General features: G+C 42.5%; 1 protein-coding gene across 2 annotated transcripts; it reads left to right on the top strand.

The window, feature by feature from the left end:
• Positions 1–21,164: 21,164 nt before the first annotated feature.
• LOC125459418 (endothelial lipase-like) lies at positions 21,165–58,360 on the top strand. Of its 2 annotated transcripts, XM_048545848.2 has the most exons (10): positions 21,165–21,551; positions 35,546–35,742; positions 39,945–40,124; positions 40,376–40,487; positions 42,918–43,142; positions 44,498–44,740; positions 45,666–45,786; positions 50,565–50,792; positions 55,800–55,906; positions 57,896–58,360. In XM_048545848.2, exons 1-9 carry the CDS (start codon positions 21,458–21,460, stop codon positions 55,903–55,905), a joined length of 1,506 nt encoding a protein of 501 aa, XP_048401805.1. In that variant the 5' UTR covers positions 21,165–21,457; the 3' UTR covers position 55,906; positions 57,896–58,360. The 2 variants fall into 2 exon arrangements, with proteins under 2 accessions (XP_048401805.1, XP_048401815.1); XM_048545858.1 differs by lacking the exons at positions 21,165–21,551; positions 35,546–35,742 and adding an exon at positions 37,801–37,932.
• Positions 58,361–72,089: the final 13,729 nt, after the last annotated feature.

Here is a 72,089-nt window from a genome sequence, read left to right as displayed (position 1 = left end):
TGGTAGTACAGTGAAATACAGTAACGAGGGAGTTGCATTGGGTATCCGCAACATTGATACCTGAATATACAAAATCTCAAGACATCAAGTCAAACATGGGCAAAGAATCCTCCTGCTAAGTAGTATGTTCAACCGTTCGAGTCCTAAAGGACATAGTTGCCTGACTGACCTGCAGCAGCTGGAGTGGAAACCAACAAGTGGGAGAGCATCTTAACCTCATCCTTGTCAGTCTGCCTTCCTGATATCTGTCCATGATAGTACTGTTAAGAGTGACCACTGCACAATTCTTGTTGAGATAAAGTCCTGATCTGGCATATCCTCAACTCTACCTTTACCATCAAGGATCCAGGAGTGCATATCAGAAGCAGCACCAGGCATACCTAAAAACATCTCAAGTCCCTCAGCCTTTCCTCATAAGACCTTCCCTCCATACCAGGTAACATCCTAGTAAATCTCCCCTGCACCCTTTCCAAAGCTTCCACATCCTTCTTATAGTGTGGTGACCAGAACTGTACGCAATACTCCAAGTGCGGCCGCACCAGAGTTTTGTACAGCTGCAACATGGCCTCATGGCTCCGAAACTCAATCTCTCTACCGATAAAACCAAACACACCATACGCCTTCTTAACAACCCTATCAACCTGGGTGGCAGCTTTCAGGGATCTATGGACATGGGCACCGAGATCTCTCTGCTCGTCCACACTAGCAAGAATATTACCATTAGCCCAGTACTTTATTTATGTTTATTCCAATTATGTTATTCCAATTGAAATCACCAGCTACAATTTCTTTCTCCTGTGTAAATAAATTCATTGTATAATGACACTATGGGGCAGCAAACAGATGAGAAATAAAAGAGTCCAAGGATAAATCCTTGAAGAACTGCAAAAATGATTTTGTGGTAAGAAGAGTCTGCCTTAATATTTCAGCCCATGCATAGATAAGTTTGAATGCAATGATGAAAATTTGCAATTACTTCATTGTGAATGGGAAAGCAATGGATATTGGAAAGAATTGTGTGAGTTATTGGGGAATTGGATTAAGAACAATAGCTGTGGAAGTTTTGACTGAATCAAATCTTGATATTAGGTAGAGAATTTGGAATTGTGCAAGCAACATTTTCATCATTAGACCAGATAGGAAGCCAATAAATCAACTTTACTGATGAAGGGTCTAGGCCCGAAATGTCAGCTTTTGTGCTCCTAAGATGCTGCTTGGCCTACTGTGTTCATCCAGCTCCACACTTTGTTAGATCAACCTTACAGTTTAGAATTGCCTATCTCATTCGAGCATTCAGATTCTGGATTGAATGCATTGTGGAACATGCCCTGTATTTCTCAGTGTGCAGACTCAGATTTTTACTGTGTTACTTTGTTCTGTTAGCTTTCCCTGTTACTATAAGTATATCGTTAAATTAGCCACGAAGAACAAACCTCCTTATCATAGCAGGCTGTCCCATCTTTGCTTTCAAATCTTTCGCTTACTTCCCTTTGCTTCTGAAGCAGTGAACTTTTGCCAATGTTGCCAACAGACTTCTGATATTCTACCTAATTGATGTTCTTCACGTTTACTAATGAACAATAAGTTTTCAGTACAAGTATTTATGGAGCATCAGACTCCATAGCCAAACCCCACTTGATGCTGTTTTGGCACCTTCAGGAAAGGGGCAGGGCGAAGAAACCGTTTTTTTAAAAGAATGCACATTGTCAGAATAAGGGGCAGGTAATTTATCATAGAGATGAGGAGAAATTTCTTCACACAGAGGTGTAAATCTTTGGCAATCTCCACCCCAGAGGTCTGTAGAGAGTCAATCATCAAATATGTTCAAGACAGAGTTTTCTAGGTTTGTGGATAAGAAGTGTTCAGTGTTATGGTGATAATGTGGGCAAATGATGTTGAGCTGAAAGGTCAGCCATGATCTGGTTGAAAGACAGAACAGGCTCAAAAGGCTGAATGGTCTACTCGTCAACCTATTTTCTATGTCCCTATGAACATATCGTTCATGAACAAATGTTATTCAATCGTTTTTAGTAAATGGGGGTAACCAAAAGAGCTGTGCTTTAATTTTGCTCTGGATGACATTGGAAGCAACTGACGTGAACACTTGTTTCAATTTAAATCATCTTGTTATGTTCCTACAAATGAAGAACATTTTTTCCTGAAGATATTGTCCTTTAAAGAATTTTTCCAGATGTATTATGACCATTTTATGTAAAAAAAACTTTTGCAAACAAACCGCTAACCACAGAAGCAGTGATGTGTGAACAAGTTTTGTAAATGGAAGGAAGCCTATAAAATTCAATACAAAATACACATTAACTGTGTTTTCCCCAGATCTGCTGATACGTTGTCCTTGTCAGGATTTTATGTTTGCTATGCTTTAGCACCCTCCAGTGGAGAACAATTGTTGATATTAAATGGTAAGAATTTTTCTTTGTCGTTTTGTTTAACAGGTGGGAAGGTGTTACGTCAGGTTATGAAGTTTCACTGATAATAGATACAGAATTCCAACCTCCCCACTCACTCAGGATGTCGTTTTGTGTCAGTTTCACTGGCACTGGCAAGGTTCTGGTATCTTGACTGAGGTGAACATTCAATTTACATTGTTTGGTGAATATGCTCACTGAACTAATGGATGACCAAATCATTCATTTTGAGCTGTGGATTTTATGTAGAAGATGTACCTATGTGTCACTACAGATAGATTGGTGGTCTAATTTGAATGAGGTCTGGGTTTCAATTTTGACTGGGCCATGGCTTCACCTGCTTTTTTCTCCATTCATTTTTGGAGGCTGTGGGTGTCGCTGGCTGGCCAGCTTTTCTTGTCCGTCCCTAATTGCCCTTGAGAAGGTTGTGGTGAGCTGCTTTGTTGAACCGCTGCAGTCCTCCTGCTGTGGGTTGACCCACAATGGTATTCTTGATCATAGAATCCCTACAGCATGGAATCAGGCCCCTCGGCCCAACACGTCCAAACCGACCCTCAGAGCATCCCATCCAGACCCATCCCCCTGTATCCCATCTAATCTACACATCCCTCTACTGTACGGGCAATTTAGCATGGGCAGTCCATCTAGCCTGCACATCTTTGGACTGTGGGAGGAAACCGGAACACCCGGAGGAATTTCTGGATTTGACCCAGCAACAGTGAAGGAATGGTGATATGTTTCTGAGTCAGGATGGCGAGTGGCTTGCAGGGGAACTTAGAGGTGGTGCTGTTCCAATATGTCTGATGCCCTTGTTCTTTTAGATGGAAGTGGTCGTGGGTTTGGAAGGTGCTGTCTAAGGATCTTTGGTGAATTTTTACAATGTAACTTATAGATAGTACACACTGCTGCTACTGAGTGTCGGTGATGGAGAGAGAGGATGAGTGTGGGTGCAGTGCAAATTGAATGGGCTGCTTTGTCCTGGATGGCGTCAGGCTTCTTAAGTGTTGTGGGGCCGGACTCATCTAGGGAAGTAGGGAGTATTCCATCACACTCCTGACTTGTGCCTTGAAGATGAAAGACAGACTTTGAGGAGCCAGGAGGTAAATTACTCGCCACTGCATTCCTAGCTTCTGACCTGCTCTTGTAACCACTGTGTTTATATGGTGAGTCCGGTTAAGTTTCTGGTTAATGATACTTCCCAAGATGTTGATAGTGGGGATTCAGTGATGGTAACACCACTGAATGACAAGGGATGGTGGTTAGATTGTCTCTTATTGGTGATGGTCATAGTCTGGCATTTGTGTGGCGTGAATATCACTTGCCACTTGTCAGCCCAAGCCTGGATATTGTTCAGATCTTGTTGCATTTGAACACCAACTTCTTCAGTATCTGAAGAGTTGTGAATGGTGTTGAACATTGTGCTATCATCAGCAAACATCCCCACTTCTGACCTAATGATGGAGGGAAGGTCATTGATGAAGCAGCTGAAGATGGTTGGGCTGAAGACATTACACTGAGGAATTCCTGCAGAGATTTCCTGGAGCTGAGGTTATTGACATCCCACAACCATGACCATCTTCCTTTGTGTCAGGTATGACTCCAGTCACCAGAGAGTTTGCCCCTGATACCCATTGATTCCAGTTTCACTAGGGCTCCTTGATGTCACACTTGGTCGAATGCAGCCTTGATTTCAAAGGCTGTCACTCTCACCTCACCTCTGGAATTCAGTTCCTTTGTCCATGTTTGAACCAAGGCTGTAATGAGGTCAGGAGCTGAGTGGCCCTGGTGGAATCCAAACTGGGCGTCACTGACCAGGTTACTGCTGAGCATTTGTTGCTTGATAGCACAGTTAATGACACCTTCCATCACTTCACTGACAACTGAGAGTAGACTGCTGGGGCGATAATTGGCAAGGTTGGATTTGTCCTGCTTTTTGTGTACAGGACATACTTGGGCAATTGTCCACATTGTCAAGTTGATACCGGTGTTGTAACAGCTTGGTTAAGAGAGCGGCAAATTCAGAAATAAGGATCAAATCGTGATGTTGCATGGTTCCTTCCAGTAAGCCAGGACTATGGAAATTCACTGATGTGACAAAGGATTAAACCTGGGTTCTGGTGATGCTGGGAGTGAAGTAAGTTGGTGAAAATACATAGTCCAAATAAAGACAAAACCACTGGATGCTGTGGGGTGATAATGTGACTACCCTTTTCATCAAAGCAGCATTTGACCATGTATGGCATCAAGGGCCCCCAGCAAAACTAAGGTCAATAGGAATCAGAAGGAAATCTCTCCTTTAGTCCAACTTAGCACAAGAAGAAGATGGTCATTTTTTTGGTGGCCAATCACATCAGTTCTAGGACATCTCTGCAGGAGTTCCTCATGGGAGTGTCTTAGGTCCAACCATCTTCAGCTGATTTAATGAATGACCTTCCATCAAGCATAAGGTCAGAAGTGGAGATGTTCACTGATGGTTGCACAATGTTCAACATCATTCATGACACCTCAAATAGTGAAGAAGTCCAAGATCTGGACTATATCCAGGCTTGGGCTGATAAATGGCAATGAACATTTGTACCTAGCAAATACCAGGCAATGACCATCTCCAACAAAAGAGAGCCCAAGAGAACCTCTTGACATTCAGTTGTGTTACCATGGCTGAATTCCCCCATTATCAACATCTTAGAAGGTTGTTATTGTCCAGAAACTGAACTGGACTGGACATGCAAATAGTTTGGATACGACAACAGATCAGATGCTTGGAATTATGTGGTGATTAACTCATTCCCTGACTCCGCAAAGCCTGACCAACATCTACAAGACACAAGTCAGAAGCATGATGGAATATTTTCCTTTCGCTTGAATGGGTACAACTCCAAGAATGCTCAAGAATCTCACCACCATGCAGGACAAAGCAGGCCGCTTAGTTCGCATGCTATCCACCACCTTCAACATTCAATCACACCTTCACTGTTGCACAGTTGCAGCAGTGTGTGCCATCTACAAGATGCATTGCTGTAACTTTCCAAGGCTCCTACAACAGCACCTTCCAAACCAACAACTGCTAGCACCAAAAAGAACAAGAGCCGCAGATTTGTGGGAACACCATCACTACAAGTTCCCCTTCAAAGCAGACACCAACAGATTTGGAAATACATCATGATTTCTTTGCTAGGTCAAAATCTTGGAACTTTCTTCCGAACAGCACTGTGGTCCCCCTCTCCCCCAATGACTGCAATGGTTCATTAAGGCAGATCACCACCATCTTCTGAAAGGAAATTATGAATGGGCAATATAGTGACACTTGCACCATGCCCACAACAAATAAAAAGTACAGGGATGTTGTATACTAGATGGGCTGGGGTTTGAAGTGCGATGTGAACAAAAGCCTGATTTTGTCATTGGTTAGACTGAACTTGAAAAACGACAAACTCCAAGTGCCAGACTTGATTTTGTGTTTCAAAGTTGATCTGACCAAAATACTGATCCTTTTGATAGACTTGAGATAAGCGGGTTACATGCTATTCCTCAGAAGTGAATGGAAATATATCTGTAATGAATCAAAAATTTGTAATTGGCATGCGCTTCCAATTATGAACCTTAGTTTCTGTAATAAGGTTTTGTTTTAAATTTTAATAAATATTGCTTAGATAAAGCTAGAAAAATACAGTATGTTGTGATGAAAGGTGTATGATTTCTGTATACATTTTTAACAGTTTAGAGATTTGGATTTAATAATGGTGAGTAACAGTTGGGTTAGTTCGGTTAAGGGTTGTTAAAAGAATGAAGTTAGACAGTTTTTTCCAGAGCAGTGACCTGATCCAATGTGTGTCAGAAAGCAGGGATCCCTGGAGTGTTAATGGAAAACTAGTTTATGATGGGAAGTGCAAACATTGAAAGTCATTAACTTGTTTTTGGTTCAGGATACTAAAGGACTGATATTAGCTTAGAAAACCCATAGGCTGAAAGCTTTGAGAGGAGATTAGAGGAGGTCTACCTGAGATCAGAAGCAAACATAGTTTAAAGCACAGTTACTTCAGTAGAAAAGTTTAGTTTGTAAAACTTCCAAACCAGGAGTGATTGGTGTTTAAAGGTGAGAAAGCCTAAGCTCTCTGTTCTGTGATTATTCATGTAAGAAGACATCACAGTTCACTGGAGAGAATCAGTTATATTAAACTTAAAGATTTGAGATAGAGGGTTAATTTCTCTGGATTTGAATTGCTGTAACATCGTGGTGTTGGGATTAGGTTGCACCTTTATTCTACAGGATGCTTTAATATTCTTTTCTATTATTGCTATGTCAACAGAATTTGTTCTTTTTTGTTTTTGTCTTGCATAATAAACTTCTGTATTGGTCATAAAGAAACACTGTGACTTCATGAGACCTTCTTAACTAAAACAAAAAAGACAATCTATCAGGCCAGGCTTCATTCTGAGACATAATTTGTCCAACAGTACCATCAGGTGGGATCATAACAGCATTGTGGTAGTGGACACTAAAAATACCAGAGATAATAATGAACAAAGAGTCTAGTAATAATGAAAATCTTGAAGAAATAAGTGAAGAAATGGTACTACAGAAATTAATAGAACCAAATGACAATGAATTCCTTGACCCAGTCTACTTAAGTCTCAGGAAAAGAGGAAGCTGCAGAAATAGTGGTTGTACTGGTTTTAATTATCCAGAATTTTTGAGATTCTAGAATATTTCTAAAAGAGTGGAAATTAGCAAAGGTAACCACAATATTAAAGAAGGAGGTAGAGAGAAAATGGAGGACTTTAAGCCAATGCATTTAAACAAGATAATGAAAATAAATTGTGAATGAAAGGAAAATACTGCAGATGTTTGACTGATTTATTTATTGTCATGTCTATCTTGTCAGAAAATAAAGTGCAACATGTTTTATAGTGTCACAGCTCTCTGATGCCATCTTAAAACACAGAAAAATAAACCAAAACATAGAACATCAAGGCAGAAAGATGAAGAAATAAAGAAATTGTCCAACTTTATAGTTCTTTTTGTTAAGTGCTCCATCATGGGACACAGGCCTGGTGGCCAGGCACAAGTTTTTTCGCTATGCTGGCATTGCTGGAGCATTAGTTGCCATCTTTGGCACCATCTTGCCTCCACTGTTACCTTCACCGCTATGAGACCTTGCTGGACCTCACCAAGGCAGACACCATCGATGCCATCAGGTACCGCACCAGCGCAAACTTGACTCCACCATCACCATGAGTTTGCTTTGGGTCCAGCTTATCAATGTAGCCTTTGCCATTGCTGCCGGGTCTCATACTGGGCCTAAAATCACCTCCTCTGCTGCCTCCCTGAATCTGCCCTGGACACAGATGCTGCTGGGAGCCCAAGCTTGCCTCCGCTGCAGCAGCTATGAGTCAGCACTAGGACCGCCTCGATGATGTAAAAGCTGCCAGGAACCTAAACTCACCTCCGATGCCAGCGCTAGACACCTGTGTTGCTGGGCCTAATCAACGCTGCCAATTCATCACCACCACCGAGCTCCTTACCAAAAGGTAAGTAAACCAAATAGAAAAGATGAAGAAACGAGATGAGAGAAAAAACCAAAGAAATGAAAAGAGAATCAGACGGAGCAGATGACCCCAGGTTCAGAAGCCTTACTCCACCACCATAGGGGAGGGGATGGCCTAGTGGTATTGTTGCTGGACTGTTAATCTAGAGACCCAGATAATGTTCTTGGGACCCAGGTTCGAATCCCACTATGACAGATGGTAGAAATTGAATTCAATAAAATATCTGGCATTAAGAATCTAATGATAATCATGAATCCATTGTTGATTGTCAGGAAAAACTCATCAGGTTCACTAATGTTCTTTAGGGAAGGAAACTGCCATCCTTACCTGCATTGGCCTATATGTGATTCCAGAGCCACAGCAATGTGGTTGACTCTAAACTGCCCTCTGTGCAATTAGGGATGGGCAATAAATGTTGCCTGCTCAGTGATGCCTTCATCCGATGAATGCATAAAGAAAAGAAAATCTAACTGGAAGATGAGGCAGTATCAGCAAATATGTAGTTGGTTTGGTAAAGTTTGAGGATAGAGTAACTGAGTTAACATTACAGGTACAATATGACTTTTCTTGCTAACAGACCTACAGAGTTTTTGCCGTACATTCTGTGAAAATAAATTGTAATGTTTTCATAGTCTAACATCAAAAGGGTCGAATCTTTTACTTTGGGCACTTAGTAACAGAACACTTAGAAAATCATGACATTAAGCAGAGTTGAAATGGATTTTATAAATGGGAAATCTTGTATGAAAAATCTCTTAGATTTATTTGCATATGTGACTAGTGGAATGGATAAGAGGTGTGGAGTGAGGTGTTTATTGACTACTGAAATAGGTTAACAGATTATTTTCTGTCTTTCTGTTCTGAGGAAAGGTCACTGGACCCAAAACATTAATTTTGATTTCTCTCCAAAGATGCTGCCAGACCTGCTGAGCTTTTCCAGCAATTTTTGGTGTCATTTTTGATTTCCAGCATCTGGAATTCTTTCTGTTTTTGTTTGTTGTCTAAATTTGGTAACAATTTCAACGCTTAATTGCACTTTAATAATCTTCCTTTTATGATACTCCTTAAAAAGGAGTAAAAATCAAACATTTAATGTTTCTTTAACAAATGCTTTTTGTTGAAAAGACTATAGTCTGATTCATGGCACTTAGATTTTGGAACAGTGAACAATCTCAAGGTAATAAGTAATTAGGACAGTTGGTTTTAATAAGTTAGTTAGACATACAAACAAATGTAGAGAAACATGAAATAAAAGCAGAAGTAGGCTTTTCTTACCTGCTCTGTAATTCAGTCAGACCTATTTGTCTTTCAAATTCCATATTCCCACTTACCCGCCAAAAACCTTAGATTCTTGTAAGGCAAGAGAATCAATCTGCTTCTGAATTAAAAAATATTCAATAGCCCCACTTCCATCACCATCTGAGGCAGTGTGCTTTCTGAAACACAATAATTCTCCTCTGCATGGTAGACTGATGAGTAAAATTAGATCATAAGGGATTTACAGACAGCTTGCCATCTGGATGCAAAATTGGCTTGACGGTTGGAGATGTAAGGTGGTGGTGGAGGGTTGCTTTTTGGACTAGACGTTTGTGACCAATGGTGTTCTGCAGGGATTGGTGCTATGTCCACTTTTGTTTGTCATTTATATAAATGATTTGGATGACAATTTAGGAGACATCGTGGATGACACCAAAATTGGTGGTATAGTGGACAGTGAAGAATGTTATCTAACATTACAAAAGGATTGTGATCCATTGGGCCAATGGGCTGAGAAATGGCAGATGAGTTTAATTTGGATGAATGTGAAATGTTGCATTTTTGTAAAATGAACAAGGGCAGGACTTATGCAGTTAGTGGTAGGACCCTGGGTAGTGTTGCCAAGAAAGAGACCTAGAGGTTCAAGCAAATAGTTGTTTGAAAATTGCATTACAAGGGGACAGGGTAGTTACGAAAGTATATTGCTCACGTGCCTTCATGGCTCAGACCACTGAGCATAGGGGTTGGGACATCATGTTGCAGTTGCACAGGATGTTGGTGAAGTTACTTTTGGAATACTGTGTACAGTTCTGGTCACCCTACTATTGGAAGGGTATTATTAAATTGGAGAGAGTTCAGAAAAGATTTACAAGGATGCTGCTGAGACTGGAGGTTTTGAATTATAAAGAGAGATTGGATAGGCTGAGATTTTTTTCACTGGAGCATATGAGGCTGAGGGGGCACCATAAAGGTTTTTCAAATTATGATGGACGCAGGTGAATTTACTTACTGACATACTGAAGTTTTAAGTATAGATACTCAGTTCTGAGAGAAAATCAGAGGATTCTTAGGGTAGGATAATAGGTCGACACAACATCGTGGGCTGAAGGGCCTGTACTGTACTGTTTTATGCTTTATGTTCTAATTGCATACAGTTCTGATCTATAGGCCTGCTATAAAAAGGATGTAATTAAACTGGAAAGGGTGCAAACAAATTTCCAAGAATTTTACCGAGAATGGAGGTTTTGAGTTTAAGAAGAGGCTGGATAGGCGGACTCTTTTCCCTGGAGTGTAGGAGGCTGACAGGTAGCTGGGTCTCTTTTCCCTGGAGTGTAGGAAGCAGACAGGTAGTCATTCTGAGGTTTATAAAATCATGAGGGGCATAGACAAGATGAATAGTCAAGGTCTTTTCCCCAGGGTAGGGGGGACCAGAACTAGAGGGCATAGTTTTAAGGTGAGAAAAGGACTGGAGGGGCAATATTTTCAAGCAGAGGGTGGTGGATACACGAAATGAGTTGCCAGAGGACGTGTTAGAGGTGAGTACAATTGCAACATTTAAAAGTCATTTGGAGACGGGTAGGAAATGTTTAGAGAGGTAGCGGCCAAACACGGAAAAATGTGACCAGCTAAGTTTAGGAAACCTGGTCAGCATGGACGAGTTGGGCAAGGTGTCTGTTTCCATGCTGTGACTCTATGTACCTGAGGACTGGAGAGAGGCAAATGTAATTCCTCTCTTCAAGAAAGGAAATAGGGAAATCCCCGGCAATTATAGACCAGTAAGTCTCACGTCTGTCGTCTGCAAGGTGTTAGAAAGGATTCTGAGGGATAAGATTTATGACCATCTGGAAGAGCATGGCTTGATCAAATACAGTCACACGGCTTTGTGAGGGGTAGGTCATGCCTTACAAACCTTATCGAGTTTTTTGAGGATGTGACTAGAAAGGTTGATGAGGGTCGAGCTGTGGATGTGGTGTATGTGGACTTCAGTAAGGCATTTGATAAGGTTCCCCATGGTAGGCTCATTCAGAAGGTCAGGAGGAATGGGATACAGGGGAACTTAGCTGCTTGGATACAGAATTGGCTGGCCAACAGAAGACAGCGAGTGGTAGTAGAAGGAAAATATTCTGCCTGGAAGTCAGTGGTGAGTGGGGTTCCACAGGGCTCTGTCCTTGGGCCTCTACTGTTTGTAATTTTTATTAATGACTTGGATGAGGGAATTGAAGGATGGGTCAGCAAGTTTGCAGACGACACAAAGGTCGGAGGTGTCGTTGACAGTGTAGAGGGCTGTTGTAGGCTGCAGCGGGACATTGACAGGATGCAGAGATGGGCTGAGAGGTGGCAGATGGAGTTCAACCTGGATAAATGCGAGATGATGCATTTTGGAAGGTCGAATTTGAAAGCTGAGTACAGGATTAAGGATAGGATTCTTGGCAGCGTGGAGGAACAGAGGGATCTTGGTGTGCAGATACATAGATCCCTTAAAATGGCCACCCAAGTGGACAGGGTTGTTAAGAAAGCATATGGTGTTTTGGCTTTCATTAACAGGGGGATTGAGTTTAAGAGTCGTGAGATCTTGTTGCAGCTCTATAAAACTTTGGTTAGACCGCACTTGGAATACTGCGTCTAGTTCTGGGCGCCCTATTATAGGAAAGATGTGGATGCTTTGGAGAGGGTTCAGAGGAGGTTTACCAGGATGCTGCCTGGACTGGAGGGCTTATCTTATGAAGAGAGGTTGACTGAGCTCGGTCTCTTTTCATTGGAGAAAAGGAGGAGGAGAGGGGACCTAATTGAGGTATACAAGATAATGAGAGGCATAGATAGAGTTGATAGCCAGAGACTATTTCCCAGGGCAGAAATGGCTAGCACGAGGGGTCATAGTTTTAAGCTGGTTGGTGGAAAGTATAGAGGGGATGTCAGAGGCAGGTTCTTTACGCAGAGAGTTGTGAGAGCATGGAATGCATTGCCAGCAGCAGTTGTGGAAGCAAGGTCATTGGGGTCATTTAAGAGACTGCTGGACATGTATATGGTCACAGAAATTTGAGGGTGCATACATGAGGATCAATGGTCGGCACAACATTGTGGGCTGAAGGGCCTGTTCTGTGCTGTACTGTTCTATGTTCTATGAAATGGTGGATGGTGTTGAGGCACTTGGATTGGGCTCCACCTGAATCACAGTGGAATCAGAATCTTCACGAATCGCATAACTAGGGCTGTGAATGGGCTTTAAACTAAATAGTGGCAACTGGGGTTCAGTGCATGGGTAATTATGAAAAACCTTAAAGGGATGGAGAGGGGTTCAACAGAGGTTATTAAATTTTTCAGAACAAGTAATAGGAAAGGGTCAAGAATACAACTTCAGGCACAGTAAATAAGGAGGCATCAATAAGAAGTCAATGCAGGCCTGAGGGTATTGTACTCAAAAATGCACATAATGTATGAAAGAAGGTAAATGAGCTTGTAGAGCAGATTGAAATTGTCAGGTTCGATGTTATGGGTATTACAGAGATATGGCTGCAAGGGGGTCTGCGCTGGCAACTAAATATCCAAGGATACATATTCTATCAAGAGGACAGGCAGACGGGCAGAGAAACTTGGGGTTGCATTGTTAGGAAGAAATGAAACTAAATTGATAAAAAAAAGTTGAATTAAATCAATAGCAAAAAGTGTTGTAATGGGTAAAATCTCTGTGGGTAGAGTTGAAGAACTGCAAAGGATAAATCAGGAGATAGAAAGGGTATGTAAGGAAGGCAATATTATAATAATTATGGGGGACTTCAAATCACATACGGACTGGGAAAATCGATAGCAGATCTCGAGAAATGCATTTGTGGAATGTCTATCTTTGGAACAGCTTATGGTAGAACCGGCTAGGGAACAGTCAATTCTGGATTTGGTGATGTGTAATAACGCAGACTTAATTAGAGAGCTGAAATTGAAGGGACCACTAGGGGGCAATGACCATAATATGATAGAATTCACCTGCAGTTTGAAATGGAGAAGCTGCAATCAGATGTAACAGTATTACAATTGAGTAAAGGTAACTAGAAAGACATGAGGAAGGAGCTGGCCACAGTAGATTGGAAGGAGAGCTTCGCAGAGAAGACAGTGAAGCAGTAATAGCAGGAGTTTCTGGGTTTAATTCAGACTTAGCATTAATCCATCCCAAGGAAGAATACACATATGAAAGGGAGGATGAGGCAACCATGACTGACAAGGAAATCTGGGGACAGCACAAAAGCAAAAGATACAATGAACAATGTGGGGAAGATTAGTGGGAAGCCAGAGGATTGGGAAGCCTAAAAAACAATAAGGGGGGAGAAGATGAAATATGAGGATAAGCTACCTTGTAATATTAAATAAGACTGCAACAGGTTTTTAGATATATGAAAGGTAAGGGAGATACAAGAATGGATGTTGGGCCACTGGCAAATGAGGCTGCAATAGGGGACAAAGAAATGGTGGAAGAACTGAATAGGTACTTTTTGCATCAACCTTTAAAGTGAAAAACACCAGTAGCATACCTGAACTTCAAGAGAGCTGGGGCAGAGGTGAGTGTGGTCCCATCACTCAGGAGAAGTTGCTGGGGAAGCTGAAAGGACTGAAGGTGGATAAATCATTCAGACCAGATGGACTACACCTCACAGTTCTGAAGGAAATAGCAGTGGAGGCATTGGTGGTGATCTTTGAAATCAATAGACTCAGGGAGAGTCCCAAAGGACTGGAAATTGGTTAATGTAAGACCCCTATTTAAGAAGGGAGGGAGGCAGAAAACAGGAAACAATACGCTGATTAGCTTGACCTCAGTTGTTGGTAAGATTTTAGAGTCCAGTAAAATTGAGCTGAATCAGCACAGCTTTGTCAATGGGAGGTTATTCTTGAATTCTTTGAGGATGTAACAAGCAAGTTAGACAAAGGAGAGCCAGTGGACATGTGATCTATTGGGATTCCCAAAAGGCTTTTGACAAGGTGCCACACAGGAGGCTGCTAAATAAGAGTCCACGGTGTTAGGGGCAAGGTACTGGAATGGATAAAGGATTAGCTGACTGGCAGAAGGCAGACACAGGGGATAAAGGGATCTTTTTCAGGTTGGCAACCAGTGACTACTGGAGTGGTGTGGGGCTCAGTGTTGGGACCACAACCATTTACATTGTACATTAACAATCTGGATGAAGGAACTGAGGGGATTATTGCTAAGTTTGCAAATGACACAAACATAGGTGGAGAGACAGGTAGTGTTAAGGAGGTAGAGGGAGGCTGCAGAAGGACCTGGACAGGCTAGGAGAGCGGGCAAAGAACTGGCAGATAAAATTCAACATGGGAAAATGTGAGGTTATGCACTTTAGTAGGTCAAAGAGGCAATTAGTACTTTCTAAATGTGGAAAAGCTTTTGGAAACCTGAAGGACTTGAGAGCCCTAGTGCAGGATTCTCTTGAGGTTAACATGCAGGTTCAGTTGCCAGTTAGGAAGGCAAATGCAATGTTAGGATTTATTTCAAGACGGTTGGAATACAAGTGCAGGGATGTACTGTTGAGGTTGTATAAGGCTCTGGTCAGACCACATTTAGAATATTGTGAGCAGTTTTAGGCCCAGTATCCGAGGAAGAATGTGCTGGTGTTAGAGTGGGTTTACAAGAATAATCCTGGGGATGAAGGACTTGTCACTTGAGGAGCATTTGAGGACTCTGGGTCAATAATCAATGGAGTTTAGAATGATGAAGGAGGATCTGATTGAAACTTACAGCACACCAAGAGGGCTGGAAAGAATGGGCATGGAGAAGATGCTTCTACTTGTAGGAGATACAAGGACCCAGGGGCACAGCCTCAGAGTGAAGGAATGACCCTTTAGAACTGCAATGAAGAGGAATTTCTTCAGTCAGTGGATGGTTAATCTCTAGAACTCATTTCTGTAGAAGGCTGGAGAGGCCAAGTTATTGAATGTATTTAAACAGAGACAGTTAGGTTCTTGATTAATAAGGGATCAAGAGTTATGGGGAGAAAGCAGAAGAATGGGCTTGAGAAACATATCAGCCATGATCAAATGGCAGAACAGACAAGACGAGCTAACTGGCCTGGTTCTGCATCAAGCCTTATAGTCTATTATTCTCCAAAGGATGAGATGCATTGCCAAAACTGACCTGTAATCTCCTGCAGTTGCAGAGATAATAGAGAATGATTATCACCTCAGCAGAACCCATCTCCTGTGGGTTATACACCCAGATTATGGGTGTTAAAAGAAAACAGTTCTGGGTGAAGGAGACATTTGTGTTTTCTATTCCTGGCACACACATGCGAAGCGGTTAAACTCCACCTGCAACCCGAGTCACTGTGTACTACTCTAATCTTCTCATTCTGTAGGGCTGATGTATGTTATGAAGCTCACAACTAAAGGACATCTACTATATTCCCCTGTGCAAACTGGTGAAAAGAAAAATCTCTTTTGCTGATAATTAGAATTAAGTTATCAGTCAGCAAAGCCACTGTTGAAAAGGAAACAGGAAAATTCCTTTCAGCTGACATCTACAACCAAGAATCTCCAGACGAGTTGCTCAGCTGCTGAAGTCAGCACTACTAGAACCACAATTTAATGCCACTTTTCTATTCCTCATGGACAAGCAAAAGATTGATTCATATAAAAGTAAAATATTCCAAACATTAGAAATATGAACTAAAGTAGCAAGTGCAAGAGAAACTCACCACAACTGGCAGCATGGATAGAGAAAGAAAAACACAGTTAATATTTTGAGTCCAATGACTCCTATAGAGGTATAAAGTTTTATAGCATGGAGAGAGGCCATTTTGCATATTGTGCCCATGCCAGTCATCAAGCACCTGTCTACTTGAGTCTCATTTTACAGCACTTGGCCTGTAGCCTTGTGTGCTATTACACTTCAAGTGATCATTTAAGTTCCAAAATTCTGAAGAACCACCACACTGAACACAAAATGTTCATGTTTCTTTTCTGTCCACAGATGCTGCTAGTTCCTTTTGAGATTCTCCATCACACTCTTTTTATTACTGATTTGTACATATTTTTCCAAATTGTCATGTTGCCTCACTTCTCATTTCTAATCTGTATGTTATTATTTTTCCTAGCATTTTAGTGTCTCATTCTTGCCTTAACAGAAGAATGCCTGGTTAAGTTAACAAAGCGTGAAGCTGGATGAACACAGCAGGCCAAGCAGCATCTCAGGAGCCCAAATCCTCTCTGATGAAGGGTCTAGGCTCGAAACGTCAGCTTTTGTACTCCTGAGATGCTGCTTGGCCTGCTATGTTCATCCAGCTCCACACTTTGTTATCTTGCATTCTCCAGCATCTGCAGTTCCCATTATGCCTGGTTAAGTTAGCTTCTTTTAAATTATAAGTACATTGGAACTGGCATAGGTATCCATGAGTCAAGACTTCTACGCTAAGTTAACCTTGTTGTGGCCAACCAAAATGAGGGGAGGGGATTAATAAAGAAGGGAATCAGTTCTTTCCTCCTGGGGATCCAACTACTTGGGACAGTCCTGTCCGGAATCATAAATATTGGGGACCCTCACTCAGGGATCAGTTGTAACAATGCAAAATCATGGAAATAGATATTAGATTGAGTTAGATTCTGGAACTAGTGTGGTGGAGGACAAGTTAAGTATAATGGGAATTGTTTAAACTGCAGGGATTATTTAAAAAAATAAAAACCCCACCTTCCCCAAACTATATTTCACAAGCAATCAAACGTCTAAGATGTGTTTGTCAGGGCACACCCACCAATAGAGTGCAGTTAAAGTAACCTCACACTCAATCTGAGCTCTGTGATCCAGCTCCATTGCTGCCTTGGAGGCTGTGACCTTAAAATCTGGTCTCATGATCACATTGGGGACCATGCCCCACACCTTGGAAGACATTGCCTTGAGGCAAAGAAATCTATTTTCTTTTCCCTTGTAATTTTTCTGACCAGTCTCCTCAGAGGTCACATGGAATGATCAGATACAGTCTCACAGTTGCAATGCCCCAAGAGACGATTTCTTGATCTTGACCTGTTTACTCCGGTGATCTAGATACTACGAATCAGATGCATCTCCATCAGTAGCGAGAGTGAACAATGAGGCTCTGTGCTATTGACTGGACAATTTGTTTCATTTCACTTGGTCTGTCATCAATTTTTTGAATTGATTTAGTTTTAACATATAATTTTCCAGAAATCTGAGGCTGCATACTTCAGAGATCTTTGCTGTTTACAACAACCAGATACATTTAAATGGAGTTGCATTAAGACCTAAGCTCAGTAGAATTTCTACATTTCAAAACAGTAGACTCTAAATATAGTTATTTTCCAAATTACATGTGTTGAGATTGCCAGCCTGCTCATGTCTTTCTGTTTGTATTTTAAAATTTTCATATTTCACTGAATTGTTATAGCACATAAGGAGACCATTCAGCCTATTGTGCTGTCCTGGTTCTATCACTTAGTACCAATCTCCTGCCTTTTCCCATATCCCTGTTCACCATTTCTATCAAAGCAGTAATCCAGTGCCAAGTCTAGTGCCCTCTTGAATGCCCAAAATATAGAATACAAATTTCACCATCCTCCACAGTGGGATTCAATCTCATGTCCCCAGAAGACGAGGGACACTGGATTCCTCATCTAGTGACATTACCATACACCACAGCTATCCCTTACGTTGCCTGCTTCTAAAGAGAATCAAATAAAATGAATTTATGTTCATGACTCAGTTCCCCCCTTTTTAAATAGCTCCAGTGTAACTCTCATCTCATTCTTGAGCAATATTAGGTTTATTTTAATTTTTAACTGACATTTTCTTAAGAATGTGCTTAGTATTCAAAACTGCTATTAAAGATGGTATCAGAGATAATGGGAACTGCAGATGCTGGAGATTCCAAGATAATAAAATGTGAGGCTGGATGAACACAGCAGGCCAAGCAGCATCTCAGGAGCACAAAAGCTGACGTTTCGGGCCTAGACCCTTCATCAGAGAGGGTCTAGGCCCGAAACGTCAGCTTTTGTGCTCCTGAGATGCTGCTTGGCCTGCTGTGTTCATCCAGCCTCACATTTTATTATCCTGCTATTAAAGATGTTCCTTTGTATTTTTAGACATCGTTTTTCACCTCACCAAAGAGCTGCCATTTTGCCACTCTCTGTGAGTTACCTCAGTAATATCACTGTTGAGAAGGAGCCCTGTGAGCAGCAAAGGAGCTCTCACAGCTTGTTCAGGCAATCACTTGGAGTCTGAACCTAGCCCACTGGATTTTCAGGAAAGAAATCAGTCCCTGCTGAACCAAATCTCCCTCTCTCTTTTAAAATCCTCCTTAAAACCCATCCATTTTAGCCGACTTAATATCTCCTCTTTTAGCTCCATGTCAATTTTTATCCACGTCCCTGCTGTCGTGTGTGTCATCTTCTGACCCAGTTTTTCGGGTACCTATTGTCTTTGAAGAACTGCCTATCACACACGCGACAGCAGGAAGATACTACACGCCCTGACACACTCGTAATGCTACCTTACATCAGGAACACGTCTGAACTGACCACAAGACTCCTACAACCACTGGGCATCAGAATAGCCCACAAACCTGCATCAACCTTACACCAACTGCTCAACCAGACCAAAGACCCACTATCCACTATGGGCAGGGCCAATGTCATATCCAAGTTTCCCAGCAAAGACTGTGCAAACACTACATTGGACAAACAGAAAAGAAATTAACCACAAGGGTATACAAATATCAATTGGCAACAAAAAGACACGACCAATATGCACTCATCTCCATCCATATTGATAAGGAGAGCCACCATTTCGATTGGGACAACACCAGGATCCTGGGGCAGGCAAAGCAGAGACAAGCACAGGAATTCCTCGAAGCCTGGTGCGAAACAGCTTGGTGAGCTAACCAACCACAAAGCCATTGGTTACAAGTACATCTTATTGAGTGGAATTGCATCCTATTTAACACGTTTCCCTCAAGTTTGTTTTCACCTGAATATACTGTCTTGTTTAGTTTATGTAGCTCCACAAGTAATGATAATCGTAAGTGGGCATTTTATCCATGTAACTGACAGCAACTATGGTCAAGCTATTATTCTGTGCAAGGGATCACAGTTTTTAAAATGTAATTTTTGGCATGTGGATTCTGTAATGCTTGTGCTTATGGCCTATCCTTATGTCCCCATGAGGAGGTGATGGTGAACTGCCTTCTTGAACTAGTTCATCTGGTATAGGTGCTGTTAGGAAGGGAGTTAAAAGATTTTGATCCAATGATAATGAAGGAATGGTGATATAATTTCATGTTTTGATGGTGTGTGACTTGAAGAGAAGCTTATGGTTGGTGGCATTCAGATACACCTGTTGTCTCTGTTCGTGGGTGAAGCTGTGGTTGTGGGTTTGGAATGTGCTGTTGAAGGGGATTCACTGAGTTGCCGCTGTGCATCTTTCACATGGTACACACTGCTTCCACTGTGCGCCCTGTGGACAAAATGAATTCTCCAGGTAGTAAAATTTGTGGCATTCAAGTGGACTGCTTTCTTCTGGATAGTGCAGAGCCTGTGAACCTTGTTGGAGTTTCCAGAGCAAGTGGGGAGTATTCCATCACATTCCTGACTTAGCCGTTATCGATGCCTTTGGTGAGTCAGGAGGTGAGTTTGACGCAGTAGAAAATCCAAGCTGTCATCAGCCCAGTCTTATTCTGAACTCATCTACTTTGATCAGTACATTTCCCAGCCAGAATCCCTGGATAATGATCAAAAGTGGGGAAACTTGTCTAATTTTTTTCCCACAGTAAAGTGGGATGATGATGCTAATTTCAGATCTTAAATGTTTTGAAGAGGGGGCACTGGACTCTACATGTAAACTCTGATTTCTGTCTACAGATGTGCCGTGCCTGCTGAGTTTCTCCAGCAATTTCTGTTTTTTTGTTTCTTCAATGCCATCTAACTTTAAGGATATTATCAAAGCAGATTAGAACAGTTCCCGCAACGGAAGTAATGTGAAAAAAAATCACACCGCGATCGGTATAAAACCTGACGTTAACTCCACACCTTACGCAGTGAATTCTGCCACACGGCAACCTTTGAAGGTTAAACTGGCTGAGCCGAAGCAAACTGAAACTGGTGAACGTTAAGACCAAAAGAACGCGCCCTTTCTCCACGAAGCGCGCTGATTAATTTGGGGAGTCACTCTCCCACACGACCTGCCGCACAGGATAGGAACCTGTTCAGGCACCTGTTAGCAGGTTCGGTGGCTTTATGATGGGTGTGTAGATTGGCTTCTCTGAAATAGACTCAATACGGAATAAGGACTGCAACACAGCAGTCCCTCATTTCTTTTCATTCACCTTTTCCATATCAATGTTAAAGCTTACGGTTGCCAAGGAAGTTGATTCTTTGTAACGATGTTCAGGCACCTTAACATAAAGCGGATAGGACGGGGAAGGTTACTGTGCGTATATCGGATTGTTAATCCTTTTTTTGTTGTAAATTTACCTATCACAGCCGTGGCAATTTGTCCTTCCATGTTACATACAGTGTAAATATTACCCAGCATAAGAAAGAAATGCTTTGTTTTTTTGTAGCAAATGCCACATTTCGTTCTTCATGAGCAACGGCAGTACTGAGCTACTTTAGTAACTGGGCATGTACATAAAGTTTTTTTAATGAATTGGACATATTTTTGCAATAAAACGTTTTGTCCATCTGTGTTACATAGACTATAATATAGTTGTAAAACAATTTAATAACTTCCAGCAAACTGCACTTCTCCACGACAGTGGAAACGACTTAAACGTGACATCATTGTGGTTTAAGCAGATTATAAGATTATGAATATTGCCGTTTCTCGTAGAATTCAATTTCCCAGCCCCCTGTCGAGTTTGGAATATTTGCTAACAGCTCAGCCCCCAGTTTCATTTATCTATTGAATATGCAGACTCCGCCTCTCAGACTCGACCAATGGCGGAGAAGAAATGCTGAAACTTTAGCCAAATGTCTATCTGCCGATTAGTCGGATGACTGAAGAGATTTGTTTAAAAAGCCAACTGCTGGACCCGAGCATGTCAAACAATTGAAACAAGGTGCCTGAAAAGTTTGGACTCACTCACGGGGTCTGAAGGAGCTTTTTGGGGAATCGTGGCTGGCTCTTCTACGGAAATATCACTAATTTTTAAAAAAAAGTATAAACATTAATTCACAAAGATCAGCCTTTGTATAACACACCAGAACATCAGAGGGGCATCTGAATGAAGGCGATGACTAGCTTCACACTCTGTATCTGTCTGTTATCTCTTTTATCTGTGGGCTTTTCAGGGAAAAACTTCAAGGACACAGTTGCTGGTAAGAATGCATTTTACAGTTATCACTATTAAGTGTTCCTTAGACTTTAAAAGAAAAATTATAAAACAAAAAGCAGTGATGGAAACTTCTCGGAAGCATGTTCTTGTAATTAATATTCCCATTCATCTTCGACTTTAGCTTCAATTTTAAGATTATCCTGGTATATCACTTTAATTAAAAGGATCTCTCTTTTACGTCTTGTAAGAGCTTGTATCTCTGATCTGGTTGGTGCTACCTCCTGAGTGTTCTGCTTATAAAAGAATTACTTCTCCTCATGTGCAGGGAAAGCACAGCTTAAACAAAATAATCCACGATAAAACGAAGAACTGCGGATGCTGGACATCTGAAACAAAACCAGAAACTGCTAGAGAAACTCAGCAAATTTGGCAGAGTCTGCGGAGAGAAAGCAGGGTCCAGTGAACCATTTCCAGTTCTGAAGCAGGGTCACAGGGTTCATGATATTTATTCCGTTTCTCACATGCTGCTGAGTTTCTCCAGCAGTTTCTGCCTTTGTTTTAAGAAAGAAAAGCCTTCCTTAAACGAAGTGGCAGGGTTCTCCCAAACGAAGCGACTGGGTTTGCAACCCAGGTAACCCAGATACTTTCTGAAGACAGGGGGCCGTGTTATATTCTAAGCCATTTCATCTTTATCAAGCGGGCGTTGTGTTGCCATCATTCAGGCGACCGCCCTCAACTCCTCCTGAATCCCACTGCTTGGTGGCAGAATGGGTAGCAGGGCTGTAGGCAGAACGAATGATCGCGTTTTAGTCAATGTTCACACCAACACTGAGATGAGGAAGTTAGGCCAGAAACTCGGCGATACAAAACAAACAAAACAGCAGTTGATTTACGAAGAAAAAAAGCCTACTTCAAATCGAGTTGCGGAGGGAAGCCAAGAAGATTAGCAGTTTACAACGAAAGAGAGGCATGGGGGAGAATTGGGGAAGGTAGGAGAGAAGACTGAGAATAGGAAATAAGGTTCAGAGATGCCGAGGCGGTGATCAGTGCAGTTTGAAACATAATTCTGTTTCAAGCAATCTTTTCATCGGGGACCACACTGTACGTTTTTCAGTTGTAAAGCGCTTCGAGATGTTCTTAAGTTAAAGAACACTGTTTTCTTCCAAAAAAAATCTCGAAAGAACTGCGGATGCTATAAATCAGAAACAAAAAACGGAAGTTGCTGGAAAAGCTCAGCGGGTCTGGCAGCATCTGTGAAGGAGAAATCAGAGTTAACGTTTCAGGTCCGGTGATTCTCCCTCCGAAATGGGAAAGGGTCACCGGACCCGAAATGTAAACTCTGATTTCTCTGCACAGATGCTGCCAGACCTGCTGAGCTTTTCCAGCAACTTTTGTTTTTGCTTGTGTTTTCTTCCTGGCTGAACTCAATCTCCAAAGTGGATATAGTCTGAAATGCCCTTCCCTATCCCCATGGTGATCGAGCTGGTGTGGAGTGGGGCGGTGGTGATAATGAATTAAGCCTTTCGTAGGTAAGCCGCTGTTTTCCCAGTGGGAGGTAGCGAAGTGGAGCAATGTCCCGTTGTTGTGAGGCAGTGCAGTTTCCTCGGATATTCAAAGAACGCTAACATTGCTGAGTCAGCCACGTTTGTCCAAGTATTCTACGTTTGTATTGTGTGGCCGGTCTCTTCCCTCTTCTTGCCTTTGTGATGTTTGACTTCTCCACAAATTGCTGAACCTCTGCTTCCCTCCCATCATGTCTCCAACTTTCCCCCATTCTCACCTCGCTGCGTAGTCGGATTGTCAGAAACTATTCCCTCAGTTTCACAAACTTGAGACACTTAAGATTAAGCAGTTGGAGGGATTATGCATCGGTGGTATACAGAACCTGGGTCACTGGTGCATAACAGTCAGGAGGCAAGAGGCTTAGAGCAAAAAGGCATCCAGCCTTGCTGCAGTGGGCCCAGACAGCGAACTTGTGGGCATAGACTGCAGCAAGGTCTAAAGGGCATACATCAAGAACCTGTGAACAATAGATCAGTGTGGAAAAGGACTGCCCAAATTTGTGCCAAAGCTTTTGTCCAATATGGACCAAGTGCCTAGCTTCATGGATACCACAATGGGGCCCACCTTGATGATGCCCTGTTGACTGCTTCAATGGTAGCTAACATTGCAGCCATGAAAGATCAGAGAGCTACAATCTTGGCTTTAGCAGGCAGTGTTTTCAAAGGGCTTTGGAGGCTCCTATTGCTCTTGCACTAGTGTGATAGCAGCTTCATACAGTTCCCTCTCCCACTGTTCACACTGTTCTTGTTAGTGCTATAACATCAACTGGATCAAGCAAGCCCTGACTCATGCCTAGGTGCAGCAGCCAGGTCCTAGTGGGCTGTAGTTTCTTGGGGTCAATCATCATGATGATCTAAAAGTGTCCTCAGTGGAAGTTCAGAAACCTTCCACTTCTCAAACCAAAGCTACCAAGGAACCATTTAATAAAACCCCTACAGTGCAGAAACAGGCCATTGGGCTCATTAAGTCCACATCCCTGAATCCCTGCATTTCACCAGGCTAATCTACGTAGTCTGCAAATTCCTGGACATTGCAAGGCGATTTAGCATGGCCAATCCACCTAACTTGCATATCTTTGGACTGTGGGAGGAAACTGGAGTAAACCCAGCCAGACTTTGCAAACTCTGCACACAGTCGTCCAAGGGTAGAATGGAACCCAGGTCCCTGGTGCTGTGAGGTAGTAGTGCTAACCACTGAGCCACCGTACCGCCCCAAATATGGATACTAATGTAATTAAAGAAGTTCGCGGCAAGGCCTTACGCTGTATAATTATTCATGTTAGCTATTGATCGTTATCAGCAATCCCTTACTGCGAAATATGATTGATAACTGAGGAAACTGTGTCATTGGTTATGGGTTCTGAGGGTCCTTTCATGACTGATGAGGCTGATCCTAGAGCTACATCTACATCCACTTATTTTGTAGGTATGTCCAGGAGGTGGAATTAGTCCTCGGCCTTGAAACTGCTGACATTCCTTTCTCAAGTTCCTTTTCTGTACTTCCTCTAGCTGATGGTGTCCTTGAACAATTGTGTCCCTTGGAGTTTTCTCCAAGTCATTTCCTTCTGAACGAGAGTCTCCCAGATAATGATACAAGTAGAATTCAGTTGTCTGATAAATCAACTTTTTGCTTTGGATTTCATTTAGTTTTTTATATATCTAGTGAACTGAGGGAAAACTCGCTGGGCTGGACAGAAGGAAGATAATAGCTGGTGGTGATAAAGATCGTGGGATTGTTGCTTTAGTTTGGACTGGAGTCATGGTTCATGTGGAGCACTCTTCAATCAGGCTCTTTGCGAGTTCTCGGAGCCGGAGGCACTGGCTGCCGATACTCTTCATGATGCTCCTTGTTTTGCTGTACTGCCCATTCCTGCTTCATCTCCTATTCCATCTCTTAGTGCCCAGGTTGTGCCAAAGGCAGGCCCCTCACACTGGAGATGTTGTGCAGCCTGCAACAAAGGATAACAAATGTAGATACACCCACAGGAATGTATTGCATATCTCTGATGAAGGGTCTAGGCCCGAAACGTCAGCTTTTGTGTTCCTGAGATGCTGCTTGGCCTGCTGTGTTCATCCAGCCTCACATTTTATTATCTTGGAATTCTCCAGCATGTGCAGTTCCCATTATCTCTGGTCCAGGTAGCAGATGTTTCATCATGCCAACGTTCTACTTAATGACCTTTCTGGTGGTACTGTAGCAGCGTCATAAGTCTGCTCTGTAGATCTGTGTAGACTCTAATAGGAATTGGTGGCCAAATCAGGAAGTAATATTTAAAATGATGAGCTGTTTTGAATGAAGGCACTACAGATTATACACAATATATTATCTGCAAATGAGACAGGCATTGAGGAAGCGGAATCTATTGAGAAAGATACAGATTAATGATAAGAATCACAAATGGCAACATGAATCTTGGATAAAGTTCCAATGCATATTAAATCTAATACTTGCTTAATCTCTTTTCTTTCAACCATGGGAAAGGGATGTAAATATGCTTCCCAGTGTGAAGAGCCTCTTGTCATTCTCAGCACATTGGTGGCTTGAACACTGTAAAATGTTACTCATGTCATCTGCTGCAACCTGAAAGGAGGCCATGGTAGAGAAAGAGCCACGGTGAGTGCATCAGCCACAGGCACAGTTGTCAGTGCCCTGATATAAAGTTCAAGTGGTTATTGTAGCAGGTGACATTGCTCATTTAACACATTACTTGTGGAGCAAAGTCACCCGAAACATTTCTCCTTAATGATGTTTCTGTAGGTAAATTGCTCCCTGAAGATGTGGGAATGCTGCATTTTGAGACCTGTAGGATTTGGGGGTACTGTTGGCCCATTCTCTTCACACTATTCCAAGACTGTCTACTCTTGGTCACTTCCTGCTGCAGTTTTAAGCTGCTCGGCTGGTGGAACTTACAGTAAGTTCCTCGTCCCATGTTTGCTCCTATTCTTCCCTGTTTTTCCTGACTGTTTCTCCCTCTCCAGCTCCAAGCTATTCCTATTGGTCCTCAAAAGTAAGCCTGTTCAGAAGACAACCAAAAAAATCATTGTTGTTCCAGCAGAACCATCATCTCAGCAGTCAGCTTAAAGTTTATGTGGCTGGAAAACAGCCAAATTTTAAATTTGGCCTCAAACTAAGTGCAGTGGTAGATTAACTCCTTAAATTGGAAGGGTTGGGGAAGGGCATGGGTGGAGAATGGGTATGGGGATTATCATGTGGCCAGTCTGGTCCTGTGTCAGGCCAAAAAACAGTTAACAGCAACTTTTTAGGACCATTATTTCAATGTTTCATTCAGAGCTTCAAACGTTTCTGGTATGTTCCCTTGATACCCATGGTCTAGTGCAATACAATAGCTGAGGCAATGCATTTCCTGTGTGTGTGCTTTCACCTCCATACGGATGCTTAGGCATCTGTCACATGCCAGGTAATTTCAGTCCCAATGATTTCCTGTGTGCTGAGTTTAATGTTTATTGAGTTTTACCTATTCTACAAATAAGTTCAGCTGCAAGGTTTGAACCTAAGCATTCATAACATTTTTATGACTGAAATTTCCACCTTTAACCTTCATGACCTCCTTCTCTCGCTTCAGTGGTAGAAAGAGTCATTGCTTTACGAGCCTTAATAATTATCTTGCATGAGATACTTTGGATGTTGAGTAAGTTCTAGTAGACTGCTTCACGGCCTAGACAATGAGACATCAAATTCTTTTCGAAGAAACATCCTGCTTCCTGCAAATGCATGGTTCTAAGGTAGAGACCTCTAACCCTGAGCAATTCTATTCATAGAGTCATTGAGCTGTACAGCATGGAAACAGACCCATTGGTCCAACTTGTCCATGCCTACCAGATATCCTAAATTAATCCAACCCTATTTGCCAGCATTTGGCTCTTATCCCTCTAAACCATTGCTATTCATCTACCCATCCAGATACCTTTTCAATGTTGTTATTGTACTGGCCTCCACCCCACTTTCTCTGGCAGCTCACTTCATACATGCCCCACCCTCTGTGTAAAAACATTATCTAGATTAACCAAACCACTTCAAGGAATATATAGGGAACTAGCTAGGGTACCACATAAATAAATTGGCAGGAATACCTTGGGCAACTGATGCTTCAGGTACACACTTGGCACATTCCAACAAATGTGGAAGGTAAGTGGGTGAAAACAGGGCTCCTTTGATAAATGAGTGAGCTTCATAGATTGATTCATAGACTCCCTACAGTGTGGAAGCAGGCCATTCAGCCCACTGAGTCCACACCATCTCTCCAAACAGAATCCCACCCAGACTCACTCCATACCTGTAACCCTGAATGTCCCATGACCAGTCCACCGAGCCTGCGCATCTTTGGACTGTAAGACGAAACCGGAGCACCTTGAGGAAATCCATGCGGACAGGGAGAATGAGCACTTCACACAGACAATCTCCTGAGGGTGGAATCAAACCTGGGACCTTGGTGCAGTGCTAACCACTGAGCCACTGTGCTGCCTAAATTAAAAATTACATGAAAGAAAAATATGTGCTCTGACAACCACGAGGGCATCAAAACAGATGCTTCCTGTCACAGTAATGCAGCATCAAGTTACCGTGTAGGGACTCTGAATATGTAGGCTGGCTGCAAGTTTCCTGGAAAAGTATAGCTATAGTCATAATTTGTCTGATTGACCACTTTTTCTCTCTTTCACTTTTTCCTAGCATCAGACTCCTAAACAGTTTCCTTTGGGACTAACTGCCATATAATATTTACACATGTAGCGATTCTTCCTATCTGAATTGAGAGAGTGTCAGAATGCCATTCAGTTTTGGGAGAAATCGTTGATATACTAGCTTCTACTTTCTCGCGATATCATTGTACTTGAACTTTCAAGCAAGGGTTGTTAAATAGCAATCAAATGTGGGATTCCTGGTTTAACATTCCCCACTCCATGATTTAAGCAGTTAACTATAGCTCAACAACCTTTCCCTGGCTGAGAGGATTTGATTTAATGCAGACGTAGATTGAGCCTAGAACCATTTTGCTCAGTTCCACATTAGGCAGTGCATTCCAATCTTGATAGCCTCATGATCAAAGTGATATACTTTTTATGTCATGGGTACTGGTTTCTCATTCTTTGAATATGCTTACAGTGTTATGAGCAGATTAAATTGCAAAACAATGACCCAATAGTCATTACAATTGTACCAAATCACAGAAACTGGAACTAGCACCTTTCACCCCAACCTTAAGTTCAGTTGGACCATCTTCATTACCTCTCTCTCTTTCCTGGACCACTCTATTTCCATCTCTGGCAACCACCTGGAAACTGATATCCACTTCAAGGTACTGACTCCCACAGCTACCTAGAGTACACCTCCTCTCACCCACCTTCCTGCAAAAAGGCCATCCCCTATTCCCAATTCCTTCGCCTCTGCCGCATCTGCTCCCGAGATGAGACATTCCACTCCCGGACATGCCAGAGGCCCTTGTTTTTCAAGGACCACAACTCCCCCCACAGTGGCTGAAAACGCCTTCAACCGTGTCTCTTGCATTTCCCGCATCTTACTCCTCATGCCCCCTACCTGCAATAGTAACCAAAACAGAATCCCTCTCATCCTCACGTACCACCCCACCAAACTCCCGATCCAACACACCATCCTCCGACACTTCCGCCATCTGCAACCCTACTACCAAGACATTTTTCCCATCCCACCCTATCTGCTTTCCAGAGGGACCACTCTCTCCGTGACTCCCTTGTGCACTCCACACTCCCCACCAGCTCCACCACCTCCGGCACTTTTCCCTGCAACCTCAGGAAGTACTATACCTGCCCCTACACCTCCCCCCTCACCCCCATCCCAGGCTCTAAGAAGACATTCCACATCAAACAGATGTTCACTTGCACATCTGCTAATGTGGGATACTGTATCTGCTGTTACAGATGTGGCCTCGGCTGCATTGGGGAAACCAAGCAGAGGCTTGGGGACTGCTTTGCGGGAATACCTATGCTCGGTTCGCACCAAACAAGTGCACCTCCCAGTTGTGAACCATTTCAACTCTCCCTCGGACTCCTTGGACGTCATGTCCACCCTGGGCCTCCTGCGGTGCCACAACAATGCCACTCGAAGGTTGCAGAAACAGCATCTCATATTTCGCTTGTGAACCCTGCAGCCCAATGGTATCAATGTGGACTTCACAAGCTTCAGTATCTCCCCTCCCCCGACTGCATCCCAAATCCAGCCTAGCTCGTACCTGCCTCCGTAACCATTCATCCCACATATCCGTTCCTCCCACCTCAAGCTCCACCCCCATCTCCTACCTACTAGCCTCATCCTGCCTCCTTGACCTGTCCGAGCTCCCTGGACTGACCTATCTGCTCCCTACCTCCCCACCTACACTCATCGTTACTGGCTCCAAACCTGCCTCCTTGACCTGTCTGTCTCCTCTCCACCTATCTTCTCCTTTATCCACCTTCTTTCTGCCTCCCCCTTTCTCCCTATTTATTTCAGAATCCCCTTCCATTCCCCCATTTCTGAAGAAGGGTCTAAACCCGAAATGTCAGCTTTCCTGCTCCTCTAATGCTGCCTGGCTTCTGTTCATCCAGCCGTATGCTTTGTTGTCTCAGATTTTCCAGCATCGGCAGTTCCTACTATCCCTATGGCAAATTGACAGTCTGTTTTGCATTATTCTGCAATAATGAGAGATTTAGAACTGACTCTGGAGTCATCAGGCAATTTACATTATCACACAGAAGCCAAACTTGCCCGATCAGCACTGGTTAGGTACATGAAGGAAACAGCAAGCCAATAAATTCAACATGCCAATTTACTCTATTACCTTGTAAAATCATTGGTACAAAATATAACAATGCTGGTTGTTGTTTTCTGTTCAATTAGCTAGCCTTGATATCAATGATCTTGCTGTTGGGCAGAAAGAATCACCATTTCGATGATTGAAAATGCAAGTTGAGTTATAGAGTGGTCTGAGATATTGAGCCCAGGAAAAGAAATGCCATGAGTAAAATCCAAAAATGTAGCAATTGTCACTTTCCTTCCTCCTTTCTCATATAGCTTTTAAAGTGCTGACAAATGATTTACACCTTAGTTTATCTTTCTTTGTTCCTTCGTACCAAACCTCCTCCTTTGGTGAAACATTACTTTGTAAGGTCAGCAACTCCATTCAGATTTGACTGGTTAATGAAAGATAGAATGGATTAAGGAGAGTGTCCACTAGGAGTGGCAAAGTGGACATCTTTCAAATGAGTCAGCATTACATTGCATACTTTGTGTAACACAGCGATGATTGGTGGTCACGTTTATTAAACACTTGTGCAAATTATGGATTAAACTGTTCTTTCCTGTTTTAAAAAAAACTCTTTCCTTCCCACCTTGTGTATCTTCTTCAATTGTCCAGTGTTTTTCTTTTTGTTTCTCCATTCTCCTTGTCTCCAAAAGGGGTCATAACAATAGAGTCTTACAACATGGAAGAGGTCCTTTTGCCCTTGATTTTGTAAGGAGTAATGTACACTAATCCCGCTTTTTAATACTTGTCCCATGGCCTTGACTATTATTACATTGCAAATACTCATCTGTGTACTTTTTTAATGTTGTGAGATATACTACCCTGCTTGGCACTGCATTTGAATTTTACTTTGATTTATTGTTGTCACATACTGAGATATAGAACATAGAATATAGAACAATACAGCGTAGAACAGGTCCTTCGGCCCTCGATGTTGCACTGACCTATGAACTAATCTAAGCCCGTCCCCCTACACTATTCCATCATTCATACAGTGAAAAGTGTTGTTTTGTGTGCTATACAGGCCGACGGTATCATATGAAGTGTATCAGGGTAGCAGAACAGAGTGAAGAATACAGTGTTACAGCTGCAGAGAAGATGAAGAGAGAGATAGCAGAATTAACATTTGAGAGGTCCATTCAGAAGTCTGATGACAGAGAGGAAGAAGCTGTTCTTGAATCTGTTCATTCATGTTTTTATATCATCTGATGGAAGAGGGTGGAAGAGAGCTAATTGGATGGGAGGCTGGTTTGCGTGATGGACTGGGCTGTGTTCATGCCTCGCTGTAATTTCTTGCCGTGTTGGGAAGAGCAGTTGCCATAGCATGCTGTGATGCATCTGGATAGGATGCTTTCTGTGGTGCATTTATAAAAATTGGTAAAAGTGCTGGCCATGCTGAATTTCCTTAGCGTCCTGAGGAAGTAGAGGCATTGTTATGTGGCCTGGATGGAGTCCCTAGCCGTGCACTCAGATCCTGTACAGACCAGCTGGCAGGAGTGGTTTTGAGAAGGCCACCATCATCCCAGTGGCAAAAAAAATCATCCAGCATGCCTCAATGACTGCCACCCAGGAGCTCTGACCTCCATTATTGTGAAGAGCTTTGAGAGGTTACTCATGGCTCATATCAAATCTGGCCTGCCAAATTGCCTTGATCCTTTGCAATTCAGTTATCGGCACAACAGGTCCATGGCAGATGCCATCTCCCTAGCAACTACACTCATCAATTGATTGTCAAGTGTACCAAAATACAGTGAAAAGCTTTGTTTATGAGTGGTACAGACAGACCACAGCAAGCAAAGGATGTACAGATCAAAAAAAACTTAGAGGCATACAGGTTACATTGCTAGTTACATTATTTGAGGCTAGAGTCCATTCAGCGGTCTGATAACGGCTGGAAAGAAACTGTTTCTGAACCTGCGCATGCATATGTTCAGGTTTCGGCATCTTTTGCCTGATGGAAGAGGTTGTAGGAGGTCATTACCAGGGTGTGATGGGCCTTTGATGACATTGGTCGCCTTTCTGCAGCAGCGAGCCATGTGAATAGAATCCATCGATGGAAGGTTGACTTCCACGATAGTCTGGGATGTGTGCATCACCTTCTGTAGTTTCTTATGGTCTTGGACAGAGCAGTTACCATACCAGGCCGTAATGCACACAGACAGGATGCTTTCAATGGTGCATCTGTAGAAGTTGGTGAAGGACCTTACGAACATGCCAAATTTTCTGAGCCACCTGAGGAAGGAAAGGTGTCATTGTGCCTTCTTGACTGTTGCATTTAAGTGGGAAGTCCAGGACAGGTCGCTGGTTATTGTCACTCCGAGGAACTTGATGCAAGTCTACATCGATGGAACTGAGGTTGAAACAGTGAAGAACATCAAGCTCTTCAGAGAATTGATCATTCTCCTCCCTTCTTTCTGAAGTTGATGATCAATTCTTTAGTTTTGCTGATGTTGAGAGATGGATTGTTTTCAATGTACCACATCACCAAGCTATTCTGTATTTTGACTCATTGTTATTAGATATCCATCCTACTGCAGAGGTATTGTCAAAAACTTGTAGATGGTGTTTGTTCGGAATTTGGCATCACAGTTGTAGGTGTATAGGGAGTACAGCAGGGGGCTGAGGACATATCCTTGGGGAGTTCCTGTCTTGAGTGTTATTGTGGAGTAGATGCAGTTACATAACCTCACTGATTGCAGCCTGTGGGTCAGAAAGCTGAGGATCCAGTTGTAGATGTTCCCTGAAACATCTGGATAACAAGGAACCTGTATCAGGCTCCTACCTATTGACTACAGTTTCACCCTCAGCACCATAATTCTAAACATTTCTGTGCACCCACTCTAGTGTAGTTATATCCTTCCTATAATGCGGTGACCTGAACTATACACAGTACTCTAGATGTGGTTAACCAAAGTTTTGGACAGCTCTAAAATAACCTCTCTACTTTTATCGTCAATGCTGTGGATGATAAAGGCAAGTGTCACTCATGCCTTCTTTAACTAATCTAGTAACCTGTCTTGCCACCTTCAGGGATCTGTGGTTAAGCACTGCAAGATGTATCAGTTCCTTTGAGCTTCCTAGTCTCCTGCTAATCTTTGAGCAATTCCCTGTCTTATCACCTCATTCTTCTCAGTTTAACTTTATCTGCCATTGGTCTGTGCATCTAATCAACCTGTCTATATCTTCCTCTCTCACTACCCAGGCAATATTTGTGTCATACGCAAACTTATTTATCATCTCCTCCACATTCTCAGCTATATCATTTCTATATATCACATGTAATATGGGAATGAGCACTGATTCCTGTGGTACACTGGCCTCCAGGCACACAAATGGGTGATGATTTCCTGTAGGGGATGAATCAATGAGTACCAGCTGTTTTCCCTCACCTTGCTGAAATGGTTATTTTTCCTGTCTCAGCTCTGAGCCTGTTTTGTGAGCGTTGACATGCTGTCTAACTGGCCTAACTGTTGACAGGGAATGTTTACACACACACACAAACACACACACCCAGCTCACTGAGATTACTGGATATAGACAACTTTCTCCCCATAGTGTCTAATCGAGGTCCAACGGATGTCATTTTGATATTGCAACATTTTATTTAAACAGTGCATTATTGTGATGGTATGGAATGCAATGTATTGTGTGGTGATACAATGTGGATAAATACTGAAGCACAAATACGAAAAGGCTATGGGGGAAGAGCAGAGTGCTGGTACTAATTGGATAGTTGTTGCAAAACAGTGACAGAAAGGATGGGCCATGCTTTCTCTTTCTTTGCTAATTGATTCTACGAACCACTACTTCTGAGATTGACCAAGCACTTGAGACCTTCCTTTGCGATTTTATTATATCACTTATAATATGAAGGAGTCCATCGGTGAAGGATAAATCTTAGTGCTATATTCATTTGAGATTTATTGAAGGATAATGGCCAGTTACTTCAGGAATAATAAGTTCAATATTACAGTTCATCCAAGAAAGCATGTGTTCCTTACTTCTGCAGTAACATTCTTAACATTATTTCACCAAGGATGTTGAAACTAATTGGTTAGGAGCCCCTGAGATCATTACTGTTAAACTGAATGTAATTTTGACCAATCTTTTTCCATCTTCTGCTCTTCCACTCCAGGGGTATTTTACCCATGCCGAGGGTTGCTGATGCCAAATTTCCAGCTGCCCAGCAAAACCTGGTGAGCCTTGGGGCTGGGCTAGAGATGTGGCCTTCTGGCCGAGCAGCCAGTGCTGATTGGTGGTACCCACCTTTCCCACAATGCCCACTCCACCCCATCCTATTAGAACATAGAACAGTATAGCACAGAACAGGCCCTTCAGCCCACAATGTTGTGCCGACCATTGATCCTCATGTATGCACCTTCAAATTTCTGTGACCATATGCATGTCCAGCAGTCTCTTAAATGACCCCAATGACCTTGCTTCCACAACTGCTGCTGGCAACGCACTCCATGCTCTCACAACTCTCTGTGATTCTGGTAACAACTCAGCTCACTGGAGCCTGCCTGTTTGACTCTCACATGTCCCCAGACTGATCTATGTGTCCCAAGACATACCTGTAAGTCCAGATTCCAAGTTACTTGCCCACCTGGAGATGGCCTGTGGTTCCAACAGTAGCAATCATTCTCATTTGATTGGCCGGCTGTTCCTGAGGGTGGGACTTGGATGGAGGGTCCTTGTGCTCCAGCAGGAATTTTGCTCTTGTGTAACTAAATTCATAGCTATTTTATGGCCACAGGGTTTTTAAAATGCCACCAATATTCATGATAGGATGCAGGGACCGTATCCCTAGTAATAGCTCTATGTTAAAGATGTTATTCTCCTCTGGTATTTTATATTTCTGAATGATTGCTCATCCAGACAAAATAAATTGAAAATTCTATTGATGTTAACTTCTCCTTTAAATTATGTTCATAAATTTGTGCACTTACAGAAATCCTTGTTTTTACACCCTTTACTCATTTATTTCTCTTTTCCTGGCACATATTGCAGAAAAAACTACATCATTCACTTTAAAGCTTGATTTTTTTATGCCACAGTTGTGATTTATTGATGTTTGACATGACAATTCTGAATTTCTAAGGTATATTGGTTGCAAGTCAGTTAAAAATTACACATTTTCTGTGCTGTGCCTTCACTTGATTTCAGGGACTGACTGTTTGGAACATGGCCTGTTACTATACAACTTGAATGAAGTATTTGGTTATATAAAATAGTGAATGCTAATACACTTTGCACATATTATGTGGAATGAGGAGGATCTAAAGCTCAAATAATCGGGTAAATCCGAAAGTTAGGAAGACCATCTTTTAGATACGAAGGGGAAAATCAATCGAGTTTACAAAGCCTGAATGCAATGTTAACTAATAACAGATACAGGACCTTCATTTTTATACTAAACGTATATAACAAATTCTATAAGATGAGTTTAACAATTGCTGAGTCCAATCTTGCTCTGCTATGCCATTTCAACAACCCAGCACAATCTGATCCAATCTGTTGGAGGAGTCGTAAGCCTTTTTCCTCGTCTCCTTTTGTGCCTCTAGACAATACATAGCCTTGGGAATATGAGCAGATAGCCGAGGTTAAGCGCTGGATCATTATTTCATTATTATTTCATTTTTCAGTTTAGCTGCAACCTTGTACTTATTTCCTGAACCTGACCTTTGGCAGTTTTCTTACAGGCAAATCAGCCCACCGTGTGATGCATAAAGAAAACATAGGTTGGGATTACAGCAACATTCAGACGAAATTTAGTCTTCAGAGTTCAAAGACAACCGACAATAAAGACTGTGACATTATTGCAGGTGTGGGAGAGAGTCTGGTGAAATGTAACTTCAACATGACTTCTAAGACATTTATTATCATCCATGGGTGGACGGTGAGTTGCACAGTCTGCTAATATTGTTTAATCTCCTCTGAGGTGGAGCACTGACCCCATCGCAGATATCTCATTTCCCTAATTATGCAAATATTCAGATGCCTGTTAGCAAGTGACACGAAATACTCTTAATCTTTTGGGGAAACGATTAACACTTTTAAAAATGTAGTTATTTTATCCACTAAATAAACTATACTAAACTTTTTATTGACTTAGAATGGATCTTTTCAAAAATCTAGTTTCACTCTTTCTAACATAATAAAGTGTGAAGCTGGATGAACACAGCAGGCCAAGCAGCATTTCAGGAGCACAAAAGCTGATGTTTCAGGCCTAGACCCTTCATCACAGAGGGGGATGGGGCGAGGGTTCTGGAATAAATAGGGAGAGAGGGGGAGGCGGACCGAAGATGGAGAGAAAAGAAGATAGGTGGAGAGGAGAGTATAGGTGGGGAGGTAGGGAAGGGATAGGTCAGTCCAGGGAAGACGAACAGGTCAAGGAGGTGGATTGAGGTTAGTAGGTAGGAAATGGAGGTGCGGCTTGAGGTGGGAGGAAGGGATGGGTGAGAGGAAGAACAGGTTAGGGAAGCAGAGACAGGCTGGGCTGGTTGTGTGATGCAGTGGGGAGAGGGGACGAACTGGGCTGGTTTTGCGATGTGGTGGGGGAAGCGGAAATTTTGAAGCTTGTGAAGTCCACATTGATACCATTGGGCTGCAGAGTTCCCAAGCGGAATATGAGTTGCTGTTCCTGCAACCTTCGGGTGGCATAATTGTGGCACTGCAGGAGGCCCATGATGGACATGCCATCTAAAGAATGGGAGGGGGAGTTGAAATGGTCTGCGACTGGGAGGTGCAGTTGTTTATTGCGAACTGAGCGGAGGTGTTCTGCAAAGCGGACCCCAAGCCTCTGCTTGGTTTCCCCAATGTAGAGGAAGCCACACTGTGTACAATGGATGCAGTATACCACATTGGCAGATGTGCAGGTGAACCTCTGCTTAATATGGAAAGTCACCTTGGGGCCTGAGATGGGGGTGAGGGAAGAGGTGTGGGGGCAAGTGTAGCATTTCCTGCGGTTGCAGGGGAAGGTGCCAGGTGTGGTGGGGTTGGAGGGCAGTGTGGAGCGAACAAGGGAGTCACAGAGAGAGTGGTCTCTCCGGAAAGCAGACAAGGGTGGGGATGGAAAAATGTCTTGGGTGGTGGGGTTGGATTGTAAATGGCGGAAGTGTTGGAGGATGATGCGTTGTATCCGGAGGTTGGTGGAGTGGTGTGTGAGGATGAGGGGGATCCTCTTTGGGCTGTTGTGGTGGGGGTGGGGTGTGAGGGATGTGTTGCGGGAAATGCGGGAGACGTGGTCAAGGGCGTTCTCCACCACTGTGGGGGGAACGTTGTGGGCCTTTTAGAACTTGGACATCTGGGATGTGCGGGAGTGGAATGCCTCATCCTGGGAGCAGATGTAGTGGAGGCAGAGGAATTGGGAATAGGGGATGGAATTTTTGCAGGAGGGTGGGTGGGAGGAGGTGTATTCTCGGTAGCTGTGGGAGTCAGTGGGCTTGAAATGGACATCAGTTACAAGCTGGTTGCCTGAGATGGAGACTGAGAAGGTCCAGGAAGGTGAGGGATGTGTTGGAGATGGCCCAGGTGAACTGAAGGTTGGGGTGGAAGGTGTTGGTGAAGTGGATGAACTGTTCGAGCTCCTCTGGGGAGCAAGAGGCGGCGCCGATACAGTCATCAATGTAACAGAGGAAGAGGTGGGGTTTGGGGCCTATGTAGGTGCGGAAGAGGGACTGTTCCACGTAACCTACAAAGAGGCAGGCATGCGGAACAGTCATTTTAAACAAAGTCCCTAAAAGAAGGTGTTTCAATAATTTACACTGTTATTGAAAATAAAAACATAGTTTTCTAAGTGGTTGGAAAAGGACAAGCTTTAATAAAATTTAGAAGGGTATTTGAGTGACATAATTTTGTTACAAAAGCTTTGAACATATCAAAATTAAAAGATAAAGACGTCCAATGTTGACGCATGCGTGTTAACACCAGGGTCATTGTTTCCTGGTCGGAACTGGGTCAGCCTCCTCTAACCTGCACTAAATTTAGCCCAGGGGTTTTTGTGGTAAATTGTGCAATCCCAATACCATATCAGCAAATTTAGTGAAGGCATTTTACTCAAGATCAGGATGACTCACAAATGGATAAGGTATGGAACTTTTTACATTGACATGAGGTGGCAGATGGGCTTCCGTTTAATAAGAAAGCGTGTGTAACAGTGGAACACTCACCCCAGTGCCTCATCCCACCCTATCTCTGTGACCTACCGCAGCCTTCCATTCCTTTCAGTTCCATGTATTCCTCTAAATTTAGTTTTCTTTTAGCTTCCCTCATTTTAATTACTCTACCATTTTTGGTCCTCTCTCCAGCTGCCTCCAAGTCTAGATTTTCCTTCTTAAACTTCTCCAACTCACTCCCTTTATTTCCTTGTTTATAATACTCTTTCACACTTAGTTCTTTGAATAAGATTTTGGTCGCCTGTTCCGACATATCCTTAAGTAGCTTGCTGTCAACTATTGATTAACCACACTCCCGCAAAACACCTTGGGGTATTTTATTATTTAAAGCAAGTTACAGCTGTGTATCTAAGAACAAATTGTATAAAAAGGTTGCTGATCCTTAATTCTTGGATTTTTATGATGTAACTTACGCATATTGCACAGAGCATTTCGCAATATAAACTGTAAGTAGCTCAGCCATCAATGACCAAATAATATTATAGTAGATAAAAGTGAGGCTGCTTCTTTCAAACTTTTTGAAGTTTTTTGTTAATTATTAAGGGAGTAATTCCCATCTCTCAATAATTGACGAGATGGAAATAACGTGTGTGATATCACCTGAAAGATGTAATAGATACCAGTAACTAGAAGAATGTTCTCTTCTTTGTTAACTAAGTCAAATTTGAACCAAAATTATTTCCAGTGTAAGACCAATCATTAGATCAGATAGAAGACAATTATCGTTACACTGTGGCAGGAGTGTTAGTTAGTGCGTCTGACAGTTACCTAGTCACTGTGTCCACGTTTTGAAGTTAGGCGAGAAAGGGAGACCTACAGGGAGAAACCTCATCTCCTTTGGTGGATACTGTAAATTTGACAGCACCCCAAAGTCTTCTTCCTGCATCATAACTCACACAAAGTTCCATTCACCTATCACTCCTGTGCTTGCTAGTTAATGTGATGCCTGGTTCAGAACTGCCTCAATTTTTAAAAGTTTTGTCTTTGTTTGACATACCCCAGGGCCTTGCTTCCTTTGCTCCTTATAATCTCCTCCAAATCTACCATCTCTCAGATAACATTCTAGGGCGTGGGTTCAAATCCTGCCACGGCAGATGGTGGAATTTGAATTCAATAAATTTCTGGAGTTAAGAATCTAATGATGACCATGAATCCATTGTCGATTGCCAGAAAAAAAAACCCATCTGGTTCATTAATGTCCTTTAGGGAAGGAAACTGCTATCCTTTCCTGGTCTGGTCTACATGTGACTCCAGACCCACAGCAATGTGGTTGACTCTCAACTGCCCTCTGGGCAATTAAGGATGAGCAATAAATGCTGCCTAGCCAGTGACACTCTCATCCTGTGAATGAATAGAAAAAAATCCCGCTCTAATTCTGGTTTCCTGAACATTCCTCACTTTTATTTTCCATCTTCTGTAGCCACAGCTTCAGTCAAGATCTAAACTCTGAAATTCATTCCTTAAATGTCTCTGCATTTCTATCTCCTCCATTAAGAGACTTCTTAAAATGTAACACATAGACTAAACTTTTGGCACTTGCCCTGCTACCTCCTTATGTGATTTGACGTCGATTTTTTAATATTACCTCTGTGATGAACATTGGAACTTTTTATCACGTGAATGACATGTTATAATACAAATTGCTTTTATTGTTGGGGTTGAGTAACTTGTTGGCAGGGTGTTGTTTATATGAGTTTGTCATAGTTAACACCTAGAGTTGACTTTTTTCCTCATTCATTTGAAATGCCTACAATCATTAAAGCAAAACAGCTAGGTTTTGAGGAGTATCTCAAAGGAGGAGAGTTGAAGAGGCTTTGAGCACGTACCAGAATTACATTGTTTTAAAACCTACTGAGGGTTCACAGAAGTTTGTCAGTGAAACATGAAGAAGTTACTTTTTTATAATCATCGCCTTTCCTTCCAGACAACTGGACTGATGGAATCTTGGATCAGTGGAATGGTTAAAGCGCTGCAAAAACAAGAAGTATATGCAAACATCATTGTAGTCAACTGGCTGGAGCGTGCACATCAACTTTATACAATTGCTGTCAACAATTCAGAGGTGGTTGGAAGAGAAATTGCCATGTTAATTGACTGGCTGGAGGTAAATGTTGCAATGATACAATTCAGCAGTAGTTCTCTACTGTAGTTCTCAATCAAAGTTAACATCATTAACCTTGGTTAGCATAGCTACAGTCTGCTGATGTCAAATAGATATAAGCTACTGTAATATGTCCTGGGAAGATTACAGTCCAGCAAGGAACATAAAAAACGTAAGAAGCAGCCTTCTTCTCCATTGCTATTCTGAAACAAAGATTGTCTAACTGGATATTTTAAAAATCTCTACAACTGCAGCAGGTATCTGATGTGCCGCTTCCTAAGATTCACATGATTGGCTATAGCTTGGGAGCTCACGTTGCAGGATTTGCAGGAAAAGCTGCACAAAAGAAAATTGGAAGAATAACAGGTATGAACTGACGATGTGAGTTCAATATTTTGACAATATATATTGTGTATAGTGTCTGAGATGCATTTGGTAGAATGTTGACTTTAGTGTGGTAGTTCATAGCACTCTCTGCCAGTTTGAAAGAGAGAGGTCCTTCTTCTGAGTTGAGATGGGTTGATAATTCTCTCCTCGCTTTCATTGCAAGAATTCAATATATGAAGTGGCATTGTGGCTAAATCTGGATAAGATTATTTAATAAAGCATTAATTGTTGAATCTTGGGAAAGGCTCGGAAGACATGACAATGCTCCTGCACTTTCATTTCGTCACCAAGGGAGAGGTTGATGGTAATTTCTTTCTGTACTGAATTGCAGTAGATGGATTAATTGTGGTTGGGACTTTATGTCAATGTTAAAGTTGCAAATATTTGAAGGAGAAGAAAATACAAGGTAATTGGCAGAGGCTGGGAAAGAGGGATTAAACCATAAAATTGACTGAGGCTGCCTTCTGTGTTGTAAATCTTCAAAATTTTAGTGTCCATTTTAAGTGGAAAGGTGATGGCCCAGGGGATTGTCCATCCAGAGACCCAGGTAATGTTCTGGGGACTTTGATTCAAATCCCACCACCTTAAAGATCTGTAATTAAAAGCCTAATGATTACCATGAGTCAATTGGCATAAAAACCCATCAGGTTCACTAACGTGCTTTAGTGAAGGAAACTGCCATCTTTACCTGGTCTGGCCTACATGTGACTCCACAGCAATTTAGTTGACTCTTAGTTGTCCTCTGGAATGGGCAGTAAGTGCTGGCCTAGCTAGTGACACAATGATTGATAAAAAAACCCAAGGCATGAACTTGACTTTCCATTCATCTTCAATTGCATAAGCAAGTGGGAAAGTTAACCTGGGGCTCAGTATTCCAACCATGGCTGAGTGTGTTTCTTCCTTCATACTTCTTAATAATTCTAGCTGTATCCTGCTTTGCCACCTTCCTTGCCCCAACCCAAATGCCACTGACCTGCCTGTAAACAGGGTTCTATCTGGCCTCTTTCATGGGCCTGTTTACTCTCGTGGCAACACCCACCAAGAAGCTCTGTCGCAGCCAGGACTTTCAGAACTGCCAGCCAATTCCAGACAAGACACAGAAAGTCTGAGATAACAAGGTGTAGAGCTGGGTGAACACAGCAGGCCCAGCAGCATCAGAGGAGCAGGAAGGCTGACATTTCTTGCCTAGACCCTTCTTCAGAAATGGGGGAGGGGAAGAGGGTTGAAATAAGTAGGGACAGAGGGGGAGGTGGATAGAAGATGGACAGAGGAGAAGATAGGTGGAGAGGAGACAGACAGGACAAAGAGGTGGGGATGCAGCCAGTAAAGGTGTGTGTAGGTCGGGAGTTAGGGAGGAGATAGATCAGTCCAGGGAGGATGGACAGGCCAAGGGGGCGGGATGAGGTTAGTAGGTAGGAGATGGGGGTGCAGCTTGAGGTGGGAGGAGGGGCGAGGTAGGAGGAAGGAAGGTTTAGGGAGGCGGGGACGTGCTGGGCTGGTTTTGGGATGTAGTCGGGGGAGGGGAGATTTTGAAGCTTGTGAAGCCCACATTGATACCATTGGGTGCAGGGTTCCCAAGTGGAATATGAGTTGCTGTTCCTGCAACCTTTGGGTGGCATCGTTGTGGCACTGCAGGAGGCCCAGGATGGACATGTTATCAGAGGACTGGGAGGGGGAGTTGAAATGGTTTGCGATTGGGAGGTACAGTTGTTTAGTGCGAACTGAGCATAGGTGTTCTGAAAAGCGGTCCCCAAGCCTCTGTTTGGTTTCCCCGGTGAGGAGGAGGCCACAATGGGAACAACAGATACAGTATACCACATTAGCAGATGTGCAGGTGAACATCTGCTTGATGTGGAAAGTCTTCTTGGGGCCTGGGATGGGGTTGGGGGGGTGGTGCTGCAGCAGGTGGAGTACTTCCTGTGGTTGCAGGGAAAAGTGCCGGGTGTAAAGGGGCTGGAGGGGAGTGTGGAGTGGACAAGGGAGTCACGGAGAGAGTGGTCTCTCCGGAAAGCAGATAAGGGTGGGGAGGGAAAAATGCATTTGGTGGTGGGTCGGATTGTAGATAGCGGAAGTGTCGGAGAATGACGCGTTGGATCCGGAGGTTGGTGGGGTGGTACGTGAGGACGAGGGGGATTCTGTTTTTGTTGTTATTACGGGGGCGGGGTGTGAGGGATGAGTTGTGGGAAATGCAGGAGACACGGTTGAGGGCATTCTCGACCACTGAGGTGGGATGTTGCAGTCCTTGAAAAACGAGGACATCTGAGATGTACAGGAGTGGAATGTCTCATCCTAGGAGCAGATGTGGCGGAGGTGAAGGAATTGGGAATAGGGGATGGCATAGGGGACATCGAAAGCCGTGAATGCAGAGAAGTCATTTTCACTGAAACAAAAAAACATTTTTTTTTCCAGGTTTGGATCCAGCTGGACCCTTGTTTGAAGGAGTCATCCCTGATCAGCGACTCTCCCCAGATGATGCAGACTTTGTAGATGTACTACACACTTTTGTATATGGTACACTGGGAGTTAGCATTGGCATCAGTCAGCCTGTTGGCCATATCGATGTGTATCCAAATGGTGGCAGTTTCCAGCCTGGATGTGGCCTTCATGATGTCATCAGTATTATAGCCCATGCAAGTATGTATTTCAATATATTGACCCCCTCTGCTCTTAAAATGCTTGTTCATTGTAATTTGTACTTGTTAAGATTGTTTTTGTAATGGGCCATTAAATTAAATCATTACTTGCTTCTTGGTTTCATTTCTGATTGTCTCTATTACTTTTCACTGAGTCTTATTGGCTATTATTTGAAACCAGCCTGACTTAGCTGTGAGACATGTCACAAGTATGTACAAGAGATATGTCAGATTTGATTTCCAATTTATTCTGCAGTGCTTGAACCGAAATTAAGAACTTAATTTATGAACTTTTAGAAGAACGAAAGATGCCTTAACTAAAGAAGCTTGCCAATTGCAAATATCAACTTCTCCCATGTCCCTGTATCAAATTCTCACAAAATCCTGTCTCCTTTCTACAGAGCACAGTCACTTGTTTCTTGTATCCATTGAAATTTCCATAATATACCTCCACTATTAGTTTATTGCACAAAATTATTGTCCTATATGTGGATGCTTCCTCTTGTGCAGCATTCTGGGACAAGAGGCCATAGTCTTAGGATAAGGGGTAGCAAATTTAAAACAAAGTTGAGGAGAAACTATTCTCCCAAAGGGTTGTGAATCTGTGGAATTTGCTACCCAAAAGTGCAGTGAATGCTGGGACAGTAGGTAAGTTTAAGGAAGAGTTAGACAGATTTTTAATTGGTAATGTGTTGAAGGGTTATAGGGAGAAGGCAGGAAAATGAGGGTGAGGAGCATATCATCCTTTCGGATCAGACCTCTATGGGCCGAATGGCCAAATTCTGCTTCTATATCTTATGAACCTACGAAAACTTTCCACCAAATTGTAATTTATGCAAAGCATCTTAATTTTTCATTTCGCCCTGTGCTTTGACATCTGGGTTTTCACAATAATGTGCTGTATTACTTTTGCCAGTGAACTTTACAATCTTGTAAAATTCATTTAGGGGCCCTAGTATTTGTTTTTCAAATTCATAACAGGGTCACCAAGCTTCCCAGAAAGGGCCCATTGAGATTTAATTGAAGTTTCTAATGCTCTGAAGCAAGTGGATAACTGTACTATTTCCATTCCCTGTTGTTATCCTTTCGGAGATAGCTAATTCTGCTGACTCTTAATTGCTCACAGAAATTGTGTTTAAACTTAATGTGAACATTATAAACTTGGCTGTGGTAGGCTCCAAGTTAGGCTGTTTTTACCCACTTTAGTGGCCAATGTTGAAGAATCTATATGGTACAGGATGACAGCCAGCACCTGGGGAATTGTAGCAAAGCTCTTTGTCAGTTTTCTCAGTAAGGATAGAGAAAATATGAGGAGATTGTTGAATGTTATAATTGTTTCCTTATTTCTATTGGCAGGCTTTGGTGAAGTTGTTCATTGTGAGCATGAACGTTCAGTGCACCTCTTCGTTGATTCCATCCTGAACCAGGATAAGCAGAGCCTGATGTATCGATGCACTGACACTAAGACATTTGAGAAGGGAATGTGTCTCAGCTGTCGAAGGAATCGTTGTAACAACCTGGGCTACAATGTCAAAAAAGTCAGAAGCAAACATCTGAACAGGATGTATTTGAAGACAAGAGCTGATATGCCCTTTAAAGGTGAGTTGCAGAACAGCCTGACATACATGGTCTATATACAAAGATATATACATATCTTTTAAAAGAGCTACATTTTCTATCTGGAAGGATTAGTAAGAAGAATGTTTCTGCCTGGAAATACCTTATATAAATGAGATTTATATGCATGTAGCTAAAATCTTTCAAGGTACCTCCTTTGATAAAAACAATTTAGATCAAAATTTAGTTTAAATCTGATACTTACTTGGAATCTTTCTTGCCACATCCCTACAATGGCAAGTCTACTGTTACCCTAATGTATTTATATAATGCTTGGGTGGCACAGTGGTTAGCACTGCTGCCTCGCAGTGCTAAGGACCTGGGCTCAATTCCACTCTCAGGTGATTGCGTGGAGTTTGCACATTCTCCCCGTGTCTGCCTGAGTTTCTGTTGAGTGCTCTGTTTTCCTCCCACAGTCCAAAGATGTGCAGGTTAGGTGGATTGGCCATGCTAAATTGTCCAGAGTGTCCAGGGGTGTGTAACTTATGTGAATTAGACATGGGAAATATAGGGGATGGGTCTGGGAGTGATGCTCTTTGGAAGGGCAGTGTGATTGTTGGGCCAAATGGCCTGTTTCCATACTGTAGGGATTATATAATTTGCCTGTATAGCATGCAAAACAATACTTATCACTGTATCTTGTACATGTGACAATAATAAATCAGATTAAAAAAAATAAAATAGACAACTTCCAAGAGCAACTACTTTGCTAATGCACATACCAACCCAACCACCCTATTAACTTCTTAACTTTGAGCTGCTGAGATCTGTGCTGCAAAGAGAAAACACACAAAAAAGAAGAAATGGTTTTGAATCTTTATTCCAGACTCCTTAAAAGAGACTGAATTGAACAAGGACTTTTAAAATGCTATCTTCGATAGTTAAAATATTTGCTATACTTCTCCAGTTTTTCACTACCAGTTAAAAATGCACTTCTTCAGTGCGGAAGAAATACAAGATTCAAATCCTGAATTACATGTAAACTTGTATGGGACCAAAGCTGACAGCAAGAAGACCAAAATTGAAATGTACGTATGCCTCATCTTTGAAAGCTAATAGTAAGGTCGCAAGTGGCTATTTCTCGAATGCATGTGTATGATAAATGATGGGTGTAAAGGCATTTTTTTTGTGTTTAGCAGGGACATAAAACGATAAATTAACATTGAAACGCACAGAAAGGCAGGTGGTTGCAGGAATGGGATGGTGACAGTGTGGAGGGTGGGGAAAGCAAGGAGAGCGTGGTGTCATTGTAGTCATTTCAACTGCTCTCCCACCCAGCTTCTGCCAGTCTAACAGGGGTTAAAATAATCTAAACTGACTGCTACCACATTCTACATTAATATAGTAATGTTAGTATTTCTCCATAAATTTTTATTTAAAATTATATCATTTTGGTTTTGTGGAAACATCCAAAGTCAGTTGAATAGTGGAAGTTGTAACTCAGAAATGTACTTTTCCTGTAGTGTATCACACCCCATCATTTTAGAATCATAGACTCAAAGAGTAAGACAGCATAGAAACAGGCCCTTTGGCCCAAACTGGTCCATGCTGACTATTGTACTCACTCAGCTAGTTCCAATTGCCTGCATTTGGTCCATATCCCTCTGAACCCTTCCCATCCATGTATCCATCCAAATGTTTTTAAAATGTAGCTATTGTACCTGCCTCAACCACTTTGTCTGGCTGCCCATTCCATATATGCGCCACTGTCTATGTTACCCCTCAGGTGCTTCTTAAATCTTTCCCCTTTCACCTTAAACCTATGTCCATTAGTTTTCAATTTCCTGTCCATGGGAATAAGTCTATGTGCATTCATCCCATTTATGGCCCTCATGATTTTATATACCTCTACAAGGCCACCCTCATTCCCCTATGTTGCAAGGAATAAAGTCCTACACTGGCCAACCTGTCCCTATAACTCAGGCCTACTAATCTTGGCAACACCCTCATAAACCTTGTTTGCACACTTTCCAGCTTAACTCTGTTTTTCCTATAACAGAGTGACCAATACTCCAAGTCCAGCCTCACCAACGACTTATGCAACTGTAACATAATGTCCCAACTCCTACAATCAGTGCCTCAACTGATGAAGGCCAGCATGCTAAATGCTTTCTTCACCACCCTGTCTACCTATGACACCACTTTCAGCGAAATATGTACTTGTACTCCTAGGTCCCTCTGTTCCACAACACTCCTCAGGACCTTACCATTTACTGTAGAAGTCTTTCTTGGGTTTGACGTTCCAAATGCAACACCTCACACTTAATTGTATTGAATTGCATTTGCCAATCCTCAGCCCACTTCTCCATCTGATCAAGATCCCGTTGTGATTTTTGATAACCTTCCTTGCTATCAATGATACCTCCTAATTTTGTCTCATCTGCAAACTTAATAATCATGCGTTGTACATTCACATCCAGATCATTTATGTAAATGACAAATAACAAAGGTCCCAGCACTGACCCCGTGGCACTCTACTAGTCACAGGCCTCCAGTGCAAGAAACAAGCATCAATCATCACCCTCTGCTTCCTACCATTGAACCAATTTTGAATCAAATTAGCTCTCCCTGGGTCCCAACCTTCATGACTAGCCTGCTTTGCGGGACCTTGTCAAAGGCCTTACTAAAATCCATATAGATGCATCCACTGCCCTACCCTCATCTATCCTCTTGGTTGCCTCTTCGAAAAGCTCTAAAAGATTTGTCAGACATGATTTCCCACGCACAAATCCATGCTGACCATCTCTAATCAGATCTTGACTATCCAAATGTTGGTTAATCCTGTCCCTCAGTGTCCTCTCCAATAAATTGCCTACCACTGATGTCAGGCTCACTGGCCTATAGTTCCCTAGGGTGTCTTTGCTACTTTTCTTAAACAATGGACCAACATTAGCCATCCTACAGTCTTCCAGTACTACTTCAGTGCCTAAAGATGAAACAAAAATCTCTGAGCGCCTATGCAATTTCTTCCCTAGCCTCCCACAACGTCTGAGTATGGCCTTGATCAGGTCCAGGGGATTTATCCACATTAATGCACTTTAAATCTGCAAACACCTCCTCTCTGATATTATATGTGGTCTAAAACATCCCCATTTGTTTCCCTTAGCCTTGAGAATGCAAAATACTTGCATTATATATAATTTTTAACAGCCTGAAGGGTTTACAAAGCAGTTTACAATCAATAGGGTATTCTTAATGTTTAGCTACTGTAGGAAATACAGCAGCAATTTTTACACAGCATGGAGATAATGAAAAGATAATCTGTTTCAGTGAAAATATTTGATGGATAAAGATTAGTCAGGACACCAGGGAAAACCTCCCTTATTTTCAAAGTAGGGCCATGTGATCTTTTATGTCCATAAGAAGACAGACAGGAAATCACTCTAATATCCCTTCTGACTGTGGAGCACCCCCTCAGTCCTGACCCTCTGACTGTGGAGCACCCCCTCAGTCCTGACCCTCTGACTGTGGAGCACCCCCTCAGTCCTGACACTCTGACTGTGGAGCACCCCCTCAGTCCTGACACTCTGACTGTGGAGCACCCCCTCAGTCCTGACCCTCTGACCGTGGAGCACCCCCTCAGTCCTGACCCTCTGACTGTGGAGCATACCCTCAGTACTGACCCTCTGACTGTGGAGCACCCCCTCAGTACTGACCCTCTGACTGTGGAGCATACCCTCAGTACTACTCTGAAGTCTCAAACTAGAGTTTGTGCTTATGCCTCAGTACAGAGTTTTGAACTGTTTTACTTTCGATTCAGCAGTGAGAATAGAAGTTTTTAATTTAGAGTTTGTACTATTAAATGCCAGCAGTTTAATGAATTTTACAAATAAAAACAAACTGCTCTGGTTTGTGCTGGTAGTAGAACCCACTCTTTGATGATGGGAGCTTAAAACAACATCTGAACCTTGTGTTTATGTACTGGAGTTTATACAGACTGAGGCAGCCTAATAAGAAAGGCAGGGCTCAGTATTTGACGGTCATGTTTATATAAAGCAAGTATTTATGGAGCCTTGATGCTGCCATCATTGCTTAATGAAGAAATGTTTGGGACCATTAATGTTTAAAGAGAAATCCCAAACCAGTAAGTGACCAACAAAACAATATCACGAGATTTCACATTTATATTGTGTATCAAAAAGACTTAAAGAGACACGCATATGGACGTACATGGAAGAGTGTAGGTTAGATGGGCTTCAGATCAGTACGACAGGTCGGCACAACATCGAGGGCATCTCCATGTGCTGTAATGTCCTATGTTCTATATAAAATATGTAGTTTATGTAATGACTTATGCAATCAACTCAGTTCTACTCTCTACTTAGCCCCAGAGGTGTTCTGTCTTACAAAACCTTGAAAGTTCATTCACTTTTCCTAGAACCAATCAAAGTACGGGACAGCCTTCTGACGTTTACTTTATTGCTCTTTCGTTTCCAGCTATTCCCTGAAGTAAGAATTTCATGGTGATCCTTTCATTAGCTTTTGCCTTATTGGTTTTCCAGTTTTCTTTAAAGACCTCACAACTGTAGACTCGTTTGTTCCTTGTCTGACTTTGAGCACATATGGACTATATTTCATAACTTGCTCTCACAACTTCTGTGCATCTTTTTCCAAGTTAATCCTTCGAGTTGACTGCTATCTACCAACAAGACCATATAGGGGTGTCTCTGTAGATTTCTTTTGATGCTTGCAAGCTAGAGAGAATCTTCCAGCTCCTTTTCCCTCATGAACACCAATCTGCACAATCTGCTTTTGTTAACGAAACAAAAGAACATTGTAGCCAAGCTCCACCTCACATCATTATTGCTATGACAATATGATATGCTTTGGAATGATTTAAACAGAAATGAGAATGAGTTATTTTACCCTAAACACAACATTTTCATTCTGCAACTCATTTGTATAATTTATGTTTCTAATGAGTATAATTGTCCTCCCTCCAGTTGCCTTGGTTCCACTGCCTTGGTTAAAGATGGATCATTCATTGTTCAAGTATATTCAGTGTTATGTCTGACCTCACAAGACATTTACAAGTTATATTTTAGGTATAAAAAATCCAGGCTTATTTGAGTCACATTTATGTCAGTTGTTTTTCTCAGCTCCTGAAACAGGTGCTCCATTTTGTAAATGGTTAAAACTACAATGCTTAAAACGAGAAGTTGTACTCTAAAACATATAAGCCAAGAACTAGGCATATAGTATTATACACAGTGTCTCATGACCAAGATGGTCCTCAGGACACTTTTGGCACTAACCCTGTCTCTCATGCCAGGGGAAGATTCCCTAGTTTCAATAATATACCAAGGGAGTGGGCCAGCGTGTCACTAGAAATCCAGGCTGGTCTCTGGCTTTGTAAGTGTCGGTCAATCCCACAATGAAGGAGGTGATTTCAGGCTGGGTGCCATGTTGTCATCTCTGTGGACACAAGCCAAGAACTAGGCCTGGTTTCTCCCAGGCACCAAACATCCTACTTTCTCTCCACGTCCCAGTCACTCAGCAGAACTTAGACACCATTCGGATGTGTTTTTCATCTTGGAGTTCCCTTCTCCATCTGTAACCACACTGAAGTAGGTCAGATTGACGTTTAACCCTTCCATCACCTTTCTCTCTGATAATCTGGTGGTAAAATCTTAAATTTATTTTTGTTCCCAGCTTAATTTTGAGACTTTCGGCCGCAGACTCCCTACAGAGCATCAGAATTTTGGAGCTTTGCTATCATCATTGCCTGTGTGATTAGCTTCAGTTGTGTTACATTCACTGAAGTTTTGGAAATGTTTAAAGGTGTTGAATTTTTGTTCTATTACAGACCTGAGCAAGTTGTTGCAAATAGGACAACTTCCTTCCTTGTCTATTTGGAGGATGACATTGGAGATTTGCTTAGCATTAAACTGATGTGGGAAGGGTCCTCATTATCCTGGTCATTTTGGACACAGCTCAAAAGTCTCTGGTACGGGTCAAATCATAATGAACCAAGAGACTTGAAAGAGTTGGAAATAAGAAAGATTCGTGTGAAATCTGGGGAAATGCAGAAAAAGTAAGTATGGACTTCCTGGGGTAATTATAACCATTGTTGAGAATGTGAATGATATTATTGGATTGGCCAACATTTCTAAACCCTCATGGTTCTTATTCCTTCTTAAGAAAATCTAAACCAACACATGATGCGTGTGTCATAGGCAGGCTTTCTCTCTTTAGCCCACCTCCACTATCACTGAAATAAATGATTATCCCCACCATATGTATAAAATTATAGTAAATGTCAATTTAACAAGGGGTGATCCATGGTTAATTTTAGATCAGTTGCCCAGGTAGTGAATTCCTATAAGGATTAAATTTCACTCCTTCTTCTGGGTCAAGAGCAGCATGTAAACTGGGCCCCAGCCATACAACCTTTCCCAGGACCCCGCAGCCCTCACCATCTTAATATTCCTGCCCAGTCCTGTTAATCTTTCACTCCCTTTCTTAATAAGAAAATGTATACTTCTGCCTTAAATAATCAAGGACTCTGCTTCCATCACCTTTTCTGGAAGAGAGTTTCAAAGACCTTCGTGAGGAAAATATTGCCTGACCTCTGTTTTAAATGGGGGATCAAAGAACAAAGAACAATACAGCACAGGGACATGCCCTTCGGCCCTCCAAGTGTGCGGTGACACATTGGGCCCTTCCACATTAAAATTGTCTTCACTTACAGGATCCCTATCTTTCTATTCCCTCCCTATTTACATATTTTTCCAAGAGCTTTTTGAATGCTGCAATTGTGTCTGCTTCCACCACCTCCCCTGGCAATGTGTTCCAGGCTCTCACCACTGTTTGTTTGAAAAACGTGCCTCACACATCTGTTTTGAAACCCTCACCACCACCACCATTGCACCTTGAACCTGTGTCCCCCAGTAATTGTGCCTCCACTGTGACAGGTATTCCATAATCCTTGTTCTGAGAGACATAATGTAAATACAGACTGCATGGAAGCAACATAAAGGTGCAAGATCTGCAAACCTGACTGTGAGCAGGAAATACATTTGAAAGGAAACATTTATACTAATAAATACTTGTCCCACAAAAGGGCAGTCTCACCCGCTGAAGGGCCTGTTCTGTGCTGTACTGTTCTATGTTCTATGTTCTATTATCAAGTTGTTGAAACACTTGGCCCAAGCTGATAGTTATCAGGTACTTAGAACATTTTGATGGAGAGGAAGATGACATTTCTCTAGGAGTCCTTGGCATGATTCTGACAAGATGCTGAGTCAAGGCCCAGTTCTGTCACTAAGTTGGTCAGTGCTGTCACCAGGCCTACCACTGCTGACAAAGAGTTACACCCATCTGACCACATGAAAATGTGGGATTTCTGATGTAGGGAATTCCCCTGCAGTGTTACAGCTCCTTGCTAAACTGATAGCCTTGTTTAGAGAAATTACGCTCTTCTCGCTTCTCTCTAGAGGGTTTCCAAGAAATTCCCACATCAAGCTAGAATCAGGGTGTTAATTACAGTATTCCTGCTTGGTTCTCATCATAATTACAAAGGGAGTGTGCTGGAATCTATCATCTTTACTTGCCCTGGCTTTTGTGTGACTGCAGACTCTCAGCAATATAGTTGACTCTTAACTGCCGTCTGAAACAGTCTGGCAAGATGCACGACAGAAATTCACCAAAGATCCTCAGGCAGCACCTTCCAAACCCATGACCACTTCCTTCTAGAAGGGCAAGGGCAGCAGATACAATGAGAACACCACCACTTTGAAGTTGCTGTTCCTTCATTGCTGCTGGCTCAAAATCCTGGACTTCCCTCCCTAATGGCGTTGTGGGTCAACCCACAGCAGGTGGACTGCAGTGGTTTAAGAAGGCAGCTCACCACCACCTTCTCAAGGGCAACTGGGGATGGGCAAGAAGCGCTGGCTGAGGCAGTGAAGCACATATCCCACAAAATGAATAAATAAAAGTCACTCAGTTCAAGGGAAACTGGGGATGGGCAACTGCTGCTGGATTTGCCAGTGATGCTTACATCTTATGAAAGAATGATTACGTATGCTTGCACATGAAGAAGCAGAATTATATATATATATATAATATATATTTGTGTTGTGTCAGATTCCCCACTTGAATTGATGTATTGGGCAGCTCATACAAGAGACTTGGCCTGATATTAATACACTGTGATCCAATCCTGTTGTCACCATGACCTTGGAGCTCCTGTAACAATACAAAGCCTTGGTTTCATTCACATTCTGCGAGTTGTTGTACATAATGTACTGGTTTACAAGAAGGCAGATAAAATTGTTACTATGATACCTTGTTGTTTTTTTTCCATTTGCACCTTCCCTGTCATATTTTGTAAGGAATTTTACATTTGCTCTTTCTCTGGGCATTGTGGAATTTGGTCCCAGTTTTCAGTTAAAGTATTTTATCCACTAAGGCTCAGAGTGACTTTTCTCACATTATCTTCTGCGCTTTATCTCATCAATTCTGTGACTGGGCTATTGGATACCTTTCCCTCGTGAGACTGTGCAGCTGAAGAGGTGAAAGTGTTCTCCATTGCTAACTCTTCCATTTTTCATGCTGCTGCGTTATATTTGAAGCCCAGCTGCTCAGCAATTCAGAGGCTGGAAGTCAGGTATGACCCCACGCACTGTGGTGCTTGACTGCTGCCACATGGGCTCAGATAAAAGGAAAGCTCACTCCCTGAATGGCAGTCAGAGACCTGGAAGTCTCAATGATGGGCGGGTAATGAGGAAGGTTGTCCTTTATTCCAGCTGACTGCGACAGACACACCACCAACCCAAGCCAGCTTGGACCCCAATTGAAGCCATTACTCAAATACAATCAAGGGGAAGGTACCCCCCGCCCCCCTGCCACCTTGCCTTAGTTTTATCTCCTGTCACAGAATTGTTACAGCATAGATGGAGGCCCTTTGACTCATTATTCCAGGATCATGACTAAGTACCAATCTCCTACTTTTTACCAATGTACATAATTCCTATCCAAATAATCATCCAATTTCCTCTTGAATGTCTCAATTGAACCTGCTGCCACTACATTTCTAGGCAGAGAATTCCACACCCTAACCACTTGCTGTGTGAAAAAGTTTTTCTCACATTACTGTTGCTTCTCTTGTACATCACTTTTAATCCAGGCCCTCTCGTTCTTGTTCCTTTTACGGGTGGGAATAACTTCTTTACATCTACCCTACCCAGCCCACTCATGATTTTGAAAACCTCAATCAAAATCTTCTCTCAGCCTTCATGTCTCCAGGGAGAACAGTCACAGTTTCTTCAATCTATCCTCTTAACTGAAGTTTCTCATTCCTGGAACTATCTTTGCAAATCACTTCACTGTCTCCAGTGCTTATGGCTTTCCAATAATGTGGTACCCACAACTATATACAGTACTCCAGCTGAAGTCTAACAAGTGCCATATACATGTTCAGCCTCATGTCCTTGCTCTTGTACTCCCTACTTCTAAAGCTGAGGACACAGTATATTTTATGCACTGTTCTCTTCAGCTGTCCTGTTACCTTCAATGGTCTATGCACATATGCACTGAGGTCCATCTGTGCCTTCATCCACTCTAGAATTGGACCCCCTTTTTCTTTGTCTTTTTGCAATAATCTGAGTACATCTGAGTTGATTTCTGACTTGTTTCTCTTAGGCTATAGATTAGCATTCCTACTTGGACTTGCTCCCTTCTGAGACACCCTGTGTTAAAAGCAACCCTTAGCACCAGTACTGGGTGCTGTGCTGCTAACATATGCCTGCTTGGAAATCTGGTTTTAGCAGAGTCCTATGCCAAATTGCTGACTACCATAACTGGATCTTGCCTAGCCATGCTAAAATGAGAACACACAAGCATTGTTTAGACATTATTTTCACAGAGAAGTAAATATGGATTCTTTGCACCCACTTTCACTGAATGTGTGGACTGGGCTGATTGGCACGTGGCACCAAGTTGCAGGAGTGCTGAAGGACTGGTGTGAGAGCATGCATATTATTGGATGCACCACTGGAGATCTAGAGGTTAAAAGATGCCCAGTATCTGCAGAGAGCAGAAGTCCAGCTCATCCTCCTGTGCCGCCTTCTCTGTAGTATCTGCTGCTAGTCGATCTTGCCTTATCTCCTCCTCCCATTCCTTCTGCCAAGCAGGGAGATGTCGCAAAAGATGACCAAGCAGTCACTTTCACCTGATAACTCCTATAAGGTGCATTAGCTGAGCGTTTATTCTTTTTGGGAGAAGACCATGAATAATTTTCGAACTAAATGTTGCTAAGGTATTTTTGGAGTCTTGACAAAGCACCACAGAAAGTTTCCCCAATGTATTTCAGAAATCATCTTCAAACCTGTGGAAACAAGTGAACTGTAAAGGATTATAAATCTTTAAGTTCTTAAGTCTTAAAATCCTCGGCAATCACCTACTTAAACCCAATCAATCGGTCGCTGTCAGGAGCGCCTTTTGATAAAGCAATATCCTCCGAAACGCTGTGCAGCTTCACCAATGAGTGCAGCAGCATTGTTTAATTCCAATCAGCTGCTTAACAATCCTGTGAGAAGTTGGTTACAGGACAAACTCCTAATGCCTCCACAAATGGTATCTTGCACCAAATGCAAGAGAAAGCATCTTTTCAGTTTAAGATGTCAACTGCTCTAGGTTTTTCACCTTGGTTTTCCTAACAGATGACAAATCCTCTGCTGATGCTGTTTTTGTGAGAACTGATCAAAATCAATTTATTTACACAATAGCATTGAGAGACTTCGATGCTGACTGCTGTATAGCCAAAATGGCAAAGTGTTCCATTCCCCAGCATGATCATTGATGGAGATTTAATTCATCCAGTAAAAAGAGCCCACAATGTCATTCAGTTGTAACAATTGACAGCCAATTGGCAGATTGATAAAGGCATTCAAAATGTTCATTCACTCATCCTGCTGAGGAAACATTGCAGCTTTTAGTCAGGGAGAGGAAAGAACGAGAGAGGGAATCAGCTGATGAAACTAAATAGTGAGATGGAGGAATATGCCCTTTTAAGTTAAATTCAAGCTGGTTTTATTCACAGGTACACATTTTGTGCGACCAGGCCCTCAACCAAGAGAATTTCACCAGGAAGGGCAATGATGTTCACCAAATGTCTGGATGGTTGGCCAATTAAAAAAATGAAATGAGGTACTGAGCAACATCTCACTATTAACATTTTTGTTCAGAATTAATGTACACTGTAGGATTTGTTTGTAGGTTAAGGCATGTTGTAAAGCACATTTTAATAATGTAAAACATTGAATGCCATTTAGGTCAGTATACACAACTATAAACATTTTGAATATGCTTTAACTTTTGCGAAAATGCAATGTTAATCCTCATTGTTTTGCAATTAAAATTGGGCTGGCAAGTGTTGTCAGTCCTGAGATAGTTCATGGCCTGCAGCAAAGACATATTCCAATGAGGTATAGGATTCTAGGAAGAGTACAAGCTAACCGGGTTAATGAGGGAAATTAAAGATAGCATCAAATTGAAAGAAAAAAAAACAAAGATTAATGGTAAACCCAAAGATTGGGGAAGCTTTATAAACCAATAAAAGTGAATATAAAGTGAAAGTGGGTGTGAGTTTGCTCACTGAGCTGGAAGGTTAGTTTTCAGACGTTTCGTCACCATTCTAGGTAACACCAGTGAGCTTCCGATGAAGCTTCGTCGGAGGGTCACTGATGATGTTACCTAGAATGGTGACAAAACGTCTGAAAACTAACCTTCCAGCTCAGCGAGCAAACCCACACCCAGAAACCCAACCTGAGCTACAAATCTTCTCAAAACTTGATAAAGTGAAAGTGAAAATAATGAAGAGGGAGAAAATAAACTTTGAGGGTAATCTTGCAAGTAATATCAAGGTGAACAGTAAGAACTTCTTTAAATATATAACTAGGAATAGAGAACCCGAAGTGAATGAAGGCCAACGAGAATAAGGCTGGAGGAATAACAATGAGGAACCAGGAAATGGCAGAGGAGTTGAATAAATACTTTGTATCAATCTCCGCAGTAGAAAACCCTATTTGTCTTTCCAGAGTTACTAAATATTCAAAGTGCAAAAGGAGGATAGGAAATAAACACAATAACTATAATTAGGAAAAAAAAGTGAAAAAAAAGGAAACTAATAAGTCTAAAGACTGCTAAGTCCCTGGACTCAACTTAGGCATTACCTGTATAAGAAACAGTGTGACCATATCAGAGCTGCACTGATGAAGGGTCATCAAATTGAAATGTTAGCTCTGTTTTTCTTCATAGCTGCTCTCTGACATGCTGAGGATTTCCAGCAGTGCTTGCCTTTGCTGTCCTCTGAAGGCTGGTTTGATGCTGGCATCATTCACAATGCTGTTATTCCCCCTTTCACAGGGGAACATGGTTGCCTGATGGTACCATCACTGGAAAGTAATTCAGAGACCCAGAATAATGCTCTGGGAACATGAGTTCAAATTCTACCATAGTGCCTGGTGGAACTTATATTTAGTTAATGATCTGGAATTGAAAGATAGTTTTATGAAACTTTGATTACCATAAAAACCCATCTGTTTCTCTAACGTGCTTGAGGGAGTGAGATCTGCCATCCCTATCTGGTCCAGCTGATATGTGGCTCCAGTGTGGACCCAGCACCCAATGATTAGACATGACTTCAGGCCTAGTATCATTGGTAAATTCACACAGCACCCTTTCTGAACCTTTCCGAGGTATAATCCAGAACTGAGCTCAAGAACAGAAGAAACAGTTTATGTTCTCCACTTGACAGAACAGTATTCTGATGCTTAATGTGAGAGATAAGAAATGTAACACACCTCCAAGGCATCATGGAAAAGGATTAAATAGCGGGGTACACAGTTAAATTTGGTAAATAAGAATAGCAGAAAGATGGGTGTAATCATTTTCTAAATAAAGCATAAAGACATGATATATGAGTTATCGCATGTGGCAATGAGTCAAATAATATAAAAAAAGGTTGAAGAGTTAATGAAGTTTGTTTTTGCATGCTGAAGAGACTGAGGGGTGAAGTAGTTACATTAATCTAGGTTATTGATTGTGTGTTGCTCTTTTTGCTGTTTTTGTGAACTTCATCAGATTTCACATTGCATATAAAACATTTTTTTCCCTTTTATTTTCTTTTGTTTGCAGTCTTTAATCCAAAGATCATCACAGGAATGTTATGCTACAGCATGTTCAAGGGACTTTGAAGTCTTATCTTCCCGAACCATGATTGACTTTTTCCTGAGTGCCATCCTGGAAGAGTTGCAGCAGCCTTTGCCTCAAAGATTATTCCTACTATTCAATTTCTTCATTTGATCTGCTGGGCTTGTTTAGTACATTATACTTACATTAAGAGAAGAGACCTCCTGAGCTTTGGCTGTGCTGCTCATGGACTGAGTTCCCACAATACATTTGTACTTTTTCTACAAGGCCCACAGACACCCTGTGCCGGTCACAGCTTCCATTGCTCTAATGCTATAATCCAAGACAATTTTTGTACTGCTGATAATTTAAATGATAAATGTCAGTTTCATAGCCTTGTTTGTATATATTGTATTGCTACATTTTTGTACATGGTGGACTTACACTTGTTAAATGCTATTTATATATTGAATGCTGTATATTTGAAAATAAAATTATTTTTCTGTAATAATTGGAAAGGATTGAATGAATGAACACATGCACTAAGTTATTTACTTTCTGTTTTTGCAGGTTCTGAGATTTGTTGGTTCTATTTGCCTCAATAATGTTTTAATATTTTCCTCAAGTAGCAGTATTTTGGTTAAGGTCAACACAGTCAGAAGTTTATTTGACTAAGGAAGCCTTATAGTAGAGTCCAATCCAATTCTCCCTTGGCATATTAAGCATATGTCAGTGGAAGTAGCTAGGACAAGTATTGGCACAAGGGCTAATGTCAGTTCTAATCCCGCATGATACACTAATCTGTGATGAACCTGCTGAAAATGATAAAATCTGGCATTATGGTAATGTGTATAAGGGAAAAAGAAGAAAGACAAATTTATGTGGTGCGTCCCCCTTAGGACATCCCCAGGTCATTGTCATGGAGTTTTTGCTGCCCAGAATGATGGCTGTCCTGACTGTGCTGTTCCAGAAACAATCAGCGACTGTAACTTAATTTTCCACACCTGGCCCGTCTCCTTCTTTGATGTCATTTAAAGTGTTCATCCAAATGCTCTTTAAATATCTTGAGAATTTTTACCTCTAATACCCTTTTAAGCAGTGAGCTCCTTATACCCACAACCTTGAGGATGAAAATTGTTTACCTTAAATTCCTCCAAAGCTCATGCTCCTTGCCTTAAAATGTGCCCTCTAGCTATTGACCCCTCTACTAAGGGGAAAAGTTTCTCCATATTACCCTTTCTATTCCCCTTAGAATTTTGTACACACCAAATTCCCCTCTCAGCCTTCCCTGCTCCAAGGGAAGCAGCTCCAGTCTATCTAGTATCCTCTCTTCATAGCTGACTTGCTTCAGCCCAGGAAACGTTCTGTGAACCTCCTCTGCACCCTCTCTCTCATGTAGTCACATCCTTCCAATAGTGTGGTGATCAGAACTATACACTATACTCAACAGTGGCCTAACTCAAGTTATATACATCTCCATCACAATTCCCTTGCTCTTGTCCTTAATGCCTTCTTAATTACCTTACCTACCTGTTCTGCTGCCTTCAAGTTTCTTTGGACATGAACAGCATGATCCCTCTAATCCTCTGTATTTCTTAGGATCCTATCATTCAACATGTACACCCATGTATTATTAGTCCTCCCAAAATGAATCACCTCACACTTTTCAGGATTAAATTTCACTTGCCACTTTTCAACCGATTTGTCCAGCTCATCTATATTGATCTGTAGGCTAAGATTTTCTTCCTCAATATTTATCACATCAATTTTTGTGTTATCTGTAAACTGGCAGTATCCCATTCCTACCCTCTCCCCATACCCCTTGATCCCTTTAGCCACAAGGGCCATGTCCAGCTCACTTTTGAATATATCTAGTGAACTGGCCCCAACAACTTCCTGTGGGAGAGAATTCCACAGGCTCACAACTCTCTGCATGAAGAAATTCTTCCTCATCTCAGTCCTGAATGGCTTACCCCTTATTCTTAGACTGTGACCCCTAGTTCTGGACCACCCCAAAATTGGGAACATTCTTCCCACATGTACCCTGTCCAGTCCAATCAGGATTTTATATGTTTCTGTGAGATCCCCCCACATTCTTCTAAATTCCACTGAGTACAAGCCCAGTCGATCCAACCTCTCCTCATATGTCAGTCCTGCCATCCTGGGAATCAGCCTGGTAAACCTTTGCTGGATTCCCTCATTAGGAAACCAGAACTGCACACAATACTGAAGGTGTGGACTCACCAAGGCCCTGTATAACTACGGCAAGACATCCTGACTCCAATACTCAAATCATGTTGCTTTGTAGGCCAGCGTGCCATTAGCATTCCTCACGGCCTGCTGCACCCACATGGCAACCTTCAGTGACTGTTCCACCATGACACCCAGATCTCGTTGCACCTCACCTTTTCCTAAACAGCCACCATTCAGATAATGATCTGCCATTTCTGTTTTTGTGACCAGAGTGAATAACCTCACTTTTATCCACATTATGTTGCATTTGCCAAGTATTTGCCCAGTCAACCAGCCTGTCCAAATCACCGTGCAGCCTCTTGGTATTGTCCTCACAGCACACACTGCCACCCAGCTTAGTGTCATCTGTAAATATGGAGATATGGCATTCCATTCCTTCATCCAAAATGTTAACGTATTTTGTGAACAGCTGAGGTCCCAGCACTGAATCCTAGGGCACCCCACTCATCACTGCCTGCCACTCTGAGAAGGACCTGATTATGCTAACTTTCTGCCTTCTGACTGCCAAACAGTTCTTTATCCATTTCAATACATTACCTTCAATAATAATCTCTTGTGTGGAGCCTTGTAAAAAGCCTTTTGAAAGTCCAGATAAACAACATCTACTGATTCACCATTGTCTATTTTACTGGTCACATTCTCAAAAGATTCCACAGGATTTGTGAAGTATGATTTCCCTTCAGTGAATCCATGCTGACCAGCAGCAATTCTGAGATAATGGGAACTGCAGATGCTGGAGAATCCAAGATAATAAAATGTGAGGCTGGATGAACACAGCAGGTCAAGCAGCATCTCAGGAGCACAAAAGCTGACGTTTCGGGCCTAGACCCTTCATCAGAGAGTCGCAATTCTGACCCTGCTTTCCAAAGCCCCATTTATTACATCATTAATAATTGACGCCAGCATTTTCCCTATCACCAATGTCAGGCTAGCCGGCCTTTAATTCCCCAATTTCTCTCTCTCTCTCTCCCTCCTTTTTTAGAGAGTCGAGTTACCTCCACTCACTTTAAAACTATGTCCCCTCATAATAGCTACCTCTACCCTTGGAAAACGTCTCTGGCTATCCACTCTATTTATACTTCTGATCATTTTGTACACCTCTGTCAAGTCACCTCTCATCCTTCATCGTTCTAAACAGAAAAGCCCTAGCTCTCACTACCTTTCCTCGTAAGACCTTCCCTCCATTCCAGGCAACATCCTGGTAAATCTCCTCTGCAACTTTTCCACTGCTTCCACATCTTTCCTGTAATGAGGCGACCAGAACTGGACACAATACTCCAGATGTGGCTAAACCAGGCTTTTATATAGCTGAGACATAACTTCACGGCTCTTGAACTCAATCCCTCTAATAATGAAAGCTAACACGCCATATGCCTTCTTAAAAACTCTATCCACCTGGGTGGCAGCTTTCAGGGAACTGTGGACATGAACCCCAAGATCCGTCTGCTCCTCCACACTGCCAAGAATATTTCCGTTAACCCTGTATTCTGCTTTCAAGTTTGTTCTCCCAGAATGAATCACCTCACACTTTTTAGGTTAAACTTGATCTACCACTTCTCAGCCCAGCGCTGCATCCTATCAATGTCCCTTTGTAACCTAGAACTGCCCTCTGCACTGTCCATAACGTGACCCACCTCTGTTTCGTCCGTGACCTTACTAATCCACCCTTCCACTCCTACATCCAAATCATTTACACACTTAGAGATATCATCTTTTGAACAAGATGTAAAACCGATCTGTTCTTACATGGAGTCAAAGAGACGTACCGCATGGAAACAGACTCTTTGGTCCAACTCGTTCATGCCAACCAGATATCCTAGATAAACTTAGTCTCATTTGCCAGCATTTGGCTTATGTCTCTCTAAACCCTACCTATTCATATATTCAGACAGAAGCCTTTTCAATGTTGCAACTGTAGAGGGTGCAGAGGGGATACACCAGGGTGTTTCTATGAAGAGAGATGAGATAGGCTGGATTTGTTTTCCTTGGTGCAGCCTTCACCACTTCCTCTGGCAGGTCATTCCATACACACACAACCCTCTATTTGAAAATGTTGCTCCTTATGTCCCTTTTAAAATCTTTCTCCTCTCATCTTAAACCTATGCCATCTAGTTTTTGACTCCTCCACCCCAGGAAAAAGACCTTGGCTAGTCACCGTATCCATGCCTCTCATTATTTTATAAACCTCTATAAGATCAACCCTCAGCTTCCAGTCCTCCAGGGAAAACAGCCCCTGCCTATTCAGCCTCTCTCTATAGCTCAAACCCTCCAATCCTGGCAACATTCTTGTAAATCTTTTCTGAACATTGTGAAGTTTTATAACATCCTCCCTGTAATAGGGTGACCTGAATTGTACACGGTATTCCAAAAGTGGCCTAACCTAATGCACTGTCCAATAAAGGCAAACATACCAAATGCCTCTTTACTATCCTGTCTACCTGTGACTCCACTTTCAAGGACCTATGAACCTGCATTCCAAGGTCTCTCTGTTCAGCAATACTCCCAGGATCTTACCATTAAGTGTATTAGTCTTGCCCTGATTTGCCCTAATAAAATGCAACATCTCAGATTTATCTAAATTAACTCCATCTGCCACTCCTTGGCCCATTGGCCCATCTGATCAAGATCTCGTTGTATTCTGAGGTAACCTTCTTTGCTATTCCCTACACCTCCGATTTTGGTGTCGTCTGCAAACTTACTAACCATACCTCCTATATTCACATCCAGATCATCTGTATGATGGAAAGCAGTGGACCCAGCACCGATCCTTGTGGCACAGCGCTGGTCACAGGCCTCCAGTCTGAAAAGCAACTCTCCACCACCACCATCTGTCTTCTACCGTCAGGCCAGTTGTGTATCCAAATGGTTAGCTCTCCCAATGCTCCATGTGATCTAACCTTGCTAACCAGTCTACATTTGAGGAACATTTTTGAATCCCATGCTGAAGTCATTACAGATCGCATCCACCGTTCTGCCCTCACCAAAACTCTTTGTTATTTCTTCAAAAAAACTTGATCAAATTAGTGAGACATGAATTCCCACGCACAAAGCTACATTGACTGTCCCTAATCAGCCCTTGCCTTCCCAAACACATGTAAATCCTGTCCCTTAGGATTCCCTCCAACAACTTGCTCACCACCAATGTCAGGTTGACTGGCCTATATTTCCCTGGATTTTCCTTACCACCTTTCTTAAATAGTGGCACCACATTAGCCAACCTTCAGTCTTCTAGCACCTCACCTGTGGCTATCGATGATATAACTATCTTAGCAAGGGCCCAGCAATAATTCCCTAGTTTCCCACAGAGTTCTAGGATACACCTGAACAGGCCCTGGGGACTTATCCACTTTTATGCGTTTTAAGATGACCAGCACCCCTGCCTCTGTAATATGACATTTATTGACAAAAAAACCCTATGTTGCTGTTTGGAGGAGAGAGTGATAGTATCCATTAATGAAGATGAAGACATCTGGATCACTTTCATAAAGGAACAGGATTCCTTTGTCTTTACCTCATAACTGTTTGTGAGGCCTAGCTGTTCTCAAATTGCCTGTCATGTTTGACTGTAACATGACAATGATTATGTTTCAAAAGTACTCCAGTGGTTGTGAAGTGTTTTTAGATGTATAGATTATATGAAATGAGCAATGAAGATGCCATGAGCTTCTTTGTTAGCTTGTTGTGATTCCTGGCTGAAGGGCCAATGCTCACAGTGCAGAGCCGCACCAAGGGTTAAATGAGAAATGACTGACAGTGAGGAACTATTACCCCTTAGTAGACTGTAACAAATATTTTTAATTCCTTTTAGCAAGCAACTATCTCATGTTTCAATTAAAATAGAACATAGAATATAGAACATTACAGCACAGTACAGGCCCTCGATGTTGTGCCGACCTGTCATACCGATCTCAAGCCCATCTAACCTACACTATTCCATGTACGTCCATATGCTTGTCCAATGACGACTTAAATGTACCTAAAGTTGGCGAATCTACTACCGTTGCAGGCAAAGCATTCCGTTCCCTTACTACTCTCTGAGTAAAGAAACTACCTCTGACATCTGTTCTATATCTTTCAACCCTCAATTTAAAGCTATGCTCCCTCGTGCTCGCTGTCACCATCCTAGGAAAAAGGCTCTCCCTATCCACCCTATCTAACCCTCTGATTATTTTATATGTCTCAATTAAGTCACCTCTCAACCTTCTACTCTCTAATGAAAACAGCCTCAAGTCCCTCAGCCTTTCCTCGTAAGACCTTCCCTCCATACCAGTCAACATCCTAGTAAATCTCCTCTGCGCCCTTTCCAAAGCTTCCACGTCCTTCTTATAATGCGGTGACCAGAACTGTACACAATACTCCAAGTGCGGCCGCACCAGAGTTTTGTACAGCTTCACAATAACCTCTTGGTTCCGGAACTCGATCCCTCTATTAATAAAAGCTAAATCACTGTATGCCTTCTTAACAGCCCTGTTAACCTGGGTGGCAACTTTCAAGGATCTGTCTACATGGACACCGAGATCTCTCTGCTCATCTATACTGCTAAGAATCTTACCATTAGCCCTGTACTTTGCCTTCCGGTTACTCCTACCCAAGTGCATCATCTCACACTTGTCTGCATTAAACTCCATTTGCCACCTCTCAGCCCAGCTCTGCAGCTTATCTATGTCTCTCTGCAACCTACAACATCCTTCGTCACTATTCACAACTCCACCGACCTTAGTGTCCTCTGCAAATTTACTAACCCATCCTTCTATGCCTGCATCCAGATCATTTATAAAAATGACAAACAGCATTGGACCCAACACCGACCCTTGCGGTACACCACTAGTAACTGGTCTCCAGGATGAACATTTCCCATCAACTACCACCCTCTGTCTTCTCTGTAGTACTGTTCAAAATTAAGGAGCTAATTACATAATTTTCTTGAAGAAAAGAAGAGAACTGTTTTACTTACCAACCATGGGAAAAATGATAAAGGATGAGGTTGCACATAGACACACACACACTGACATACATGCACACATTGCTGGAAAAGTTCAGCAGGTCTGTCAGCATTTGTGGAGATAAATTGGAGCTAATGCTTTGGGACCAGTGACATTTGCTCAGAACAGAACACACAAAACCCAGGTATAATGTTTAGAAAAATATGAAAAGGAAAATCAAGAATAAGCAGTTTAAAAGTCCTTGACGTGTTAGATGTTGACCTGAGATCACATTGTTTAATTGATGACTTGTTTCTTAAGCAGTAACCAAATTTGTAGATTTCTTGGAATTCTCAGTAAATGGATTTTACTTCAATTTGCAATTATCATCAAATGTTGTTTCAAATATCTGTGAGAAAAGTGATATATAGATGGGTAGATTGACTGATGGTTGCCCGTGTGCTGAGGTACAGTGAAAAGTGTTGTTTTCCCTGCTATATAGGTAGATCATACCGTGCAAAGTGCATCTGGGTAGCAGAACAGTGTGCAGAATGCAGTGTTACCGCTGCAGAGGAGGTGCACAGACAGAGAGAGCAAAATTAGCATTTGAGAGGTCCATTCAAAAGTTTGGTAACAGTGGGGAAGAAGCTGTTCTTGAATCTATTTGTATGTACATTCAAACTTTTATCTCTTCTACCCAATGGAAGAGAGTGGAAGAGTGTATAACCAGGGTGGGAGGGGTCTTTGATTATGTTGGTCACTTTCTCGAGTCAGCAGGAAATTTGGAAGATGTCAATGGATGGAAGGCTGGTTTGCATGGTGGACTGGGCCCTGTTCGTGCCTCTCTGTAGTGTCTTGCAGCCTTGAAAAAACAGTTGTCATACTACGCTGTAATTCATTCAGATATGATGCTTTCTATGGTGCATCTATAAGAATTGGTAAGAGTCCTTGTTGACATGCTGAATTTTCCTTAGCTTCCTGATGTAGCAGGGACATTACTGTGCTTTCTTGATTGTTGAGTCAATGTGTATGGGCCAGGACAGTTTGTTGGTGATCATCACTCGCGTGAACCTGACTCTTTTGACCATCTCCACCTCAGCAGCGTTGAAGCATTCAGGGGCGTGCCCTCTGTGTCCTGAAGTCAATGACCAACTCCTTGGTATTGCTCACATTGATGGAGAGATAAAAACCGAAAAAACTGTCGATGCTGTAAGTCCACCGGACCCGAAACGTTAACTCTGATTTTTCTTTACAGATACTGCCAGATCAGCTGTTTTTCCAGCAACTTCTATTGATGGAGGGATTGTTGTCTTTACACCATGCCACTAAGCACTCGATTTTTTTCCTGTACTCTATCTCATTGTGATTCAATCTACAATGGTAGGGATGTCAGAGAGAGACAAGGACAGAGAGAGAGAGAGAGAGAGAGAGAGACAAGGTCAGAGTGAGAGAGAGAGAGACAAGGTCAGAGTGAGAGAGAGAGAGAGAGAGAGAGACAAGGTCAGAGTGAGAGAGAGAAAGTGAGAGAGCGAGAGACAAGGTCAGAGTGAGAGAGAGAAAGTGAGAGAGAGAGAGACAAGGTCAGAGTGAGAGAGGGAGACAAGGACAGAGTGAGAGAGAGAGAGTGAGAGAGAGAGACAAGGTCAGAGTGAGAGAGAGAGAGTGCGAGAGAGAGAGACAAGGTCAGAGTGAGAGAGAGAGTGAGAAAGAGAGAGACAAGGTCAGAGAGAGAGAGAGAGAGAGACAAGGTCAGAGTGAGAGAGAGAGAGTGAGAGAGAGAGAGAAGGACAGACAGAGAGAGAGAGACAAGGTCAGAGTGAGAGAGAGAGAGTGAGAGAGAGAGAGACAAGGTCAGAGTGAGAGAGAGAGAGTGAGAGAGAGAGAGACAAGGACAGAGTGAGAGAGAGAGAGAGACAAGGGCAGAGAGAGAGAGAGAGAGTGAGAGAGAGAGAGACAAGGACAGAGAGAGTGAGAGAGAGAGAGACAAGGACAGAGAGAGAGAGAGAGACAAGGTCAGAGAGAGAGAGACAAGGACAGAGTGAGAGAGAGAGAGTGAGAGAGAGAGAGAGACAAGGTCAGAGAGAGAGAGACAAGGACAGAGTGAGAGAGAGAGAGTGAGAGAGAGAGACAAGGACAGAGAGAGAGAGAGAGGGAGACAAGGTCAGAGAGAGAGAGAGAGAGACAAGGACAGAGTCAGTGAGAGAGAGAGAGAGAGAGAGAAAAACGCACAGAGAGAGAGAGAGAGAGAGAGAGAGAGAGAGAGAGAGAGAGAGAGAGAAAGAGAAAGAATGCTTAAGAGTACCTTTCTTTCTCCTTTGCCCAGAAGCAATTTCTCTTAAGAGTACCTTTCTTTCTCCTTTGCCCAGAAGCAATTGGTAGTAGAAGGAAAATATTCTGCCTGGAAGTCAGTGGTGAGTGGAGTTCCACAGGGCTCTGTCCTTGGGCCTCTACTGTTTGTAATTTTTATTAATGACTTGGACGAGGGAATTGAAGGATGGGTCAGCAAGTTTGCAGACGACACAAAGGTCGGAGGTGTCGTTGACAGTGTAGAGGGCTGTTGTAGGCTGCAGCGGGACATTGACAGGATGCAGAGATGGGCTGAGAGGTGGCAGATGGAGTTCAACCTGGATAAATGCGAGGTGATGCATTTTGGAAGGTCGAATTTGAAAGCTGAGTACAGGATTAAGGATAGGATTCTTGGCAGCGTGGAGGAACAGAGGGATCTTGGTGTGCAGATACATAGATCCCTTAAAATGGCCACCCAAGTGGACAGGGATGTTAAGAAAGCATATGGTGTTTTGGCTTTCATTAACAGGGGGATTGAGTTTAAGAGTCGTGAGATCTTGTTGCAGCTCTATAAAACTTTGGTTAGACCGCACTTGGAATACTGCGTCCAGTTCTGGGCGCCCTATTACAGGAAAGATGTGGATGCTTTGGAGAGGGTTCAGAGGAGGTTTACCAGGATGCTGCCTGGACTGGAGGGCTTATCTTATGAAGAGAGGTTGACTGAGCTCGGTCTCTTTTCATTGGAGAAAAGGAGGAGGAGAGGGGACCTAATTGAGGTATACAAGATAATGAGAGGCATAGATAGAGTTGATAGCCAGAAACTATTTCCCAGGGCAGAAATGGCTAGCACGAGGGGTCATAGTTTTAAGCTGGTTGGTGGAAAGTATAGAGGGGATGTCAGAGGCAGGTTCTTTACGCAGAGAGTTGTGAGAGCATGGAATGCGTTGCCAGCAGCAGTTGTGGAAGCAAGGTCATTGGGGTCATTTAAGAGACTGCTGGACATGTATATGGTCACAGAAATTTGAGGGTGCATACATGAGGATCAATGGTCGGCACAACATTGTGGGCTGAAGGGCCTGTTCTGTGCTGTACTGTTCTATGTTCTATGTTCTATGTTCAATTACCTAAAATGAAATTCCTTTGTTTTTGTCCCCTTATTCCTCTTCTTTGCTTCTTCCAAGCTGGATAATATATAGGTGACTTTCATCACAATATGTGAAACTTCCAGAAAAGCGTAAATCAAACAGATGATACAGAGCTGAGCGACTGATTTCACTCATTTTAATGACGTTAGTTTCAGCTCGAACTGGTTTTCTTTACAGATATTTCATGAACTGGTTCAAATTGTGGTCAGGTGATCATGCTGCCATCTTAAACCAGTATTTTTCCTTTTTTAAACAATTTTACCAGGTATTTAAAATCAATGCATGGAAGTCAAAGATTGATCATGCATGCTTGCTAGCGTCTGACTTAGGTGACACAAACCTCGGCACTTAGAAGTTTGGATATTTCTGAAGATAGTGTGGTTGTGATAGTAAAGTCGAGTGGCCCAAACATTTTCTACAGCGCATGAGTATACTCTTTAAAGTTGCCTTTTTAATGTGCATCAATTTACCTAGCTAGACTAGAAAAATATGAACATTAACTGCTTTCCTATCCCAATCACAAGTCCTGTAAGCCTATTTCAGTCAGAAGCCTCCAGGGTCATATCTACCTATATTCAGGCTTACAGTTCTATCTTCTAATTTTGTGTAAAACATGACATTTCATAGCTGTTAAATCTATTATGTACTACATTTAAGCTTAGGAGAAAAAAAATTTGGAGTTACATATTTCATCTTATCATATCCTCAGGTTATTCCAACATGCTTGACAAATAAGGAGTTAGCTTTAATTTTCAGGTGCTGCCTTGCTGCACAACATTCTGTAGCAGTGTGTTACTTACTACGTTTGCCATTGATTCTAATGACTTGTCGAGGGTGAAATTTGCAAATGAGAAAACTCAGTTTTGAGAGAATGTCAGGGACAACGTTTTACTTTCTGACAGCTAATTGAAAATAATTATAAGATATTCACTCATTTTAGTGAAATAACTGCACAGAAGCCAGTGTACTGTCACCAAGTCACCCTTTATTTATTAGTGCACAGGACACTGGCTATACCCAGCCAGCTCAGAGTCAATCCCTACTGCGGAAAATCTAATCTCCTGTTTCTATTGGTCAGCCAAGGCTTTCCTGATTGGTCCAGGTTAAAAACCCCAATCAAGAACCTCACAGTTAATGAGATCAACCTGGTTCCAATCACTATGTCTTCTCTACCTCTTTGACACCACACACCACCACCACCACCATGTCTGGGGATGTAGGCCTGGTCGATCACTTGTAGCTTTTCCTGCAACACTTTCACCCCAGGTCCAGTTCCTCTGACTCAGACTCAGAGGCAGGTGCCATGTGCCAGACCATGGCCCGTCCCTTGCATCCGGAACATCTCGGAAGAGTCTCCGCATCATCTTTCGGTGGCAACAGTATCGAGGCTGCATCCATCTTGGTCTCTGTGGTTTCCTCAACACTAGATGGAGGGGGAGCACCTGCGGTTTTTGTTGGGCTTTCAGGCTGTTCTGAGGGGCCAGGTATGCTTTGCTCCTGCTCCGTTTGCGAGGTTTTCAAGTGATCCACGCATTTGCTCAGGGCTGTATCACCAAGCTGCACTTTGTAAGTCACGGGACCTGACCTCGCACCAACTTCACCTCATACCCTTACAGGGCCATGCCCATGTTTCTGGCACAAAACTTTATCCCCTGAACTGAATTATCTCTCTCACTTAGAGGAGGCACGCGACTGTCATTGGCGTTCCTGCTGCTGTTTCACCCTCATCTCCCAGGTCTGGGAATGTCAGATTTAACCTGGTGGAGAGTCTTCTCCCCATCAGCAACTCTGTTGGAGCTATTCCTGTTGTTTCGTGTGGGAGTGTCCTATAATAAAACGGGAACTGGGACAGTTTGGTCTCAATTGATATTGTAGGCTGTTTCTTTCAGCCAACTGCACTTTCTGCTGGATTACTGGATGACGATTGGTATGGAGCTGTCCTCATGCGCTGAATGCCATTGGAATTTAGGAAGTATTCAAACTCTCTGCTGGTAAATGACATCCCATTGTCTGTGACCGGTACATACAGGCGATCATTGTATTGCAAACGATGCTTGCATCTTCTCAATCGTCATCCCTGAGTTTGCTGAACAAATTTTATGCATAACCAACCACTTTGAATGGGTGTCCACAATGTCTAGGAACATTGAGCCCATGAAAGGACTGGAATAGTTGTCAATGCAACCAAACCCAGAGTTTGCCCAGACCTTCCCACAAATGTGGGGGTGCTACTGGTGGCAACCTTTGTCCTTGTTTGCATTCTGGTCTCTGCCCCACCAACGCAGCTACGTCGGCATCCAATCCCAGCCATTAGACATATCTTCTTGCCAGGATCTTCATCCTGGAAACCTCCTGGATGATCCTGATGGAATTCAGCCAGTACCTGACAGCAACATTTACTCAGAACAATAACCCCTGGTTGCGATGGCCGTTTTACTTCACCCGTTATCACCAGCAGTTTCAGTTTCACTGGGACAGGATCTTTTGGTGTCCACAATCAGATATTGCCTGCAGTGACTGGAAGGTCCAGAAATTTCAAAAACCAATACAGACTCTTCCTAGGAAGGCATCCCTGGTGGACTGTCTGCCAGTGGGAGGCGGCTCAAGGCATCCACATTAGCCACTTGGGCTTCCTGGACGGTGTTCCAACTTGTAATTGTACTCACTGAGAATAAGGACCTGACACTGAATTCTCCCAGAAGCTATGGGCAGCATCGCCTTGTCCTCCTTTAGTGGTCTCTCGCAGGGATTTGTGATCTGTCACTATGACAAATTCCCATCCACAAAGATACTAGTGGAACATCCTCACACCAAAGATGACTGCCAAACGTTCCATCTCAATCTGGGCATGTTTGCATTTGGCATCAGCCAAAGTCGAGCAGCATACGCTATCAGGCATTCCTCTTCATTGAGTCACTAGTGAGCGAATACTACCCCAATACTGTACAGGGAGGCATTGCACATCAGCACTACTTCTCTCTTCATATCATTGTGAGGCAACATCTGAGATGATGATAGCTGCTTGTTCACTTCCCTAAATGTTCCCCTCGTGACCATTCCCAAGGCTGACTCCTTTACAATAGCAGGTATTAGGGTGCCAAGATGGAGGCCAGGTATGATTTTTCTGTGATAATTCACCAACCCAAGGAAAGACATAAATTCTCGTACAGAGATGGGAGCCCGGGATCATTTGATGGCCCTCACTTTATCTTCCAATTGGTGTAACCCGGTTTTGTTGACTCTGTAACACAAGTAGGTCTCTTGGGGTGCCTAGAACACACATTTTCCCTTCTAAGGCCACCTGGGAGAAATGATTAAGCACTATGTCTAAGTTCTCTACATCCTCTTCATTGGCCTTCCCTGTTGTTAATATGTCATCCAGATAAATGATAAACAGGGGTAGCCCTTGTAAAATATGCTCCATGGTTGACTGGAAAATGCTGCAGGCTGACAATACACCAAATGGCAGTCTTGTATATTGATATGGGTATTAATTGTACCGTACTTCTGGGACTCCTCATCTAGTTGCTATTGCAGGTGTGCATGGCTCACGTCAGCTTCACAAAGGACAACCCTTCTACCAACTCTCCATAT

Source organism: Stegostoma tigrinum, chromosome 1 (genome assembly GCF_030684315.1).
Source record: "Stegostoma tigrinum isolate sSteTig4 chromosome 1, sSteTig4.hap1, whole genome shotgun sequence".
In the NCBI taxonomy this organism is placed as follows: domain Eukaryota; kingdom Metazoa; phylum Chordata; class Chondrichthyes; order Orectolobiformes; family Stegostomatidae; genus Stegostoma; species Stegostoma tigrinum.
This window is presented reverse-complemented; position numbering and strand designations above follow the sequence as displayed.

Excerpts from the sequence above, each read along its gene's own strand:
- LOC125459418 (XM_048545848.2), top strand. The coding sequence starts at position 21,458 with ATGAAGGCGATGACTAGCTTCACACTCTGTATCTGTCTGTTATCTCTT. Across the intron at positions 35,743-39,944 it reads TTATCATCCATGGGTGGACG|ACAACTGGACTGATGGAATC; the intron begins GTGAGTTGCACA and ends CTTTCCTTCCAG. Across the intron at positions 45,787-50,564 it reads AAGAAGACCAAAATTGAAAT|ACCTGAGCAAGTTGTTGCAA; the intron begins GTACGTATGCCT and ends GTTCTATTACAG.